The 72089-nt window shown below is 40.6% G+C and overlaps 3 protein-coding genes across 3 annotated transcripts in view; 1 reads left to right on the top strand and 2 right to left on the bottom strand.

The window, feature by feature from the left end:
• Nucleotides 1-9029, bottom strand: part of LOC115806665 (epidermal growth factor receptor) — a 33731-nt gene extending 24702 nt beyond the window's left edge. Inside the window, exon 1 of the mRNA XM_030767522.1 lies at nt 8880-9029. Within this exon, the coding sequence (XP_030623382.1) occupies nt 8880-8952 (73 nt within the window). The 5' untranslated portion in view covers nt 8953-9029. The remainder of the gene's footprint in view (nt 1-8879) is intronic.
• Nucleotides 9030-13297: 4268 nt separating this feature from the next.
• On the top strand, nt 13298-67980 carry dnah5l (dynein, axonemal, heavy chain 5 like). Its single transcript, XM_030767645.1, is given in 78 exon segments — nt 13298-13589; nt 14216-14310; nt 14605-14793; nt 16515-16580; nt 16685-16771; nt 17335-17406; nt 17489-17590; nt 17764-17950; nt 18491-18656; nt 19165-19258; nt 19457-19555; nt 19942-20123; nt 20696-20815; nt 21034-21235; nt 21623-21718; nt 22142-22315; nt 22483-22572; nt 22859-23014; nt 23610-23749; nt 24475-24626; nt 24987-25194; nt 25567-25654; nt 25839-25962; nt 26378-26547; nt 27627-27719; nt 27903-28106; nt 28241-28321; nt 28542-28946; nt 29101-29219; nt 29849-29985; nt 30576-30738; nt 30914-31025; nt 31299-31427; nt 31606-31807; nt 32098-32129; nt 32131-32253; nt 32537-32710; nt 32712-32804; nt 33354-33482; nt 33846-34061; nt 34408-34554; nt 36568-36740; nt 37040-37218; nt 37750-37937; nt 39102-39296; nt 39671-39805; nt 40315-40504; nt 40811-41028; nt 41195-41506; nt 42205-42294; nt 42639-42875; nt 43221-43388; nt 43865-44071; nt 44234-44563; nt 47092-47298; nt 47778-48020; nt 48253-48407; nt 49044-49708; nt 50107-50387; nt 51162-51377; nt 53003-53170; nt 54037-54255; nt 54789-54965; nt 55347-55541; nt 55856-56011; nt 56522-56704; nt 57106-57276; nt 57521-57899; nt 58814-59085; nt 61497-61661; nt 62121-62388; nt 64122-64243; nt 64923-65270; nt 65709-65897; nt 66323-66455; nt 66922-67130; nt 67390-67614; nt 67759-67980. Coding segments are annotated over 78 exon segments (14100 nt in total).
• A 2562-nt stretch (nt 67981-70542) lies between these two features.
• cavin4b (caveolae associated protein 4b) overlaps nt 70543-72089 on the bottom strand; it is a 4770-nt gene continuing 3223 nt past the window's right edge. The window contains exon 2 of the mRNA XM_030770065.1: nt 70543-71139. Coding sequence (XP_030625925.1) covers nt 70543-71139 — 597 coding nt within the window. The remainder of the gene's footprint in view (nt 71140-72089) is intronic.

Here is a 72089-nt window from a genome sequence, read left to right as displayed (position 1 = left end):
TTACTTTTGTTCAAATGCAAAACAGCAGATCCCATGAACAAAGCTTCCATCTGCTACCCTATCCTGCTAACTTGAAAACAGCAATTGCTGGCCTCAGTGATGCGGTGAAACAGTTTTTATCTCATCCATCTCCAGAGAAGGAGCTCAGGCAGCATGTAGTGATTAGGGGCAAGGCCATGCTTCCTCTCCAGACCTTCCCCTTTATGCAAAGTGGATCTCATTTCTGTGTGCAGAGGCTGCTGGATTTGGAGATTGCGCCCCTGGCTTTCTCACAGGGCCTTATGTAGATCCTTCAGTTCTTAGCCCAGGCTGCCAGGATTGATACCTCACACAAATTAAGCACTTTTACAAGGCCATGAACTCCACCTCACCTCCTGCAGCACCACCCCCAGCACATGCTCTCCCTTCTACACATTTTGTTTTGACATGAAGGCACTGCTGAGTGCGGCATTTACAGATGACTGACTCAAACACGTCAAAGAGAATAAACACAATGAGCCCAGATCAATGAAGCCTCAGGCTGCTGCATGTGTGTGTTCTTGTTCAGTGTATCGATCTTTTTGAGAAAGTGAGGTCAATAGCATTTAAGCTCAGCTTCTTACAACATTTATACAACAGGGGGAAAAAACAATGATTAAAATTGGACCGATACAGTTCATGCTACTGTGAGTGGTGGGCACCAAGACAAGAGCTGTTTTAACTGCACAGATCTACTGTGAGGTCTTGCACAGAGGTATAGGAAGCCTGTAAAGGAAAATACCATTTCTAATCACTGCAGCCCATCAAAATCTCTCTCAGATACACAAACATGTCACGACACTCCAGGGAGTGTGGGGGGAAGAAAAATACAGGCAAATACGCAATGTATGAAAGTCCTTTTGAGGACAAACATTACGGTTAGGCCAAGGATTTGGAACAGGTTCAGAACCACTTTAAATTAAAAAAACAAAAAAACAACAAAAAAAACCCCAATGTGTATACTGCTGGAGGTCTACAAAAAACCCCACACACACTCCATACTGACAAACAGATACGTCAAGGACATGTGTGTATTTGCAGAGCCTTAGTGAAATATTTGTACAGATACAGCTAATATTTCATGTGTGTCGTGAATAGTCAATGATGTAATATTGGAACCAAAAACATTATGAATGTGCTTCACATACTTTGTAAATGAACCTGTGTAAAAAATTTGAAGACTGTTGAAAATTATAATGTTGCGGTTATGGCAAAATCTTCCTTCTTCCGCAATCAGGTAAAAGATGTTTCCTGTGCTCTCTCTCTCTCTCTCTCTCTCTTTTGCTCCACAATAGAGGGTCTATAAGACATTCAGTATCATTGCCTACAATGAGAGTCATGAGAATGAACTGCAGACTAATGGAATTGTAGTAAATAAAATTTGTAGCATCTCAAATTAGATAGAGAAATCACACTTCAGGAGGACGTATGGACAACACAGTGAGTCTCTCACAGAAGAATGAGTAAACATGAGGTTCATTTGGGAATTTTCCAACATATGCCAGTTGTACTGATGGACTGAGTTTGTCCCTCTGCTAAACATGCACCACATATTTCACACTGTATATCTCACAAAAACATTTCTGAAAAATATTCCTGTGAACAGTACAGATTAGGTTTCCAAGTAGAAACATATAATCACAGAAGGTACAACATTCCTTTGGACACAAATTCCAAATTCATAATTAGATTTTTCACTCAGGAATTTCCTAACAATCAGTAATTTAAAACCAGTGAACACAACAACCTTCAAACAGGAAGCTTATCTAGCCCTTTCTATTGCATCTCTATCTCTGTGGTGAGCAACCCACAGACAATTTATTTCACTGTGATTAATCTATTTCTGAAGTGGAAGAGAAGTTAAATGAATCGTGTGATCTTAATTAGATTTATCTCATTAGATTCCACAGAGTACACATTTACCAACATAAATAAAGATACGGGAGCCACACGCAGCCCCTTATGATGAATGAGAGCATTCTACCCCATTCTACCCTACACTGTTCATTAGACTGCTTAAGTTCTCAAAATGAAACTAATCCAATTAACTCTTGATACACTGAGTGTCCAAGGATAAAAATGTACACTGTTTTATGACAACTAACACCTTTTTACAAACCAATTTGGTGCACTGAGGAATAAATATTTTAATAGAGATTTGTAACAGAAGACTTTTGATGTTACATTCTGATCATGTGACAGACATTAATTTCACTGAGATTTCTGTATAAGACTACTGTCTACAGAGCTAGGTTTAACCCGCAAAAAAACTGAATCAGCAGGAAATACCATCTGCGTGTATTTCACAATCTCTTACACAGAAAATGGTATTACTCACATTGTAAAGAATTCAGAAACTACTGGGCAGTGTGACTGGTTTGTAAGTATATCTAGTCTGCAAGTGTGACTTGTCTGCAACTGTAAGTGTAACTTGTCTGTAAGTGTAAGTACAACTTGTCTGTAAGCGTGATTTGTCTGTAAGTGTAACTTGTCTGCAAGTGAAAGTGTAACTTGTCTGCAAGTGTAAGTACAACTTGTCTGTAAGCGTGATTTGTCTGTAAGTGTAACTTGTGTGTAAGAGTAACTTGTCTGTAAGTGTGACTTGTCTGTAAGTGTAAGTGTAACTTGTCTGTAAGCATAAGTATGACTTGTCTATAGGTGTAATTTTTACTTGTCTGTAAGTGTCACTTGGCTGTCAGTGTAACTTGTCTGTAAGCGTGACTTGTCTGTAAGTGTAAGTGTAACTTGTCTGTAAGTGTAAGTGTGAGGACAGTTTCAGTAATGAACTCCCGAGGCATTACACCCCACTGAGGGGCTGTGAATAAGGTTGGAAATTGCTTTAGAATAAAGTTATGCGATAATATAGAGAGATTTCCCTGCTGTGGGTGATATAAAAGGTAGAAATACTGTCTACTACAGAATGACAAAATAGCATTAAAGCTGGCATTTATATAATAAGTAAAGCTATAATTATGAGTTGAGTAGGTTGCGGATCACTGATGACCGAGCATAATTATAGCAATTATCTTCCATGTTGACAAACACCTTACAGCGAGGGCTGTGGTGTTTATTGTATATTTCCAGACCAGTGTACTCGCTAGCTGTGTCTTTTTAACAGCCTTTCACACTATTACAAGAAAGCTGCAATTCAGCTACACATTGTACAAACACTGGAGTTTGAAGATAAAGGTTAAAGTATTCTCATTTTTGTAAATTTTGTATGATTTTTTTGTGTACCATTTCAGATTAGAATCCACAGAACAGTATGTCTTAAAGCCTCAGGTGATAAGCCCTTGCTCAACACTATCAGGGTCCAGGTTGCTTAGGTCCTTATTTTCTTTTAACTGTGCAGCTCTGACTGAGTAAAACCAGTGTTACAGTTACTCTGGGCAGGATAGAGCTGTTCTGAATGAGTAACACCAGTGTTACAGTTACTCTCGACAGGACAGAGCTGTTCTGAATGAGTAACACCAGTGTTACAGTTACTCTGGGCAGGACAGAGCTGTTCTGAATGAGTAACACCAGTGTTACAGTTACTCTGGGCAGGATAGGGCTGTTCTGAATGAGTAATACCAGTGTTACAGTTACTCTCGACAGGACAGAGCTATTCTGAATGAGTAACACCAGTGTTACAGTTACTCTCGACAGGACAGAGCTGTTCTGAATGAGTAACACCAGTGTTACAGTTACTCTGGGCAGGACAGAGCTGTTCTGAATGAGTAACACCAGTGTTACAGTTACTCTCGACAGGACAGAGCTGTTCTGAATGAGTAACACCAGTGTTACAGTTACTCTGGGCAGGACAGAGTTGTTCTGAATGAGTAATACCAGTGTTACAGTTACTCTGGGCAGGACAGAGCTGTTCTTAATGAGTAACACCAGTATTACAGTTACTCTGGGCAGGACAGAGCTGTTCTGAATGAGTAACACCAGTGTTACAGTTACTCTGGGCAGGACAGAGCTGTTTAGAAAAAAGAGGCTTTTTCCAAATGGAGAAGAAAATGAGTCTTACCACTCTTTTCTCATAGCAAAATTTTTCATACTTTGCTTGACAGGGAAAACATGCACAGTCTCTGGGCTTGACTGGTGGCTTGTGTGTGTTCAAACCCAGTTTAGTGTCTAACCAGCTCCGACCTGCCTTGAGCTGTCCAAGATGCTCTCAAACTGCTCTGTAGGAGGAGACTGGTGGTAATGGGACTGACTGAACCAAAAGGATAAGCACTAAATCCAATGACTATTGGACTTGACAGAGCATTGGGAGTTACAAGGGATTTAAGAGCCATACATTCTTCTTTCCAATAGATTCTCTGCACTGATAACATTCATGCTGAAGAGTGGAACCAACATTATGGGGTGAGAATCACGTCTTCTCCATAACTGTATGGAGGGAATCTGTTCATTTTGATAAAAAAGCAGTTATTTTCCAGACCAAAAGACACACAGTTTCCATGGTTTCTAAATATGCAGGTTTCTCTTAATGTTAATGTATGATACTCTTCGAAGCAACCCCTCATTTAGTAACACCATCAGAGACACTGTCTCCAGACTGTGACTTTGAATGGAAGGGTTCATACCATCTGCCACAACTTTCCTTATGATTTCATAAAGCACAGATTTGTGAAGCACAGGGCTAATTCACTAATTACACTGGCTGGGGGAATGCGCTGCTGTTAAGGGCAAATCCGACATTGTTTACTAGACTGTTTTTTCACTTTTTCTAAACCTATTTATGTAGAGTGGTGAAGAAGACAGCTTTGTGCACTGTGACCGTGCCCTGAGCAATACAGCAGGCTCTTTAAACTCACAGTCAACGGAGCTTTTCATACCGGCCACAAACCCAATAACAGTTTGGCTTTAAATGGATAACGAGTGTCATATTGACGTTTTCTGTAATAAAGTATGACTGAAAATGATGCTGAGTGCATTTCTGTTTTCACTGCCAATCAATTGCGATGCTTTCCCTCAATTTACCCCTGCCATGGGGAAACAAAGCTGAGCTCGACAGTCGGCTCTGGCATGATAGCAGGTGTACCGGAACAGCCTGGAATGAGTTTTTTAAATAAACAAATGAATCACAGTCAATTAATCAAAAACTCAGTGACATAAAAAAACAACAAGATATAAAACTCGAATCAAAATGACCTTGGTCTTCAATTTTAAAGCCATATTTAGACAGATCAGAGGAAATTAAACTGTTTCACTGTTTTAAACCCTGTTTTCCTCATGTCTTAATGAAGTTTTTGGGTGCTAATGGAGGTGAAGGAGGAGCCACTCTGAGTTTTATGGAGGCTGCTGATTGAAGAAAAAAAGGTTTATGGTAAAAGATTTGAAATAATGCCCTGATATGTTGACAATAAGAGAAGGATGACTAAGAAAAATCCACAAAAGCTCTTAAAAATGTATTGCCTTCTATCCGAAAAAGACATCCTCATGCCATACATACTAAAAGTATTTTTATTCTGCAAAAGCATCTGGGTGTTCATAAGGTTTTATGATTTTTTAGTGAGGACCTTGAAACACTCTTCAGAAACTCTACTGTGGTAAATCATCAAACCCTTGGGTTTAGAAACACACGCCAGCCTCTCTGAAGGGCTCAAAAAGGAAAAACCAGGATCCGATGAAAGTTGAATAAGGTGGATACGCAAATAACAATTACGAAGTTAATGTTAATTCAGAGCTTTGCTGCAGTTTAGGTTCCCATATAATCTCCTACTGAAGGTTGACATATATTTTGAACAAGTATTTCATCATTCTTAGGAGCTTGCTTCCACTTGTCTCTTCACTGACACAGTGCAGGATATCTTTCCGGCCTGGACACCTGTGCTATGTGCTCTTCCTGGAGTTTACTTTAAAACTGAAGCTGCTTTTTAAGCTCATTTGTTTAATTTTCTAAGGGAAGTCTGTCACTTACTGTTGAAGTTATAACCCAGCAGAGTCTGTCTCACAATGCCTAAAACATTTTTATCCATACATTAAGTCAAAACAGCTCAGTTTCCTGGGAGGACCAATCAGGGTGTTGAGCTTTAGCAAATATGTGAAGGTGTAGGGTGACCTTTTTCACAAACACATGCACTTGTGTGGGCTTTGTTTTTCAGCCAAACACACTTTTATCTGGGATTCAGGTGCATCATGGCCTTGACACAGTAAATCAGGTGTGAAATTTCAGTGAGACTTGTGGATCTCTTGTCTCATATGGACCTTATACTAGGCATTATTAACGTCTGCTTTCAATATTTATCATCTATCATATATTCTGATATATGACCACAGGCTGCCAACATGTGATTCCTGGCATATATATTGATGAAAACTCTTGGATGTGTTTGAGTTTGTGTTGGTTTCAAAGTTTGATGCTGGGGTTGTCAGCCTGGAAGTGCAGCTCCCTCACAGCTCTGCTCACACACACACACACACACACACACACACGCACAAAACACACACCTGTCCGTCAGCTGTTTACCCATTCGTCCCACTACAGGGGGTCAATGATTGACACAGACAGCACTTATTCAGCAATCTAAACAAATCTGTCCTTCAAGCATCAGGGAAAGTTTTCCCCTAAATATTGATGTAACTCTTATCCAGTATCTCCTTTTTTTCTCCAGCTCTCCTAACGCATTTTACCAAGGCACATTTCTAAACATGCCAAAAAATCAGTCAAGGTCACTTACATGCAGACTGCACTCATGGCAAACAAACCAATCACAGCCAGATTTGAAAAAAAAAGTCTGAATTAGATTCAGATCAGTTCTAGCAGTATGACAGGTGAAGGCACAGTTCATTGGGTCTTGGCTGACTCCTGAGATAACTGAATAGAGACAGAACAGGCCTGAGCCAATTCAGGCAGTAATCTGTTCATCATTCTTACTGAATGGGAAACAATAAAACCACTACGGTCAGCTGTTTTACAGCAGCACTATAAGAACTATAAGAACCTTATCAACAATAGACTGGTGCAGGTGGCAATGTCTGCACTTTCCTGAGAGAAAGAAACTCCTGCTAAGTGCTTATATTATGCAAATCTTCATCCTCACATAAAATATAGACATCACTTTTCCTTTACTCACAGCTAACAATAACACAAACTGTGACAATTTTTGTAAAGAGATCATTTAAATACAACAAGACAGAACTATGATCAATAGTCTCCAGTCAGTTGAGTCAGAGTGTGAGATTTAACATCATATTCTCATGTGTGACCCTGTGTGATGCAGGGTACACTGACATTACTGCAGTTAATGATTAGAAATTTGTTTGAAGTGGCATTACTTCAGTACTTCAGTACAAATACTAAACAAACATAACCCCCAAAACAGAATGCTCCCATATCACACAACAGCAATATCACAGAAGCAGCACAGTTCAAGTCATTTTTTGGCTGTTTTACAGCTGTCTGAAAACAAAAACACTAAGCATCGTTAAAGATCTGTGTTTGTCTGATTAAAGACTTAATCCCAATGAAACACAGTAGGAGTGCCTGTCAGAGTGGCAATGAAAATGATGTATGAATGTCCTGAGTACATCAAAGGGACTGTATGGATGAATTTCCATGGTTTCTTTTCACTGAGCAGACAATAACTGACAGATGCTGAGTGGATGGAAACAGAGACCACCACCTGCTAAGAATCTGGACCGATGCACAGTGTCTGAAAATACCATGTCCCAGCCCGTCCTGACAGCTGACCCCAAACAGCACTCAGGCCCTGTCTACTCCAGGAATAGAGCCCCCCTTTCCCAAAACCAAGAGCGTGCGCAAATATTTTACATCATGCAAAACAAGCAACAAGGCAAATGATTGGTCCAGCTATGGCATTCGAAAAAAGGTTAGTTCATTTGCAAAGTGATGTGTGGAGACATCAGTATTTCAGAATAAATGGAGACAGGTTATATGATGCTAAATTTTGCTGACAGTAATCACTGTGTCTTGAGTAGAGGGAACAGCGCCTGCGAGGCTTTCGAACATGTTGCATGTGGTGTATGCATTAGAGCCCAGTCTTTGGTGGGACTGGAGGATTTGCATGTGTAAATACAATAAGTAAATCCAAAGCCCAGTCTAAGGGAAGATACCCCAGACACTATCTGTTATGAAAACCTGCTACAGACACAGCCTCTCAGAGAAGATCACTGCCAAGCGCTGGTCCAGACCACTGACAGACTGTGAGAGGTCAGTCTTGACACAGTGGAGTCCTGGCCAGACCTGGTACCATCTGGCTTTACAAAGACATGGCACAATAATCGAGCCTTTTCCAGCAGTCTCTGACATTAAAGCAGCTGATCTATCAGCGTGCTTGATGAATCTGATTCTGATTTGAAATAGTAAGCTATTAGACTGTAATGATGATGATATCACACTGCCCACTGTGTTCTGGACTGCACTAATATCACCAATATCAACGCTAGCAGCATTCAAAATAAGTTTTAAAAAGTTGGCATTATATTATTTTCTGAATCTTCCACAAGACCCGAGTGCAAAGTGTCATGGAGTTTTTGACACTTCATCAGTATAAATACAGGGCAGTAGGCGATACTGACACTCCTAAACTGTCTAAATATGAACTATAGTTATATCTAACGCATTTTCAGAACAGTACAGTATATGTGAGCGCATGAACACGTCAAAGAAGTAATATTTAACCAGACAGAAATTTGTAAAAACACTGACCGCGTCAAACTAATTGGGTTCAATGTGACTGGTGAAACCAGTTTCAAAGGCTCATCTACAGAAAGGGAAATAATTTGCAGTTGAATTATGCCCAGGGACATCACTTTTTTAAAACCCACAGGATTATCACGTTTAAAACATCCTGCGGTTCCCTCAACACTCACATCTGGTCAGTCAATACCAAACGTGTTAAACTTACCAGTCCTCTCCGATGCAGCACTACACGCCAGTGTTATTAACGCGACGTAGACGAGTTCTATTACAGGTCTCATTGCTTCTGTTCAAATGTTTGAGTTCGTTTATTTCTTTAAAATGTCATTTACTCCATGCTTCTTAAGCAGTAAGTGTCTTCGTCGGTTCCCGATGCGTGAGAACGAGCTAGTAAAACCAATCTACAGTTGCCGTTTTAGGAACTCGACGCAGGAACTTTGGTGTTCGCTGTTGAGTCTGAGGCGCTCGAACTTTACAGCCGGTCGGAGGTGTGCGCTACTCCAACTATGACGTACCTCAGAAGGAGGAACGCAGTGGCAGCTAGGAATTAGGCACTTGTCAAGCTTTCCTGCTGTAACTGAACGCACCATCCGTAAGCCTTGATTACTACGTAGTCCTACAAGTACTAGCGCAAACGTCAAATAAACATGAATAAAGGTTTGCGAGTCATTGTGGTGTTAAATGCAGTTGGGTGAAGGAGAAGAGAATAGAAGACACGGACAGTAAAAAGATCACAGTTGCTTTTTTGTACCTTATGCATTTATCACCGTGTTTTATCAAAAGTCTCACAAATACTTTTAATTATGTAACTGGTCAACAATACATAACAAAACAAACAATCCAAATCAAAACAAAACAAAACAAAAGTTTTTATTAGTAATTTACAAAGCAAATTCAAGCACCTGTCCGGACAGTAGGTGCACACCACAGCACACTGTGTAATGTGAAATTCTGGGAGATGAAATATCTTGAGTGACCTGTTTTTTATGCGTTATGTATCTTTAAGAATATAATACAAATTATAACAATTACTTTGCCATGATTTTCTATATTTTTAAGAAGAAAATCTCAGTCAGAAGCCATTATCAACGAATGCTACGTGAGAATGATCGTTACTGACAGATTTCTCAATCATGTCTATGAAACCTTTCTGAAGTAAGCTTGATGTGCGTGTGGAGTATGTATGTATGTTCGAGTGAAGTATGTATGTGCAAGTGGAGTATGTATGTATGTGCAAGTGAAGTATGTATGTATGTGCGAGTGAAGAATATATGTATGTGCGAGTGAAGATTCAATTTTGGAGTTATATATGTATGTGCGAGTGAAGTATGTATGTATGTATGTGCAAGTGAAATATTCAATTTTGGAAGTATATATGTATGTGCGAGTGAAGTATGTATGTATGTGCGAGTGAAATATTCAATTTTGGCCTAAATGGCTTCTCTTAGGTTTGTCTTCATTTCCTCTGACGATGATGATGTACAAGATGTATCATTAAAAGACCGTGGCGCTCCAGTTGTAGACTAGGTCATGGGAGTTTTGGTGTTGGAGAGGAAAAATGAGCTATTCTATATGGTTACTATAACTATACAGTTATAGGAAACTGTAACTAAAGAGGAAACTGTGTGCTGCTCAGTTTCATTTAACAGACCACACTACTTTTCAAACATGCTTCACATTTTGAATTCATTGTCTACGCAGAACATGTTTCCCCGGTGTAAATCCCGGGGGTGGGGGTAATAGAGAAAGTAAAGCCACCTCCTTGTCATCAGCTTTAAGGAGTCCTTGTTGACAGAAAACCTTTAAAGCACTCTGAGGCCTGAAAGTTTAATTTTTAAACACATTTTTGTCTTGTGTAGCAGCGATAGAAATCGCTAAAAATGGGGAATAAGGAATGGGGTCATGGGAATGGCCAAGTAGGCACTCTAAGAACCTCACACACATAATGCACTGTCTTAGACTGCTGGCCCAGAACCTAGAAATATTTGAAATAGCATTTAAACAAAGTAGTCATCTGCACCCCCCCCCCCCCCAACAAAAAACAAGGTCAGCTCTTTATTTTAAATTCCTGCATTATACACAGTAATTCCTCATGACAGTAATTAACTGTCAGTCAGTTGGGGCTCCTCCTTCACAAATCAAAAAAAGTCTATCACGCCACAGTACAAGATTGAAATTACACAAACATCTGTCCAGCCTCCATCAGCTCCTGACCAACAAACACTGGAGTTTGCCTACAGCTACCATAATATGCAAACATGATGTTCATACACAACTGACTGTTTTTGCAGAAACATATCATGTTATCGTATATGCATCTAGACATGACTGGGCTGCTTTGGCCAAGTTTTCATAGCATATAGACAGCTGCTGGCAGCCTATCTTATAATGGCCTATCTGCTCTGTTTCCAGACAGAGCCTACCTTCTTTGGTATTGAATAAATGAAAGCTCCAAGCGCAGGTATATTGTTCACCCAGAAGAGGGCGCTAAACAACTTCTGTACATGGGAACCTGGTTCAGCCCCCAGACGTCCAAGGCACCGAAAAGCTCTCAGTTAGAGACCCCCATCTCAGACATTCAGTGTAGCAAACTACCTGCGAAAATCATCTGGAAACACACACACGAGTCAAAGCTCTGGGAACCAGGAGTCACATGGTCCTGTCCGCTGGACATGCCTTTCATCTTCCATTCAGACAAACGAAGTCATCCTGCTTACAGTACATATGTTAAAAGGCAGTGAATTATCATGTTAACAGATTCAAGTGAGACAAATGTATCACCCCACCCACCCAATTTGAGGACTGTCAGAGACCTGGACAATATAAAGACTGTCAGAGACAATTTGAGGACTGTCAGAGACCTGGACAATATAAAGGTCAGAGACAATTTGAGGACTGTCAGAGACCTGGACAATATAAAGACTGTCACAGACAATATAAAGATGTCAGAGACAATTTGAGGACTGTCAGAGACACAGAGAATATAAAGAGTGAATAAGCAGATTGGGAATGTCTGCTGGGGTAAAGTGTACTGTCATTAGAGATAATGGCGGTTATCTTGTGACAGTGCTGTGTTACTGCACAGGCTACTTCATAAACTTTGACACACTCCAGGGAGGGAGATAACATTGCCTGCAGTCAGTTAATTAGCTAATCAAGCATGATACGCAGTAGACAATCAGAGGGTACACAAGGCACACATTGCCTTTATGAGAACTAACATTCTGTATCATTCTGTGTCATTCTGTAATGGATGTTGTTCAGTGGATTTTGTCATTCTGTAGTTGATGTTGTTCAGCGGATTTTGTCATTCTGTAGTTGATGTTGTTCAGTGAATGGTGTCATTCTGTTGATTAGCGTATAGTCCTATTGCTTTGAGGGTGTTGTTTAGTGATTAGTTATGGTTTAGTTATTAGTTATGATTCCCAGGCCTCTGTGTCACTGCTCTGTGACTCTTAAAGTAGTCCTTATGTTTTCACTATTTGGTCATGTTTTCAGAATAGAGCTTAACTGAAATCACAGCCCTCTGTTCCCAGGCAACCTTATTCTGTTGTCATGGTAATAAATAACTCAGGGGTTTTAAACAACAGAACAGTGACCTGGTCAACCATGTGTTGGCATATTTTTCGGCCTCTCTCACTCTGTTGACTCAATAAGCTATATCAAACATCAATATGATCATCAAACAAATCGCAAAACAAAACAAAGCCAAAAACCCTGGTGATTAATTTAAGTGTGATGTTATCATGTGTGGGCCCTGGATGGAATGCTGCTGCTTATACAAACAGTCAGGATTTCTCTTCTGTTCTGCTGGGAGACTAAAAGCACTACACATACAGCCTGTATGGACAGGTAAACTCAGCAGGACTGTGTGTCTTCATTATGGAGGATATGCATATTATTTCAGCACAGAAACAAACTTTCAGCTCTACAACATGTTTTCAAATGCGAGGAACCTTAAAAATAATGACAGAAGTCCAAAGGGAGGGGCTCCATTTTGACATCTCATTCTTCTATTGTTTTTGCTTGATTTGCTTGACCAGGCAAAGGTTCACAGAGTTAAAAGGTTTCTATGGCAACATTCAAACTTTCCCTTTAGACATCAGTCTGTGAAAAGACTGTTGCTTTTTGCTCTTGAGCAGAGGCTGGAGAACTTGGGAAGCACTGCAGGTATGTTTGTTTCTATTTTAAATGCAATGTCAGAGTTTATATTGGTGTCTGAGGGTGCATAATTTTACTTATTTATGGAAAGCTATGACAACTGTAGGAATTCGGCTATGTAAACAACAATTTTATTCAGGAGGGTTTTGAAACATGTCTTTGTGTCTACTGACAATATATTACTTATCTAGCCATGCTTGTCAATATTTTATAAGCAATTGTGCTTGGGAGTTTGAAATCATCCTAGGATACACGTGCATTATTATAATGTGAGTCTGACAGACCAGCCTTACATGTTTAATCATTTCTGAAGAATATTTTCATTAATTACATTAATTACATGACTACATTACATTAAACATATACGATCACCTTGCAGTTAACCACTAACTTTGTGCTGGTTGGAAGCTCTTTGGGATTTGTCAGAGGTTTCAGTGGAGGCTGTGAGACAGCTACGGAGTAAAGATGTCAGACAGTGAGGGTAAGCACCAAGGGGAAGAACATGTAGGTAAGGTCCCTGTGAAGAGCAGTAATGTGGGGGAAGAGAGATCAGATCTTTCCCCAGAGGCAGACATAGATCGTGGAGGTATGGATTCAGAGTTAACTCACAAGAGGAGTCCCATTTCTCAACCAGAGGAATCAGACCGAAACCCAGCTGCCATGGAGGAAACACTGAGCAACGGCCATGGAAAACCTGATCTGTCCCCAGACCTGGAACTACACGAGACCGAACCTCTTGTTGCCAGCATGCAGAGTGGTATGTGGCATATACTTTGTTTGTTTTTGAACATAAACCATGTTGTACGTTTTTTTTTTTCTATTCGTTGCTGTTTAGATTTGAAGCTGTGTGTTATCAGTGTATGTCATAGCTTTAAAATTTTTGTCAATGTAGATTCATTAACTGCTAATATAAACATCAGTTACATATAATTTGTGAATGTAAATTAGAAGGTAATGTAATTTTACACTGTTACTCTGTGTAGTGCAGAAATGTTTACCTTCATCAGGTCAAAAAGCGCTTACAAAAATTCCCTGTGTGTCTTACGGGCAGCGTTTGTATGTAAACCAAATTAAGCATGAATTAGTCTTCTCTGTGCCACTCATCTTAACGACTGAAAAAGTCTTTAAAACATTCAAGTCATGCCCTTCCTATTTTGCATCAGTGCATCAGTACATTTAGCAGAAAATCACAGGAAAGTAAAGTCATTTTGTAACCGCTTTGGAATAAGTGCACGTTTTCCACACAATGCACAAGTAGAAAGTATCTCTGTAATTGTATAAAAATGTAAGCTGACCTCAAAATACAGGTCTGACTGCAAAGCCATACAGTGTTATCTCAGTCACAGTATATGGACTATCTTATGATGTCTTTTTGACTGACAGATGTGACTGGGCACAGACGAATAGGAGGTCAAAAGGTCAAAGGCACTAATCACACTGTGTCTTCTGCCATACCTTCTCCCACAGTAAACACCTCTGTAAGTTCACACTGCTGACGTACTGACCAAATAAACCATGTCTTTGACAGGTCTGTGTGCTAGGGTGTATTCAGCCTTCTGCAGAAATCTCCCCTTGTATGTCTGATTTTTGGCTCCATGACAACACAGCTGAAGTCATCAGAAACAATGTATCTCACTCTGAAGTCTATGACCAATTTTGTGTTGTTTATTTTGTAGTGTTTACTTTATAATTCTCTGTCCTACCTGTGTTTCTTTTTAAACTTGCTAGAGATGTAATAGTTGTTGTTCATCATTTTCCTCTGTTTGCTGCAGGTTTCTGGTAAACGTTCTGTGGTGCTCTCTAATGAAGCCAGGAAAGAGATGATCAAACACACTAAAGCACTGAAGGATGAACGCCGGGCTTCACTTGACGGCCGGCATAAATACGTGATCAGTAAACTTGTTGATGCTGTTAATCTGGGATCAGCTGAGGTGGAAGAAGCCCTCATCACAGATGATAAAGTGAGCATGAACACATCACAATCACATATTAAAGATTTGTGGGAGATATTGTGAGAATATTGTGAAATTGGTGAAGTGTCAGTGCATGTATCTCAGGAAAAGAATGCTTCCACAGTCACCATAATGACTGTAACACAGTACACAGAAATAGTCATGGGAACAATGACTCCAAACTCAAACCTCTTACTAAGCAGACACACGCAGTCAGAGCGGCCACAACCCTAAACAAATCCACTGCCCAGTTACTGTGGAGCTTTTCGTCAACAGCACAGTCATACACACATCGACACAGTAGTCTCAGATGAAATACTCTAGGGCTGAACGATTTGGGGAAAATATCCAATTTTCTGACATATATTGCGATTTTGATTTGATTTGCGATATAATTTTTTAAAGTCAAGCTCCAGTTCAATATTCACTGTGTAATAGATTTAAAACATGTGATAGAGCATTACCACATTAAATACCATCAAAATATTAACTGCTCTATATTCTAATGCAAAGATGATAAAGATATGGAATTGTTCAAACCTGTATTTATTACATTTTTTACATGTTGCTATGCAACACTTACAACTTACAAGTTCTGTTTGCTAGAGGGACTATTTTCTCAGCGGAAGCCGAAACGGCAATAAAATCATTAGAATTAAACATTGTGTGAAGTTTATTTCATAATTTTTGCAAGTAACCGTATAATAAGCGGGATCTTGTCGGGATCTATTTTTCGATAATGACCGGCGGACTATACATTATCCATTACATGTTCGATTGTTCAATGTTCTATGATAAATGGCTACCTGCAGACTCGTCAACTTGTTGCAGATAGGTTCTTTATTTCCGTTACGATAAGTGAATGGACTACTTGCGGAATGATATAAAGAGGTGAATCAGAGCTACAAAACCCGTTGCCAATGGAAGAGGTCATTCTTTTTTTTCAGATGTCATTATCAAGAAATGTCGGACCTCCGAAGGTTAGGATTGCCCATTGAATTTTATGGAATTTTCTGCAGTATTCTGAGGAACCGTAGGTCAGACGTATATCCTAACGTATACATAACGTATATCCTAAATTGCAGTCTTTGCGATCTACTAATTGCATTGCTTCAAATCGGGATTTCGATTTGAAAGCGATTAATCGTTCAGCCCTAAAATACTCGCTGCTCTTGCAGTATAGAAGCAGGCTGTACTCTCCTATATATACTTAAACATACATATACATATATAGTTTCTCAGCTTAATTGTATGAATGTAAGCAAAGTAAGTAAACAAGGCTAATAACAGTGGGTTAACAGGTTCTTTTGAGCCATTTAAAATGGAAATGTTATTGGGCAATAAACAACACATTAAAGGAACACAACTCATGAACGCACGATTCATGTGAAAGGAATAGACCCTTTGACCCTGACTCTCCTGCTTGATTTAGGATGTGGTGTTTCTAAAGGACCTGTCGTTCTTGCATTGGTATGGGTCGTGTCTTATAGGTTGGGGACGTTTTTCCTGGCCTCTAAAATTGTGTGGCTCACGTCCTTAAATATCTGTTGAAGCTACCATAGTGCCGGGTACATGGAATATGTAGTTAATGAACATTAATAAGCTTTGGTCCCTAGAGTTATTTTCTGAACTGTGAAACTGAATTACTAACTGTCGTTATCCACTGTCATTATAAACTGTCGTTATAAACTGTCATTATCAAGTGTCATTATAAACTGTCATTATCACAGTTCCACATGATCGAGGAATTCTTCTCAGCACATGGGTCCAAGAAACTGCTTTTCTTCTACCAGGCAGTGCAGTCGGTAATGTGCCCTTCCTAAAATCAAGACCTACTTTCATGAAACAGACAGTTTTGTAAAACAGAAATGTTGTCTTTTTTCCTCGTGTTCTCTTTCAGACTCACTGGAGCCCTCATTCCTGGACTGATGTAGTCAATTCAGTCTGTGGGCCAAAAAAGCTTTTCATCACCACGGGTACTGCAGAGGTACCTCTCTATTTTACAGTAACGTAAAACAAAAGAACAGCTCTGAAGATACAGCTCTCAGTTGTGTGTCATGTGCTGGTTTATTTTTGAGTTCCTGAATAGTTCTTGTGACACTGACACGCATTCCGCACCTTACTCTTACTTGAAAGACATTAAAAATAAAAGCTGAGGTTTATCAAACACCTGCAATTCTAAAGTCATACTGGACTCCTATTGAAACTCCTCTGAGAAGGATATAGCTGTATTTGAAATGTTAAGCTTAGCTGTAATTATGCTAGCTTAGCCACAATTACAGTATAATTCAGAGCCAACACCCTTGGTGTGGTTGAGTGACGGTGCTTGAGTACCTAATAATGTGTTCAGATGAGGTAATCTTCCCATTTACTCTGTAACAACAACAGTAAAAAAAGAACAACAAAAAAACATCTTGGCAACTATACAATAGGTGCAATAGTGTTATATTCAGCATTAGTCATGTTTTTTTGTGCTTCATGCAGGAGAATATCATTTCTTTGTTGCTAAGTAACAGTATTGTGTCTTTGTTCTCTGACCTTGTGTCACAGGGACTCCTGGGAAGGTGTTTGTTTTTTCTACGAAGTACAGAGAAGGCCATAACGACAGCAAACATCTCCCAGGTCAGTGGAGCCTCATGGTGCCATGGAGAAGATAACAGACCCAGTCAAACCATTGTTCTGTGGTCTGCTCACTGTGTTGCAGGAGGTGAATTTCGGAATGCTTGACTGCTCCGACGGGAACATCTTGTCCAGTTTGGAGAACCTTTTCTCCAGAGTCATGTTACCAGCTCTCAGGTCACAAGAGGTAGACAGACATTACAGACATTTTATCCCTATCTAACTGTGACAAAAAATTCTGAACCATCCTCATAACTTAATGTGAAGTTATATCAGGCTTATTCAGGGATGTGTGTGTGCATGTGTGCGTGTGCGTGCGTGTGTGTGTGTGCGTGCGCGCGCGCGTGTGTGTGTGTGTAGGACTGGGGAGCGGTGAGAGAGGGCCAGAGGAGTGTCCAGGTCCAGGATTTCCTCAGCTCTGTGGACCATTTCATCAATAGTCTGTCCTCTGCAAGGTTAAACATGGATAATAAGTTTCAGCTACACAGCACTGGTTCTGGTTCCAGCCTGAGTCACCTGCAGGGCCCTGCAGACTACACTGCCGCTGGTACAGCGCCATTAACCCTCCAGTCGCTCATCTGTCTCCCATCTTTCTGTAATACATTCATTCTAAGAGAATCTCTGAGAAAGTGAAATAATTTTGGAGGACGAATCCATGGTCACAAGGGGACATCCACCTCACTAGTATGTTGGAAAATGAGAGCAGTGAGAGAGACACTTTTTAGAGACAGTTTTTTAACTTGGTTGTAAAATTGAGGTCCTGATATTTCTTATGTAGAGTGGAATGTGAATACCTGTGACCAAGCTACAGTCTCAGGCTCTCTACGTCTTTGGCTTCAGAAAGCTCTTTCTGTAGGGTCCCATTCATGTTTCCCTCCTCTGAATCATGGCTGATGTATGCTGAGCATGCATGCACATACTGAGATGTGTAAATGCACTTAGTCATTGATTTCTTTATCAACCCTCTCTCACCAATTTAAATATCACTTTCAGAAAGATTCAGTAAGTCACTCACATGTTTATATTTAGATTACTCAGTCAATGTACCATCTTGATATCCAGCTCTGGCTGTCTCTCTGTAACCCAGCCAGTAACTCAGAGCTGGTGGAGAGCCTGGAGGCTGTCCTCCTGCAATGGGCCAATCAAATCGAGCAGGTTCTGACTGAGAGCGAACAGATGAGGAAGGAGGCAGATGACATTGGCCCATCGGCAGAACTGGAGCACTGGAAGAGACGCATGGCGACTTTCAACAGGTACAACCAAACATCAGCTTTCCACAAACTGTGTGTACTAAACAGAATCTCCTACATGGTTATCCATATCACAGTGTTCTACATCTTCACCCCTCCAAGAGTTCAGGGGGCTATTTCAGAAAGCAGGTTTAGCGAAAACTCAGAGTAAGTTAACTCAGAGAAAGTAGTAAACCTCCTAATAGAAGAGCCCTATGGCTTTGTTTTCCTAGGAGAATGAAGCCACAGGGCTCCTCTATTAGGAGGTTTACTACTTTCTCTGAGTTAACTAACTCTGAGTTTTCACTAAATCTGCTTCCTGAAATACCCCCCTGGTCTCCAATGGCAAACCAAATCCCAAACAGGCGCACTTACACCAACAGTGTTCTGTATGCACTCCCAAACCTTGAACTCTCAAACCTTGAACTCTCAATGGTTCAACCAAAAACAGGTTTCTGCTGGTGCCTCTTGCAGGTCATATCTGTCAACCAGTAAATGCGCCATTGATTTAATTAATTTTTTATGCTTTCAGTCTCCTTGATGAAGTCAAAAAACCTCATGTAAAGAAAATCATAGGAGTGCTGCAAGTGGCCAAGTCCAAAACCCTGAGGAAATGGAAAGAGTTGGTCAGTTTATCTTCTCATTCTTCATGTTTCTTTGGGTCAAGCACTAATGAATTATATATTGCACTGATGTGCATCAGCCTTACTTGATTAAAAACATACTAAATTTAACGTACTGAGTTTCTTTATCCCTCTTATTGTGTTGCTGTTAATGTGAAGTTTGCAAGAATTAATCCACACAAACCTTTTTTCCCACTGAAGGATGGAAACATCACAGTTGTGGCTAATGAAGCGAAAGATAATGTGAAGTATCTGTACACTCTAGAGAGATATTTCAGGCCTCTGGGAAAGTGCACTCCGGTAAGGCTCTGACCAATCAGTGTGCACTGTTCGTCATAGCATATACTATTAACACCATCAGATACGTTGTGTGTTCTGTCTGTGTCAGGACAAATCATTCACCCTGTTTCAGTGTTATGACACATGGATCCTGTAATATATATGAACTGAGCTTTTACTTACCTCGGAAAACTCCTCCACTCTCCCATGAACAGTTACACATCACTGTGGCCACTAGATGATTAGAACACTAACACAGGGATTAAAGAGCTGGAATAAGGTAGAATAAGAGGTTCCTATAGGATGGTCTGTGGTGCTTTCTTGCACTGTGTTGTATTTGATGAACACAGTGTAGTGTGACCTCAGTGACCTTATAACCTGACATCATGTTTGGTGCCTTCTGCCAGACCAGTATGTTGGAGCACATTCCTGGTCTGCTCAACAGCATCCGAATGATCCAGAGCATTTCCCAATACTACAACACCTCGGAGCACATGACGTCGCTCTTCGTGAAGGTCACTAACCAAATGGTCAGCACCTGTAAGACCTACCTCTGTCAGGGTGTGACCAAAGTGTGGGACCTGGAGAGGTAGTTAATCTTTACAGGATATATACACCTAAACCCAGTGATGTTCAGGGCTGATACATATACCTGCCATGAAAAACATTTTGTTTTCACTCTCTTATGTAAAAATATGCACCACTGGCACCTGCAACATCTACCAATCTACATCCATATCTTAAACACCTGAAAGGAATCATGCATGTAGTAGAAAGGGACAGAAGTGGCTTTGAAACTCCTTAATGTTAAATCCAATCTGTTGAAGCAGTGTCTAAAACCTTTGGTACTTTTACACATGAGGTAAGCTGAATTAACCCTTAAAGAACGGCTGAAAAATACATGCTCCAGAAATGGGCTATATGCATACAAAGGGTCTGGTGAAATGTTGAAGTTGTTATCGTTTTTCAGAAGAGTTTTGGTTCACTTTTGAGAAGTGCTGAGAGCTTAGAATCCCCATAATGAGTAAGAGCTCAAAATTGTATTTTACTTACAAGAAGCACCAAGTGCTGTATAGAGAGGCGATGAGTTTACGTACACAACAGTTAAGACTTTATGACGGATGTGAGAGGAGTTGATAGTTAACATATGTGGTCTCTTAGACCAGAGCTGTTGAAGAGGATCAGAGAATGTGCCCAACTGAACCAGGAATACCAGCATTGCTTCCAGAGAGTGCGTGAGAAACTCCAGGAGGATCCTAACAACCGGCAGTTTGAGTTCAGGTAAAAAGAATCAGGGCGGAACAGGGTGTATTATTTGATTAGCTTCCTTCTTCATTCAGATGACAGGTGAGCAGAAGCAGCCAAACACCCATGTAATGAATCACAGAGCTGGGTGTTTATGAATATGTTAGGCCTGGTAATCTTCAGCCAACATATCTGTGAGATCAGGTAAGACCCTGGTCTTCTCGCCATATCTTTTTTTTATTTTGTTGGGACAGTGAGAATTATATCTTTGGGAAGTTTGATACATTCTGCAAACGTTTGGAGAAGATTGCAGACATGGTGTCAACTCTGGACAGTCTCTCAGCTCTTCAGCACATGAAGGTCGAGGGCATAGAGAGGATTTACGCCCGCTACCAGACCATTGTCACTGGCATTAAGTCCAAAACCTACAGTGCACTGGACCATCGAAAAGTAGAGGTACGACAATTTATGGGCCAATTTTAACTGTATCATTAACTTTGCATTAGAAAAAGGTGTTGCATCCACATCCAGGAAAACATGTTTCACAGTTCCAGGATAAAGCTAATAGGAGATCCAAACAAATCTAGAGCCCAGATAGGTTCTGGATGTGTTTTAGTCTATTCCAAGAATTGGTTTACAGCTGACAGTTGTATCTCTGAATAGTTCTCTGTCTACTACGACTTCCATTTTATCTTAATCCCATACATTAAGGTTAATGTCTGCCTAGAGCTCACTTGTTAAGGCATATGTTTGTCATACCAATTGCTTATTCCTCTCCAAAAGTTTAAACAGTTAAAACACTCTAAGAGATTCTAGGATTTTGGTGACTTTTTTTGCTCTCAGTTTGACAATGACTATGCAGAATTCAGAGGCCAAATCCAGGGGCTGTTTCAATCTCTTCAAACACTGCTGGACACCTGGCTCCACCAATCAGCATCTGTGAGTCTGCATGTATTCGAATTATGTGATGTATTTTGTATTTTATTTTTATTTTGATTTATCTTTTTTGGAGCATTTTGACACATTTATCAAAGCAACGATAAAACAAACCTCTTTGAAAACAATTTCATAACCAGACATGAATCTCAGATCTTTTTATATTGTATGTAGTTTGATGGATTCACTGAAACCACTTTAAATGTTAATTTGATTTGCATGAGCCAAACCAGTAGAATGAAGAATGGTTGGTATGTTGGTATGTAACACATCGAACAATTCCTTTCTAGATTACTTAGGTTAGAAAATTAATGCGTTCATGCCAAAGGATTAAGTAAATCAGGCTCTATGTGGGAATGAAAAATAATACAATAACACTGATTAGATTTATTTTTACCTAAGCACTCTGTTTTTGGCTGTTTACAGACAGAGCGAATGCTTGAACTGTTGTCCAAGTTTGAAAACGGTGTGGGTCAGCACCTGGACCTGAGGGACAGGTATGTGGTGGTCCTGCAACGCTATGGCCAAGAGCTGGAGTTTATGAGGAAGCTCTACCAAAAACACAAGGAAAACCCACCAATCCCACGCAACATGCCCTCTGTAAGTCAGCTCTGCAAATCAGACACACACAGCGCACAGGCACAACGGTCTACATATGGACAACTGGAAACTAACACATAATACAGGCTGAAATAAAAAATTCAGCCCAGGATCACTTAGAAAGGACCAGCGCTGTCTACCCTGACACTGGATCAATCTTCCTACAGGTTGCTGGAAAAATTATGTGGTCCCGTCAACTTTTCCGAAAAATAGAACGACCAATGGCAATCCTGAAAGAGAAATTAGGCATCTTACAGGTACTGTATTTCACTATTTCACATTTTTTGAAACATTATTTGAATGATCGATATTTTCATAAATAAAATACCATACACTGTCATTTCAAACAACAAAAACATAGCACTACTGTTTTTCACCACACCCAATAACCCTACCAAGAGAAGTGCCCTCATAAAAGAAAAAGCAATAAAAAACCTGCAAAAAATGACAACAAAAACCCCACTACTGCATTTGCTAACAGCTGTTCATTCTAACTACTGTTTTATTGTAATCTGATTTTTTAAACTGTGGTGTAAGTGTGAGGGTGCAGAGGTGAAGAGAATCATTCGTGCGTACAACAGGATAGCGACTGTTCTGCTGGAGTATGAGCTGTTAAACCACAGAGGCTGGATCAGAGCTGTGGAGCTGGGACTTCATGGCCTCAATGCCTCCTTACTCATCAGACATCCTCAATCCAAGGTTTATCTCCTTACTCAGCCATCTGCCTTTATACAGACGTCTTTCATGTATCCATTAGACCACAACCGACATGTGTGTACACATTAGACACATTTCATGGTGTATCCAGTGGTAATTTCACTATGCCAAAGCGAAATGTCATTATGAATAGTGCTTCCGTCTGCCAATTATTTCTTGGGCCATTGTGTCCCATTTATGAAGGACTTTCATGAAACCTTTTTTTAGTCAGCCAACTACAGGCTCTCCAGGTAAACATCAGCATGTGATTAAAAAGTTAAAACAACAAGCATCAGGACCTTGGTCCCCAGGACTACATTTTGACATATCTGTTCAACACTTTGAAATCCAGTACATATATCAACATGCAGCTTTCATGTACTAATTTAGTACAAAACAAAACAAAACAAAAAAACAACAACTGTACATTAATTCTTAAATATTGGTAGTGACAGATGTACTGTCTTTTCCTTTTTGTGAATTAATTATTTGGAAATTCATTGTTTTATACAGGCACTGAAGAATAAAAGTGAGGGTTAAAGTACTTTAGCTAATTCTATCCATTTAGTTAGGAGTAATTTATTTTTCTCTGTCACAGGAGACATACGTGAATCTTGACCCCACAGTCCTAGAGGTGTTGCATGAGGCCAGGTATATGGACAGGTTAGGAGCCGAGGTGCCAAAGGTCATTCTGAAAATGTGTGCTAATGAGGCCCAGCTGAAGAGACATCAAAATAAGTGAGTGCTTCTCAGCATTTTGAACAGTTAATGGACATGTCAGATACTGTTACACCCTGGTTCTCTCTCTCGCCCTCTGCTGGTCATTTTTATGTTTAGTTTGTGTATTCTCTTCCTGGCTTCCATTGTTTCACCTTGTTAGTCAATCATTAGTTGCACCTGGTTCAGTTAACATAGTCTTGTTCTCCATTGATATGAATACTCCCAGTTTTGTTCAGAATTCAGTTGTTGTGTGGAATTGTCTTTACTTGTAGTCTGTTTGTAATCTCCAAGTCTGTAGGTCTGAGAAACCTCTGTTAAGCCTGCTTTGCATGCATCCAGCATCTCCTTTCCAGACAGATACACTGAAATACAAAAGATTGTCTATCATGCTTACCAATTACCTTGTAATAACCTGAATTATTTATATGTACAAACAACATATCTTGTCCCTTACTCAGAAATCACATATGGTGTAGCATTTCACTTTTCCCACCAAGTTTCCGCCAAGAATGTTATGTTTTCATTGTTTATTCTCTGTGATGTTGCTATAAAAACCATCAGCTAACACAATACACATTACACTAGTTTTGTTTGATGGACTTATGTTTCTATAGAACTTCATGGACTGTAGAATTTTAACCACAACATCATATCTTATATTTGATCAAAATGTTTCTGGTATTGACAAATCCGTCCAGGGAAACTGGACGAAACACAGTGTTGACGGTGGTGTCTTTGGTCAGACTGCAGGAGTTGCTGCAGGATTTCCAGACATGCCAAGACCGTATTCCCGTGGCCCTCCGGCCTCTGATGGTGCCTTTCATCCATCATGTGGAGATGGCTCTGTCCCCTGGAATCACGTCTCTCTCCTGGACCTCACTCAACATAGACACTTGTGAGAATAGACTTGTATGAGAATGAATTTGATATTTCCTTGTTATAATTGTCACAGGGACCAAATGAACTCAGTGTGTGAAAAATAATCAAAGCAAGCATAATTGCAGAATTAGTCACAAAACTTTAGTGCTGTGTCTTGGGTCAAAGTGACATGAATCATTAAAGTAGTCATTTAGTGGCACTGTTCTCAAGACTTTGAAATTGGTGTATATTTCTGTGATATTGCTGCTGTTCTGTTTGGAAGGAAGTTTTGTTTCTTTTAAAGGATGCAAACCATTCAAAGAGCAACTGAACTGTTCCCAGCTGACAATCATTTCCATGGTTCAAAGTTGCAGTGACGTTTTTCCTGTTTCCTCAGTCATAGATGACGTGTACGTGGTCCTGCGAGAACTGGAGCAGGTGGCGAAGGTTGCCATGGATATTTTAGAGTGTCGTGTGGAGAGGCTGCTTCAGGTCATGTCCAGCACTACTTTGTTAGAGCTGCCAGAGGAAGAGCCTGTTTTACCCCACACATTTCTGACTCAGACAGAGGCCACGGTCAGATCGGCCAGCCACACACTGACCTTGTGAGTCAGTGGAAAAGTATTATAATATCACAGGAAAGACTTTTTTTTGTACTATTTGTACTGTACTCTTAAAAGAAGCAAAACAATAACAACATACTCACTACAATATACTGCCAACACACTAACTAACTAATGTTTCTTTTCATGTGTCAATGCAATAAAGTCTTTTGGGTTTCCATTTCTGTAATGACTGATGCTACTTTGTATGAAACGTCAACTGTGCTGCATACAGTCAATGGTACAGTCATGCTGCGGTCTATTTGGACTGGGCTTTGGTCACTGGTGACTGTTAGTGTTTTGCTCTTCCGATGATGCTTTTAGAGAGGTCTTTTCACATTTACATCGTTAATGATTTTTTTTGTCTTCCCAAAGCCAAAGTCAGCAGGTGGAAATTTCCATGTTCGAGCTGATCAATGAACTCAAGAGAAGGATGAAACCTGCAGAAAGGGTGAATCTGGAGGTTAGATGACTTCCAGGTTATGAGTATTGAAGTCCATAGTTTAAATACACAGGCCACAGTCATTGCTCCAGTGTTTGTGTCAGAGCCAATGACATGTTATTTTCCAAGTTAATTTTCAATCACAGTTAATCAAAGCAACTTTAGTGTGAAATCGTCTTGTTAAAGCCAACTTTCTTACACTCAGGGCTCGCTCCAGTGTCTGCATCCTGATGCCAAGCAGAAGACGCGATGCCAGACATGCCTGCCATGTGGCCTCTACACCCTGATGGGCCAGCTGTGTCAGAGGAACACAGAGGCTCTGGTCAAAGGTCAGGGTTCAAACACAGATCTACATCAATCCATGTTAACCCCAAGAGTGACACAAAAATGAAAACCGGGTCTATGCACAATAATAGGAATGTAGCTGTTTAATTGTAAGGTCCTTGAGTTTCAGGGGGGAATCTGTTTTATTCTTTTGCCCTTTCCGAGCCATTCTTAGCTACAAGCCTAATTATTAAGAATATGCTATTCACATTAGTGAAAACCTGATGTTATGTCATGAATAGAGTTTAAGCTGGGTGTTTTGAGTTTGAGTTTTTTAGCCATATCTGTCCCTAAATTTACACCGCTATATTTTTTCAGTCCATCTTACATATAACTTTGGCCGTCTGAGCTATATTATAACTGTTGTTAAAGAAATTTTGCCTGCCTTGGTGCTGATGAAGATTTGTTGTATTTTTGAAGCCACTAAACTGTCTTTGGACACTCTGAGGCGGCGACTACATGTCTCCAGCCCGATGTATCACTCCACATCCCAGCCAAATCGCTCCTCAGCACAGACCCCCATCTTCAAAGCCTCAGTCCAGCTGGCCATCCCAAACATTACTCTCAGACCCAGCCTGGAGGAAATTCAGGTACTGCAAAGCAAAATAAACTCTAATTCAAAGTATAAAATTAGCTTGCAGTAAGAGATTTGACAGAACTAGAAACATCAAATGTATTTCTCACACATGGAGATCTGTGTTGAGCAGTCATTTAGGAAGGGCTGAAGAGAGGAAATTAGTTCTATTAGCTTACAGAATATTTCTTTTGTCAGCTATGTTAGCAAAAAATAAATTCAAAAGATCATCGCAAAGACTCGCTTAAGACTAATATTTTAAGTTTAGGAGTAAATAAGTGAGATTAGTTTATCAATTAGTCAGCTGGCTTCCATCCCAATACAGCAAATTTTTTTAGTTTATTGCAAACATAGAAATAAAGGCAGTGTTTGGTAATATCGACAGCTGAAACTTTATTAATTGTCTTGCTGCCTAACAGTGTCTTTGAATGTTATGTAGTGAACCATAATGTTAGATAAATATTGAATAATTAGCATTACTCATCAGAAGCATCAACAACTGGGTGATGCATCTTACAGGAGAACCACACAGACCATACCCTCTAAAGAAAAGATTGATTAGCCCACTTCTGTCACTCCGTTCTCACTCTCAGATACTTTTCGTCACACATTTTGTTTTGTCACCAGTAGATGTCGCTGTTACTCAAGGCCTTTTACAGAGCACACAGCCCCCTAATATATAAATAGAGAGATAGAAAGAGATAGGAGCAAAAAAACAAAAAACGAAGGGGTAAATTAACGCTCAGTCTTATTGTGATCTCTGCTTATGAGGTAGTAGGAATCTGACTGATGCACTTATTGTAAGTCGCTTTGGCTAAAAGCATCTGCGAAATACCAAATTGTAAATTGTAAATTGTAGATAGATAAATATATTAAATTACCTATGAGAAACAAACAAACTTTTAAACAAAAGTGATTCTACACGCTCACAGTCAGTAGCCAGGCTGCAAGTTGTTCATCCCTCTTCAGTTTTTGAATGTGCACTGGTTCTCAGTCAAAGGTGTGTCACCTTCAGGTTTTTGATGCAGGTTCACAGTGGATGGAAGAATCTCAGATGACATGCTGTTTTTCCCTCTGTTTGTTTGTGTCTTCCAGAGTATTCTTAACAAAGTTGTGAACACGATACTCTCAATGGCTAAGGATATTCCACTGTGGGAATTTGCCCATCTCCATCACAAACAGTTGTTGGTAATTTGTTCATTTGTTCTTTCTTAGTTCTGCTATGCACTCTCCTGTCAGCTATGTGCTCCAAACGTCATCAAAACCTGTGCAGAATGAATCAAACTGAAATATCCTAGTGATGCCATACTCTGCCCTGAGGAGAGTTTTGGATCACTGGAATATTTTAATCTGATCTCTTTCTCTGAGTAGCTGGAGCAGCAGGCAGCACGAGACCTAGGGGACGACGGCCCAGTGACAAAGCAGATCACACTGAGACCACTGGACCGACAGCTGGCTGAGCACAAAGACGTGACCAAGGCGGTGGTCCAGCTCAGCTCCATTGTGTCCTCTCTGAGGGCTGATGCCGGGGATATCCTGGGAGGACTTAGCCACTTCTCCACGCTTTGGAACCAAGTAATTAAAGCAGCACAAGGAAATGGGTTGGATTTTCAGTCTGACTAACTTAAGCTTCTGTTCCACATTGGAGGATAGATGTGTGTTAAGAGATTTTCACTGATTGCTGTAAGTGCCTCTGTTGTTTTGAACAGGATCCCGAAGAGCAGGTGAAAGCCTTTTTAGCGACCAGCCCATCCCTCCCAGAGTTCAGCGCTCAGCTTGCATCTTACTCTGTGAGTTGTCTCTCTGGATCATGTGGTGGCCAACTGACTTCATGTCATCACCAGAAATACGTCATTCTTCTGTTATGAAATAAGCATAGAACACATTGTCTGACCAATGTTAAACTCTTCCACACAAGTCAAAGCCACTACTGTGGAGTCTCAATTTTTTGTTCTATCTAGCGTATTTTTATATGTGCTCCACTCTGATAATCACCTGTTTCCCGAGAAGACTCTGGAGGCTCAGATTGAGGATCTCCCGGCCACGTGCACAGTGGGCTCCATCCTGTATGACACCCAGCCCCTCAGGCTCTCCCTCAAACAGGAGTGTCGGGCGTGGAAGTGGGCGTTTGGGGTGGCTCTGAACCGCCGAGCATCCACTGACATGGCTGAGATCAGCTCGTTTGTGGACAGTGTCAGTAAACAGCTCCAGAGACCCATCGAGGACCTGGATGACGTGCGAGCAGCGATGGCCACGCTGAAGGACGTGCGTGAGGCTGAGATCCGTATTGACACCATAATCGGACCCGTGGAGGAGTCGTTCGTCCTGCTGAATAGGCATGAACTTCACTTTAGTGATGGCAATGCTGAGAGAATAGACAGTCTAATGTACGCGTGGAAAAACCTCAACCAACTGGTGAGTGGGAAATTTGGGACGAGTGTTTGTGATTTACTGGAATCTGTCTGTAGCTGTCATTTGACTGCTGACAGCAGGTTTGTCTTTGACTGGCTCTGCTTACTTGTTGTGGCATTATCTTTAATATAATCCCATTTCTCTCTTCAATTCCAAGGTTATGCAAACACAAAACACACTAGTAGAGCTCCAGCCACGTATGAAGGCTGAACTGCTGGCTGGAGTGGAGGCGTTTCAGAGCACAGTTCAAAACTTCTATGTGGATTATGACAGCAGGTATAGAGAGTTCCACTCAGATTCATCTAAGAGTATGATAGACTTCACTCTTTCCTGAGAGCTGTGCTAAGAGTTTTTCAACAGAAAAATGGAAAGTAGATGTGAAGAATTCTGGTAAATCAGAAACCAATAGTTGAGGGAGGGAGTGATACTTTAGATACTAGAAGTTTTTTTTCTCTCCTTACCAATCCTTATAGAGTCAAGTCTACCTGTCACAATCTATTTTTGATGACTTAGGAAGTATGTTTACCTGTGTTAACACTCCCAAATAGCACTTTGGTATTTTTTTCCAACTTCAGCACTTTAGAAAACAAGGTCTTTGACATTTGTATGATATGTGTGTTTATGGTTATGCCATTTGACACAGACATATGTCTTCTAACTAACTCCAAACCACAGGTAGATTAGCCTTGAGCTGTATCCAAACAAAAGTGAAGTAGAATCTTTTTGACACAACACCTCTCTATTAATGAGATTCTCATTTTGAGTTGTAACCAATACATAAATTATCACAATTACATAGTAACATTAGAGTCTGTTTGGAGGGCTGTTATTTCAGGTTGGCTTGGCTGTGATGTCAGACTTGGAGAAGAGATTAACTGCTGTTTGTCCTGCGTTTGCTATGTTAGTGGTCCTGGGGTGGAGGGGTTGGCTCCCAGTGAGGCCAGTGACAGACTCCAGGCCTTCCAGGCCCAGTTTGATGAGCTGTGGAGAAAATACATCACCTTCTCCAGCGGCGAGGAGCTCTTTGGACTAACAGTGAAAGGTGATGACACTTTCTCACTAAGTTAAAAGAAACAAAAAACAAAAAGAATATAAAGGAATATAAAGTATAACATTTTAAAACATAAGGCCACTTTTTTATCCTCTAGATTCTTTATTTAAAGATGTATTCTGGTGAGAAATATGCAGTGTACATATGAGGAATCAACATAAAAGAATATTCAGACAGTCACTTTCAAAACATCCATACATTATTACGCAGCTGAAACGACACTCTCTTTTAATGGTTAGATAAATAATGCAGATATGAGGTAAGTTAAATAATATGAATGACTCTTTTATGTTATTGTAACTAATTCTATTTTATAAACTCATCAACGCCAATTAAATTAAAACATCTTCACATTTGTGTTCACATCATGTATCTAAACTAATTTGATACAGCATAGGAAGCTAAATAAAATAAACATAAAAAAAGAAAACCTCTGCTTGTTTCATGGCACAGTGAAAATAGCATCACTTTGTTGGTTTGTTTTAGCAAATCAGAGAGAGATGCCTGTCAGTGGCCAGCAGACTGTTTGGAGATGTTAAGAAATCCATGAAGAATGTTTGAAAGGTATTTCTTTTTTTCAGAGTATCCTGACCTTCATCGAATAAAAAGGGAGCTGACACTCCTGTCAAAGTTATACAGCCTGTACAACTCTGTCATTGACAGCGTGAACGGGTATTACGACATTCTCTGGGCCGACCTCAATATAGAGAAAATTAATAGTGAACTCCAAGATTTTCAGAACAGGTGTGTTTACACTGTATGTGTTACATGCATTTTGAAGTTCATAGTAATGAACTTGTGTTTTGTAGTAATGTAGTTTACAAGTATCAGAAATCTGTTCTCAGTATGTCCAAAATCAGATGGTGTTTAAAACACTGTTTTTTCTTTGGCTTTCCATGAATCCAATTTTAATTTAAAGGATCCGGAAACTTCCTAAAGCACTGAAGGAATGGCAAGCTTTTAATGATCTGAAGAAGAAGATTGATGATTTCAATGAGACCTGTCCCTTACTCTACATGATGGCAAACAAGGTCAGGCACTCAAGCGCCATCTAATGGCCATTTGTAGAATTGCACAAAACAAATTAAGTGTAAGAATCAAATGACTGTTGAATTTAGTCAGTGCAACTATCAGCCTCATCACACCCTTATTTCAGTGTGACATTCCTGCTTAAATTTGGCTCTTAACAAGAATGACAAGACTCTTAAGTTCTTAGTCTAGATTGACGTTGTTGCTTTTATTTCTTCCTTCACACACAAACACACACACACACACAAACACACACACACACACACTCCTTTCAGGCGATGGTGTCCAGACACTGGCAGCGTTTGAGCAACCTTACTGGGCACAAGTTTGAGGTGGAATCTGGAACCTTCAGTCTCAGAGACATCATGGAGGCCCCTCTGCTGAAATACAAGGAAGACATTGAAGTACTATTGCACACACACACACACACACACATACTCCCTATCTCTCTCTCAGGCACACACACACAGAAATACATATCTTACCAACAAGATATTCACAGAATCTAATATTGTAGTGAGATAAACAAGACCAGACATTGTGTTGTTTTGATTGAGCATGTGAAAACCCCCTCACACATAGGACGTGTGCATCAGTGCTGTGAAGGAGAGAGATATTGAGGCGAAGCTGAAAGACGTGGTGGCAGAGTGGAGTGGACACCAGTTCACGTTTGCCCCATTCAGAAACCGTGGCGAGCTGCTTCTCAAGGGTTCAGACACGGTGGAGAAGGTGGCTCTGATGGAAGACAGCCTAATGGTGCTCGCCTCACTCATGAGCAACAGGTGCCTTTCTATCCACAGCGCCCCCTCATGGACACATTCAACACTCCAGTCCTCTCAGCTATGAGCAGTCAGACAATACTGATATCTTACAAGTACATCTTTGTAATAACATGCTTGTACTGATTATCGTCCATGTTTCATTTATGTTTGTGTGCTGCATGCAAATTTATCTATTTTGTTGAGAAATTTAAGGTAAGGTATTGCTTTGTCCTTACATGTTACAGGAGGTTTAGCTATAACTCTGAGAGTCTGAGTAGCTGTGGCTGATGTTGTATTGAATCACATATCTCAGGTACAAATGCACCTTTCAAACCAACCATTCAGCATGTGGGTGCAGAAACTTTCCAACACCTCAGAGGTGATTGAGAAGTGGCTGATGGTGCAGAACCTGTGGTTGTACCTGGAAGCCGTCTTTGTAGGGGGAGACATCGCTAAGCAGCTTCCCCAGGTCAGATATGTTTTAGTCTGTATCCATGCGTTCCTTGGAAAAGCACTTGTCTCGCACATGCATCCTAGCAGCGAAAGTGATTCATGAGTACTATGAATGACTCCTTTATTAACTCTACTTATCTGATGGATGGGCCTCAAATTCAGCTGTTATGTTTATAAATGATAGCATCATGTACCAAAACCTTGGTATTCTCTAATGTATCTGAGGATTCCTGTTAGTCAAACACTAACGGTGATGAAAAGAAGGCTTTTTACATGAGTGTCTCTCCATTGACTAACAGGAGGCCAAGCGTTTCCAGAACATTGACAAATCTTGGCAGAAGATCATGCAGCGAGCTCACGAGATCCCGGGTGTGGTACAGTGCTGTGTGGGGGATGAGACCCTGAGCCAGCTCCTGCCTCACCTGCTGGAGCAGCTGGAGGTGTGTCAGAAGTCTCTGAGTGGGTATCTGGAGAAAAAAACGACTGGTCTTCCCTCGCTTCTTCTTTGTCTCTGATCCTGTCCTTCTGGAGATCCTGGGTCAAGCGTCTGACTCTCACACCATTCAGGTACAGTGATCCAGCACATCCTCTGAAAACACCTCTCTAAAATGCACATCCCCTGGAAACACCTCTCCAAAATGCACATCCTCCAAAAACACCTCTCCAAAATGCACATCCTCCAAAACACTTGTTCAAAATGGACAAGTAACAGACAAACCAGATACTCGGGACTATCCATTCTCATCCAACACACCATTTCAGGTGCTCTCACCTGATACATCAAAGAGCTATATTCACCCAGCACACTGTATTGTCAAACATCAGGAACATGTCAGAGGCTAAGGCTGTAAACAGGGCCTTTTTGACCAGGTTGTTGAATATTGGTGCTTACTTGTTAAGCCTTTGCCATACAAATCTACTTTACTGAGGAACAACAATACATGAGTTTGAAATCACATTGTAATTCATGAAACAGCAAAAAAATGCTTTCTGTACAGATGCTGAATGTGTGAGAAAATTACCATAATGACATGAATATAAAACAGCTTAATTCTGGGTGAAAATTAAATTCACAGTTTGGTTCCTAATTACAGTTTATGTCTTCCTCAATTCCAGGTTCATTTGTTGAATCTCTTTGACAATGTAAACAGGGTAGTGTTTCATGATAAGAACTATGACCAGATCCTGAGTTTTCAGTCTCAAGAAGGAGAGACTGTAGACCTGCTTCAGCATGTCACTGCTCAGGTAACCCAAACAATGAGAAATATAGGATTATGTCACATTATGCGTATATAATGTATAATCACTAGAAATCCCAAATGCATTATGGAGAGAACAACAGAAAGATAAACAATTATGAAACAGATAAAGTGATGATAGGAATCCATTGTGATATTGAAAAATAAATGTGTAGACATGGAAAGAGTAAAAGCATTTTATTTCCACTTAAATGAGAAAATGCATCACATCAAGGTTAACATGTTTTGGCCATTATATCAATGTGCAGTGCACTTGAATGGTAAATGAGAATGTTTTTTAGTGGATTGGCTTTTATAAACATTTGGCAGACAGTTGTGATGGTGCAATCCTGATGGTGTTTTTGCTCAGGGAAACGTGGAGGCATGGCTGGGGTTGTTACTGGACGGGGTGAGGAGCACCATCCACGGGATCATCAGACAAGCACACATGGCCATCAGTGACCCAGGGCTCAAACTGGTGGAGTTCCAGTCCGTGTTCCCGGCTCAGGTGGGACTGCTGGGAATCCAGCTCATCTGGACCAGGGATGCTGAGGAAGCCATTGGACTCAGCAAGACAGACAAGAAGGTTCTGTCAGATTATCTTTCTGTCACTGTCTTTCTGAAAACCAGGCAGTGATTTGGTCTGTGGTCTGTCCTATTGTCTATTCTATGTGCTGGCCAGAGATGGATGGGCTCCCTCTGTTGAGTGTTGGTTCCTCCCAAGGTTTCTTCCTTCTATTCACTTCATTAGGGAGTTTTTCCTTGCCACTGTTGCCTTGGTCTTGCTCACTGGGGGCTTAGGCACTGATTGCTGTAAAGCTGCTTTGAGACAATTTTTATAAAAAGCACTCTACAGATAACTTGAACTTAAACTACTGCAGTTGTAGAGGCAGGTGTTTGGTGGTTCTGAACGTCTCCTGTGTTTTTGGCAGGTCATGCAGACGACAAATCAGAAGTTTCTGGATCTGTTAAACGAGCTGATTGATATGACGACTCATGACTTAACCAAAAAGGAGAGGACGAAGTATGAGACACTGATCACCATTCACGTCCACCAGAAAGACATATTTGATGATTTGGTAAGAAACCTTCCTGATGGTTTGTCAAGACGCAGCAGAAACCTGTGGTGTGATGTTTATATGACATTTTCCAGACAGTACTTCAGACAGTATTCTTGAAGATTAGATGATCTCAGAGCTAACTTAAAACAATTTTATACAGCATGAAAATAGTTTTAGTGACTCTGAAATGGTAGTTTTGGAGATATTTTAATGCCCTTTGTGTTGATTCATCGTGATTCACTTATTCCTGCGATTCTTTGTTCTGTTGACTGATTACTATGGGTAATGGCCTCCATATTGTAACATCAGTCTGTGGAAGCAATGCATGGCTTATGAGTTGCCTGGGCAGGAATAGTAAACATTGTCTCAGTCGTCATGATTGTCTAACAGAGGGAAAAATTTGACACAATAGCAACACTAACAGCAATAACAATACAGGGTTTGTATGGTCATGAAAAACCTGGAAAAGTCATGGAATTTAAAAATAGCAATTTCCAGGCCTGGAGAAGTTTTGAGAAATAAATAAACTCAGAAAGTTTTGGAAAAGTCATGGAAATTTGCTTCGCAGATACCTGTTTAATAGAGTATATGTGGTTTAGTAGGGCTGTATCGAATGGCACTTTTTGCCTTTCGAATTTTAGCCAAGCTTGTTGAAACGAAGCCTCAAATGATTCTGATGTGACGTCATCGTTTTGGCCTGTTGTTTCGGAATACTCCACTCTCTACTCAGTAATATGAAAAAAAGAGATGATGAATATGAGGAACTACAAGTCACACTTTTTTTAAAAAGTTTAACACACTTTAATAGACATTATTTACATTATCTGATCCAGAGTTTGCTGTCTTTGCAGTGTCGACGCTTGGCATTCTTTCCATTACTGAGGATGCCTAAACATTCAGAAATAATGCAGTGATTATCTGCACAGTAGGCTAAAATAAACTTAAGCGATATTATGTGTGTATAATAACTAACGATATTGTAGTCCTTAATATACTAAGATAGACATTTTATGAATTCAGAAATAAACTGACATTTTTCAGATGTTTTCCCAGATTTCTTGTTGAGTGATGGTACTCGGGTTTTATCTTGCATATCTGGCACTCCACTTTTTTTTTTATCATCATCATTAAGCTTAAAATGCTTCCAAACCAGGGAATTTTTTGACTTTGTTTTGTCCAGGACTGAGATTCACGAACAAACGTTATTCCTTGTTTATGCGCGAATTTATGACGCCTTGATAGAGAGCAACACAAGGCTTTCGTTACTGAAAATTCAAAAAGTGCAAATATGTTTACTGGCAAAATTGTTTAAATGATAATAAAAGTAGGCCACTTTGACATCTAAATTTATTGAATTACAGCAGCAATAACCTTAAAACTGCAACCGAGCACCCATCCTAATCATAGAAGGCTTAATTTCACACTCAAATGCCAGTTCAGTGAACGAAGCTTCAAATTTTTCAGTCCAACCCTATGGTACAGTTGAGATGGACTGAGAAAAATCTATATTGGTGAAACAATACTTTAATATTTGGGCAGATCAGTCACGTCACTTTACTTTATGTTGTTCTCTGCGTGGGGTAACGTCAGACTTAAACGTGAGTTTCAGCTGTGCTTTAACGAAATGTAAATTCGTGCAATGCCAGGAAAAAGGCGATTTAATCATGTCTGGCTTCAAACCGCACAGCTTCTCATCAGTCTTATATAAATTATACTGTGGATTTTTATTCTTATTTTTCATGTATACACAGACTTTTCAGAGAATGTATGGTCATGAAATTTTGCCTCAAAGTCATGGAAAAGTCATGGAAATTTATTGGTAAAAATGTGTATGAACCCTGATAATAACAACAATAACAATAATAATAATAATGATAATCATCATCATCATAATAATCATAATAATATTGTTATTATCATTATAATTATTGTTGTTGTTGTTATTATTATCAGAAAATTCTAACTGAAATCCACTTAAATATATGAGTAATCTCAGTATGTGATTTGCTTCTCTTGAACCACTTTTTCCAGGTGCGAATGAACATCAGGTCCACCACAGATTTTGAATGGCAGAAGCAGTCCCGCTTCTACTTCATTGAGGATACAGACAGATGCATCATCCAAATCACGGACGTGGAATTCGACTACTGTAATGAGTATCTAGGCTGCACAGACAGGCTGGTTATCACACCTCTCACTGACAGGTGAACTTTCAAAGTGAACTTTCAAATCAATATCTGTCATAAGTAAAAGAGAATACGCAAGCATCTTAAGTGTCAATTATTTGTCATTGTTTCTAATTTAATCATCTTTTTGGAGTTGTATATGATTTGTTAATTTGTGTAATCATTATCACATAGTAATTCAGAAGTTTTCAGTTTGTTTCATGTCATATCAAGATGACATTTGCTGCACAACTGTTGTATTATTATATTGTGTGTAAATGGGTGAATGTTCATGCCGTGAATGGTGCTTAAGAAGCCCACTGGTTGGTCGGTTGCAGGTGTTACATCACCCTGGCCCAGGCACTGGGCATGAGCATGGGCGGGGCTCCGGCTGGCCCAGCAGGCACAGGGAAGACTGAGACCACCAAGGACATGGGCCGCTGCCTGGGCAAGTACGTAGTCGTGTTCAACTGCTCAGATCAAATGGACTACCGGGGACTGGGACGCATTTACAAAGGTGAAATACACAAATCAGTGGGAGAGTTTCATTGGGACTAATAGACTTAAAACACTGTTAAACCGTAATGTTAAACCGTAATGTCAGTTTGTGTTTAGGTAAATGCTCAGGGGGAGAATTTAAATGGACAATTTTAATGAGAGGCTTTTATGTGAAAGTATCAATCCATGTCAGTCAGCGAAAATATTCAGCCACGTTTTGTGAGGGTTTTGTGCTTTTCTAAAGTCACTGATGTTCTGTGATGAGTCGAGGTCGTATTCAACTGGTTGCCTCTCACTTGAATCAAGTGAAAAACCAATTCAGAAAATCCAACAAATGTGCAAAACAAACAAAAGGTTTAACATATGAGTTCATTGCAAAACCTAGAATACATGTTCGCAGTATGTGGTGTTGATCAGTCATGTTATACACATAGTCATTGCAGTAGAGTGTGAGCTCTAACCTTCATGTTTAGTTGAAAATGAAGACAGTGTACAGTACAGGCATGATATTAAACGTAATGAAATGAAAATGGAATATTTTTTTTATCAGGGCTGGCTCAGTCTGGTGCATGGGGCTGCTTTGATGAATTCAACCGTATTGAGCTTCCTGTGCTCTCTGTGGCTGCCCAACAAATCTACATCGTCCTACAGTGTAAGAAAAACAAGAAGCCTCAGTTTGTTTTCACGGACGGAGACGTCGTGGACATGGACAGGGAGTTTGGCATCTTCCTAACCATGGTGAGCACAACACGCATTATTCTATTTATAAATCACTTGTTCAGTTTGTCCCTAAATCCTTTTATAGAACATCAAAATGACAGTATATCTGTGTTAAACCAAACTGTTTGGAGGACTGCTTTCTGCTTATCAGTTCTGAGAAAACATGGGGCAAGCGAAAGATAATTAGGATACCGCAAAACTTCCCATCACTGATTCATTTCAGACGTAGGAATATGTGACTCCAAGGCCCTGTTTACAACTTGCATTAAGATTCGATTTTGGTGATCCGATCACAAGTGGACAGCTCAAAAATACAGGTGTAAAAGCATCCAATGCGCACTGAGGTCGCATCAAGATCCGATCACTCAGACCACATTCGGAGGTGGTCTGGACCGCATATGACCACATTCTTATAGCAGTGTAAACGCGAATGCGAACTTGACCACATTGAACGACCACCTACTCAACGGACGTCCTCTGCTTACGCAGAAGTGCGAACTCATTTGCGTATGTACACATTCGCTCTCTGGCGTCATATTATTAAAGTGCGACAACAGGCAACAACAACAGCAACAGGCAAAATGGATATTGTTTTGATTTCTTCTTCTTCTTTTTCTTCTTTTAATTAGGCACGGGAAGTGCATTGATGCCTCCCGCCGATTAAAAACAACAACGTTTAACATGAAAAAGCTTAACGTGACTTAATGTTCCAAAACTGCGATCAGTGATCACCAAATTTCTCTCGGACATCTCTTGTCAGAAAGGACTCCTCCTGTCAAAAAAATCAAAATCGAAATCCTTGGAGTATGGTCTTCATCTGACGTTAAGCCTTTTCCTCTCCGTTGACGCCATTACAAGGAAACAGCTTAGCGTGCCTTGATGTTCCCGAACAGTGATCACCAAATTTGTCTGACATCTCACGTTATAAGCACTAACTCCAATCAAAAAAGCAAAACTGAAATTCAATGAAAGTGGTAACGTGTTGGAAATGATTTACGTGCTTATTTGCAAATAGAGCGGGGAACTGAGATCTGATCTCAAAGTGGTCACTCGAGACACGCATTCTAAAGCCAGGTGTAAAAGGCCATACTTAGAGCTGTCCACTTGTGATCGGCTCACCAAAATCTGATCTTAATGCAAGGTGTAAACAGGGCCTAATTGGTGCCTGGTGCCCATTTGCAGAACCCAGGATACGCTGGCCGTCAGGAGCTTCCAGAGAACCTGAAGATCCAGTTCCGCACTGTGGCCATGATGGTGCCTGACCGAGCCATTATCATGAGGGTCAAGCTTGCTAGCGCTGGTTTCCGTGATAACCAAGTCCTCAGCCGCAAGTTCTACACTCTCTATAAGCTTTGTGAGGAACAGCTCTCCAAACAGGTAGTCCAAGTTTAAAAGAGGTTAGAGGTCAATGGGCAGTTGATTGGTGATGGATATGCTAATGTAACTTTTCATTCATCATTTATGAATCGCTCATCATTCATCCATTGTTTATGAGGATCAATGAAAAGAATAGAAAAGAATACTTGTTTTCTTCAGTATTAGTTCAATACTTTAGGAGACCATGCAGTTAACAGTTAATGTGAAGTTAAGTGATGTTGTATTTTTTTGTAAGGTTAGCTTTTTTGTTATATTTATCATTGTGCTTTAAACTATGACTCTGATACTAATATAACTAATTCTGATGGCACGCAGTCCCTCTGAAGGTTCACAATGACTTTGTTCTGAGAAACACGCTGTCTGTCCCTCTGAAGGTTCACTACGACTTTGGTCTGAGAAACATCCTGTCTGTCCTGCGGACTCTGGGAGCAGTGAAGAGGGCTAACCCCGATGAAGCAGAAAAGACGGTGGTGATGAGGGTTCTGCGAGACATGAACCTCTCCAAACTGGTATTCTCCCCTGTTTTCAAACCTCATGAATCTTAATCGATTGCTCTACCCAAGGCTGTGCTGTCACATCACCCTCTAGCCCTGCTCAGTTATATCTCTGGACTTTCAGCCAAAATCTCTCACCTGTCAAATAACTCAACTTTAACATCTTAGTTACAGACTTGATTTTTAAATGTGATCTTCAAACATGGAACACAGTTCACAGAACAGCCTTTTGCTCACTTTAAATAATAAATAGCATAAATGTATAGGTAAGTCGTTCTGAAGTACACCTGGCGGGCAGTGTCCTGTGCAACAGCTGGTCACTGTGGTTTGCAATTGCAATTTACAATTTAGCATTTGGCAGACGCTTTTAGCCAAAGCGACTTACAATCAGTGCATCGGTCGGATTCCTAATGCCTCATAAGCAGACATCGCAATAAGACTGAGCGTCAATTTACTCCTTCGTATTGCGCCCCTGGAATTCTTTGACAAACATAGAAAACGGTTTATGTTGTTTTACTGTGCAGGTGGATGAGGATGAGCCTTTGTTTATGAGTCTGATTAATGACCTGTTCCCTGGGATCACTCTGGATAAGGCTGGATACCCTGAGCTGGAGGTTGCTATCTGCACACAGGCCCAGGAGGCTGGTCTCATTTTCCACCAGCCCTGGGTGCTGAAGCTGGTCCAACTCTATGAGACCCAACGTGTTAGACATGGTCCGTCCACAACTACTCTCCACACTCACACTGTTTTAACACTGTTAGATTTAAATAGTTAATCATTTTACTTGACAATGATATTACACAATTATTTTTCAGTCCGGAATTTTTTAAAGCCCTTGTTGACACAAGAGGACCCAAATATCATACACTAAATTTGTTGCAGTTGGCATAGCTTTGTGGAGTACTTCATTAAGATCTCTTATACATTGTAATTGAAGTCACAGACCTCACTCTAAACTCATCAGGGATTTTCCTATGGAGGATTAATGTTTACAGTGGAGAAATGTGCTCTGTCTGTAGGTATGATGACCCTTGGTCCCAGCGGGACAGGGAAGACCACCTGCATTCACACTCTGATGAAAGCCATGACTGACTGTGGTACTCCACATAAAGAAATGAGGATGAACCCCAAAGCCATCACAGCCTCGCAGATGTTTGGCACGTTGGATGTCGCCACCAATGACTGGACTGATGGAGTTTTCTCTACCCTATGGAGAAAAACTCTCAAAGCCAAAAAGGTGAGAGAGCTGAGGTATTGAATGATTTACTGCCATAGAAATAAAATAATAGGTATGAAATTGACCTGGTTCTTCTGTTTATAGACATTCATTTTAAATACCATGAATACTGTTTAAGTAAAGGTCAAACATTACTTTGCCATGGTAACAGGGGCTTTTCTGTTAGGGGGAACACATCTGGATTGTTCTAGATGGTCCAGTGGATGCTATCTGGATTGAGAACCTGAACTCTGTACTAGATGACAATAAAACCCTCACCCTGGCCAATGGAGACCGTATCCCCATGGCTCCAAACTGTAAGGTGGTGTTTGAACCTCATAATATTGACAATGCGTCTCCAGCCACTGTGTCCCGAAACGGTATGGTCTTCATGAGCTCCTCTGTGCTGGACTGGCAGCCCATACTCCAGGCCTGGCTGCAGAAGATACCAAACACACAGGCTGAGGAGCTCCTCAACAGCTTCAATTCCATCTACCAGGTCAGAACCAGCCAGAAAACAGCACCGTTTAAGCTTGCTTAAAATCTCTGTTTCATTTTCCCTTATGCTATCAAACAGTGTAGATTCATATGGATTTACTCCTTGATATTCAGATAGTTAAATTTTTAGCTGGTTAAAACTGTAAGCATAGTAACTCCTGTCCAAACATGGTTCAGACGACTTAAAACTGCTCATAGAACCTGCCCTTTCAATATGTAAGGCACAAACTGAGTTGAAAGTAATTTCAGTGATCCACAGTGAAAAGAAATTTCACTCAGTGATGTTTTTCTGTCATCATTCTGAGAAAAAAAACAGCACCATCAGTATTACTCTTACCAGCTGTCATTGATTTTTTAGAGAAAATGAAAAGCTGTATTGACTCATGTGAATGTTGCATGGAATGGCTCAGGGGAAGGTCACAGAGGTCTTTGTCTCTGTACCTATTACTCCACAATCATTGGCTGATGATTCAACTCTTTAAAAAAAAAAAAGATATTTAGCAGCAGTTACACCCCCCCCCCCACCGTTCTGAGAGCATTTTACAGTGGAGGGAGAATGGAGGAAGACCACAGTGTCAATATATAACTTGGGTCATCCACTTTTAAACAGTGCATTATAATTTAATAACATCCCAGGAGTAAATGCAAATGCTCCACAAAGGTTAATAACCAGAAAGAGTGTCTTTGTGTACTTCTCAGGACCTGATGAATTTCATCTCCACTGCTGTCAGCCCTAAAATGCACATACTGGAATGCATGTACATCAAACAGACCATTGACCTTCTTCAGGTAAACTGTCACACACTGTCATGTCATATTATACTTTATACTGTAGCACAAGCCTGAACTTACTCTGGCCTGAGATTTTTCAAATTCACTTTGTCAGTTTCACATCTGTGTTTCCACTGGTCAGAGATTTTCCAGTATACACTAGGGTTTCAAGATTAGGATCAAGCCTATGCAGTATGAATGGAGAAGTTTTCTTTGGAATGCAGCTCAGAGCAGGACTAATCCTAATTCTTTTCCATTAAAACCAGTGTAATTGTGTCTCATTAGATGTGATGCTATCAGAATGTAATTGACTGGGAATAAATGCACACATGCATTCTGACTGACTCTTTTGGGGCTGATAGGGGCTGTTACCTACAGCTGAAGAGAAGTGCATGAGGCAGGGACATGTGCGTCGACTCTTTTTGTTTGCTCTGATGTGGTCAGTGGGGGCCCTGCTGGAGCTGGAGGATCGGGCTAAGATGGAGGCTTTCCTCAAAAGCCACAGCGCCCCACTAGACCTGCCCAGCACACAGGGTGACCAAACCATCTTTGAGTTCATGGTCAATGAGAACGGGGAATGGGATCTCTGGTCCGAGAGGGTAAGTTACTGTTACTGAATTGACTACAAAACATGGTCAAATGTATAATGACCTTGCCCCTAACTTTACTGTAAATTAGATGTCATCTTAATGCTCTCTATTAATGATGTCGTCTTAATGCCATCTCTGTTTGTGTGATCTTTATGTGATCTTCACTGTCACTGTTAATTATGCGATCTTCACTGTCAATGTTAATGATATCATCTTAATGCTCTCTATTTATCATGTCATCTTCACTGTCTCTATTAATGATGTCATCTTAATGCTCTCTATTAATGATGTGATCTTCATTGTCTTTGTTAATGATGTCATCTTTATTGTTTTTGTTAATGGCTTGTTCCTCAGGTGCCAGAGTATGTGTATCCTAAAGATTCTGTTCCTGACTATGCCTCCATTCTCGTGCCTAACGTGGACAACATAAGGACTGACTTCTTGATGCATACCATAATGAAACAGGGCAAAGCTGTGCTGCTCATTGGAGAACAGGGCACAGCCAAGACTGTCATGATCAAGGTCAGCACCTCATGCATTTTCATGTTTTCCTCTTCAAAATCCTTTGAGTTAATAGTCCTCAGTGTTCCATTCTTTCACTATGAGCAGCCAATAAGGACTCTTACCAGTATGCCTAAACTGGACCTTGTGACTTGATCCAGAAATGAGCTTCCAAAGATTAGTATTTGCCTTTTCTTTTGATGCTCATTCCTGTTGTTCTAATTGTGGTAGACAGTTTACTGCAAATTATCGGAAGTAATAGTAGTGTTTTAATATACTAAATGTTTGATTTACTAAAAACTTGCTCGCATATTCCTTACTGACAAAAATGGACTTAGTTTTCAAAGAATTTGATTTATTATTATTATTTTTTAATTTGATTATTATTCAAATACCACATTATATAATCCCTTGTCTGACAAAAGTGTGTAAATAAATGTTAGCGTAAGAATAGTACTAATACAGTAATAAATGATTGTATCTGAACCACTCTTCAGGGCTACACCAGTAAGTACGATCCCGAGAGTCACCTCAGTAAGAGTTTGAACTTCTCCTCGGCCACCCTACCTGGCATGTTCCAGCAGACCATTGAGAGTTACATCGACAAACGCATGGGTACTACCTACGGACCACCAGCAGGGAAAAAAATGACTGTCTTCATTGATGACATCAACATGCCTGTCATCAATGAGTGGGGAGACCAGGTCTGCTTTGGACAAACATGATAGACCTTAAGTCTTAGTGCATAGCTGTAAACTTAAATGAAGAATCTCTATTCAGTATGGTCCTGGCTTAAATTCCATTTTGAATGGAGAATCCCCTCTCAGATCAGGGTATGGCTGATGTCTTTGCATTGTCAATCACAGATTACAAACGAGATTGTGCGTCAGCTAATGGAGCAAGGTGGGTTTTACAGTCTGGAGAGGCCTGGGGAGTTCACCAGTGTGGTGGATGTCCAGCTGGTGGCGGCTATGATCCATCCTGGGGGTGGCCGTAACGATATCCCCCAGCGGTTGAAGAGGCAGTTCAGCGTTTTTAACTGCACTCTCCCTTCCAACTCCTCCATCGATAAGATCTTCCACACACTGGCCCATGGTTACTTCTGCCCAGAGCGGGGATTTCCAGATGAGGTGTGTTCCCTGGCTGCTGCCCTGGTTCCCACCACTAGGAGAGTTTGGCAGGCAGTCAAAGCCAAGGTAAACACATTCACTGCTGCAAAGGTCTAAGGAATTGTTTCCATGATGATCAGTGTGGGGGGTACTATGTAGGAGAAAAGGTTATAGCATTTTTTAAATCAATGTATATGTGAAAAGACTGTTTAAGGACAAAACTGTGCAAAACTGTTTGACATAGCTTATGAGGAACTCTAGATTGTCTGTTCATCTGTGGCAGGTACTCTGTTGATTTAAGCACAATCTGATCTCAAGAAACAACCTCAAACATTGGTGTTTGGAAAAACGAGTCATGTCGTAATTGAACGGAATGTCTCTAAAATGTAGCATATGGTATTGCTGCTATCAAATATCAATGCTTTCTCTCAAAAAGTAAGCCAAATATTGACATTTGTCTACATGTTAGTATTTAACAAGTTTTTTTGTGAGACTAGATAGTTAAGTCAAGTGAGTGAATGCGCAGTAGTGATGCAACAGCACATGGTATGTTATCAAACCGTTTGGTATGCCCCCTACTGTTCAATATGCACACGTGACCCGCGGTATTGCGATATGCCTGTCATTTTCCTGTAATTTTCAAAGCTTGCTTATTGCGCTGCAGACTACACACACGTTGTACATTCAGATCCACAGAACATCTCTGGAGGCTTTCAGCGCTCTGTATGCAAATAGGAGTTGGAGAAGAGAGGGGAAACTAAAAACAAATGTTCTCTGAGCTCCAACGTGACAATGGCGAGCGCTAGCGAAACAGGGAGAAACAAATTTGAAGAGGCACCGCCGTCTTTCAAATCCGCTGTGTGGGAACATCTTGGATTCAGTGTTCAAAATGATGATGAGGATAAGACCCTAAACAAACAAAGTACAGTCTGCAAGCATTGCTTTGCCACTGTCGACTACTCAAGTGGAAACACTTCTAATATAATGTATCATTTACATCGCCATGCAGGTGGAGCTGGAGCAAGTAGAGTCCATTCGTTAGCGAAAACAGAACAGTCTCTCGCTGCTGCCTTCCAAAAGCAATTTGCATCAAATTCAGAAAAAAGTCAAGTTTAAGGGCACTCAGAGAGTGGAGACCTCTGCCAAGGCCCATAGTGCACTCTTCCATGATATGCAAATCTGCAACCGCAACCACTACATATGTCTGGATATATTTGCCAAACTATTAGAACAAAAAAGTCAGAATGTATGATTGTGAAAGCTAATTTATTGTAAGAAACGATTAGTGATTATGCACGTGTTATGCAAGCCCACAATAACCTAGGCTTATAGGCTTATTTTGGTCATATCGACTTGGAAAAAACAGTAAGGATAATTTAGACATTGCTTATATCTTACATACCTGCTGCATTTGTTTCTACAGTGATGTTTGAGGTGGCTGTTCTGTTTTGTTGTATGTTTAGTCGCTGAACACCATTCACTGTTATTACGACGAGTTCATGCGTGCGTGACAAATTCAGTTCATTTTTGCCCTCGCAATATAAATGGAAGTCGAAAATAATACATGGATCCACCCCATGACTTGGATCCGTTCCAGAATTTAGTGGGTTTTTCATTGGCCCACTCTACACCCTTCCACCAAGTTTCATGAAAATCGAAATTTTCCGTAATCTGGCTGACAAACAGACAGACAAACCAACCAACCAACAAACCGAACCGAAAACATAACCTTCTCAGTGGAGGTAATAACGAAAGCAGTTGGAGTCTACATAGCCAAAGATTTGAGAAGGGTCTGACTGCAGAGCCACAGAGCCGCAGTTTCAGGCCAGTGGCTGATCGTCTAACCCTAACCACAACCCTTACCCTAACCATAAAAGATTCAAGTGTCAGTGCATGCACTGAATGCCACTGGCCTGAAACTACTGGCATGAAACTGCTGTTAGGCGTAAACCTGCGGCTCTGCAGACAGATACTACTGAAAGATTTGCAGTCCTGTTCGGTGGTTACTGACTCGGGATTTCATCACTTGATGAAAAAAATTGAACCGCCTTACAGTGTCCCCTCCTGCACACATTTCATTCATTCATTTTCAGCAGCACAGTAATTCCCAAACTCCATGAAACATCACAAAGAGAAATTGAAAACGAATTGACACAGACACCCTATCTTTTAATTTTAATGTTTTCTCCCTTTGATTTCACACAGCAGAGACAGAAACCAGGCCTAGTCAGTCATGCTGCGATTTTTCTCAATGGAAAGTGTTATTTGTCTATTGGCAAAATAAAGAGTTCATTGTTTAAAGGGTGATGTGTTTTTATTTTTTTCTTAAATATAAAGATACTGAAAGCATACTGTTACCATGGCCCAAAAACCGTGATACATACCGAACCGTGGTCCCACTGTACCGTTTCATCCCTAATGTGTAGGGTATAATTTTCTGTTTACATTGTGTATTGTATGCCTCATTTGATTATAGTGTTCTCTGCTATTGTTTTTATTTTAACTTTGTATCATTTTAAGTATATTAAATATTCATCAAATCGAAACATTCATCAAATATTTGAGTAATAATTATCCCCTCTTCTCTGATACGGTGATATTGCTCTTTTCTGCAGATGTTGCCTTCCCCTGCCAAGTTTCATTATGTATTTAACCTGCGTGACCTGAGTCGGACGTGGCAGGGTATTCTCACTGTGGGGGCTGAGGTGTGTCAAAAGCCAGAGATGCTGGCCTCGCTCTTCCGCCATGAGTGCTCCCGAGTCATTGGTGACCGCTTCATCGATCACAAGGACTGGGAGATATTTGAGGACATACTGGAGAGGGTTGGTGTTGGATAGTAAACTGGGTTAAACTGGTAAACAGATGGTAAACTGGTTATCAGTGCACTAAATCATGGCAGACACACTGATTTATCTCAATCTCTCACTTTGTTGGTCCTGATTTGTTTTCGCATTTTCACTCTTGACAAAATGAAACATTTAGTTTGCCACGAATACCATTTACTTTTGCAGAAAGCATATGGATTGTTCGGTGCACCTCGCATGTATTTACTAAAAGAGCTGCTGTATACTTTGATCAGCTATTTAAAATTGACATAAAGAATGGAAGCATTTAGATTTAAATTACTATAAATTATTTTTAGGAATTAACTTCACATGGCAAAAGGACATTAAAATATCTCATACTGTCCACACTGACTCCGATTGGCTGCTGGTAACACAGATGTACTTCAGAGGCACAGTAGAGATGTTAATGATATATCAGGCTGTGTCACAGATAGTGGTGTGTCACACTGTGTTAGATCACTGTAGAGGACCATGGGAAGTCTCTAGTGGAGTGTCCTCCGTGGGAAGAGTACTTCGTGGACTTTCTGAGAGATGCTCCAGAGATGACAGGAGATGAACCTGATGATGCCGAGGCGGAGATGCCGAAGATCTACGAACCGGTTCCCTCTTTTCCTGCACTGACTGAGCGCTTGGCTCTGTTCCTTCAGCAGTACAATGAATCTGTGAGAGGCAGTGCCATGGACCTGGTCTTTTTCAAGGTCAGCTAATGTTGCACACACTGTTCAATGGACTGGCCAGAGAGAGTGTTACCTTCAGTGGCATTACACAATATTTAGTTTTTACAAGTGTAAAGTCACAGTGTTCAGTGTATATTGTTGAATTGCTGGCTAGGTGAGATCGTGAATATCCCACTGATTGTTCTGTGTCGGTGCACTTTTTATATTTGCACTTTAAGGCTCCTTTCACAGCCTTCTGTGTGTCCCATGACAGGATGCCATGATCCACCTAGTGAAGATCTCTCGGATCATCCGAACAGCCAGGGGTAATGCGCTGCTCGTTGGAGTGGGAGGCTCTGGAAAACAAAGTCTCACCCGCCTGGCCTCCTTCATTGCTGGTTACCAGAGCTTCCAGATTACCCTGACACGGTTAGAGGACTATAACCACACTGCCTCGATGGGCGACCTCATCTTAACTTCACAGGCATTTTTGTCAGCCTTCTACCACTGAAACAATCTGTTGTGTAAAGGTTTATCATGCAAGTGTAGGGCAAACTAATCATCACATCGCATCCCAGAGGACCATTTCTTAGCTTCTGAAATTTCTTTCTCTCAAGCCTTGATTCATCTGTGATTAAACGTGCCTGATTTAATAACAGCACCCAAAACAGCCACTCATTTGCTTCAGCAGAACAATTAAATGCTGGTTCCCCTAAAATTCATTTGATTTAGTGCAGATGAGGAGATATGTAACCCACAAGGACACTCACAAATAATCTATTTCTATTACTGCTAAAACTCCTATTACTAAAACTACTACTTTTGCCTCAGATGTTTAAAATAGATAAATGTGGTGGAGATTTTCCTAGAGAATTCTGATGTGTCATGACAGCAATTCAGCAGATAAAAAGCTACTCCAAGCAGCTGCTGTTGTTTCATTGTATCACTGGGCAGCACTGAGGACTTTTCAATAAAGGTTAAGCATAACGGAAAACAATATGAACCATTACAGGTAACACTGAGCCCTAAAGGCAATTAAAGACTCTGTCACTTCACTTCATACAGGACCTATAATGTCAGCAATCTCATGGAGGACCTGAAGACCTTGTACCGAATCGCTGGCCTGGAGGGTAAAGGCGTCACCTTCATCTTCACTGACAATGACATTAAAGATGAGGCTTTCCTGGAGTACATGAACAATGTCCTGGCCTCCGGCGAAGTGTCCAATTTGTTTGCCAGAGATGAGGTGGATGAAATTACCCAGGATCTCATACCCGCCATGAAACGGGAGCAACCACGATGTCTGCCCACTGTTGACAACCTCTTCAACTACTTCTTGTCACGGGTGCGCAGAAACCTGCACGTGGCTCTGTGCTTCTCACCAGTTGGCGAGAAACTTCGGTCCCGGGCCCTGAAGTTCCCTGGCTTGATCTCAGGGTGCACTGTTGACTGGTTCCAGCGCTGGCCGAAAGACGCCCTGGTCGCAGTGGCCCAGCACTTCCTGGCCAGTTTTCCTTTCCGCTGTTCGGAGGAGGTGAAGCAGAGTGTCGTGGACACCATGGGCATCTTTCAGGACCTCGTGGCAGAGATCTGTTCAGAGTACTTCCAGCGCTTTCGCCGCCAGACCTACGTAACACCCAAATCATACTTGGCCTTCATCAAAAGCTACCAGGCAGTTTACTCTGAGAAGATTGAGAATGTGGGCATGCTAGCAGAGCGCATGAACACAGGTATGTACTGTGACTTCATTTCATTCAGGCTGGCATGTCCTTTTTAACCACAGAAAGGAACTTTGGAGCATTTCTCTCAACCAGTGATAGGAACCGAGGTTCAAGGTTTCACCCCAGAATCCATCACCACAGTGTACAAATTGAGAGATTTTGGCTGATGCTGAATTATTTTTCATAAATGTTTGTTTAGTTTTAGTTTTAGTGAGATCTTAAAATGTCATTATTTTAAAGTGATAAAGTTGTGTGTGTTATGATAATGATAGTGACTCAAGTGTTTGTGTACGCAGAGGTACAGTTGCATGGCTGAAGAATATACAAGAGAATGTTCCTTTAAAACTGCTTTTAGAGTGCCCATATATGCTTGGGGTTAGCAACCAAATATCTCTGTGTGCCTCCAGGTCTGGACAGACTTATGGAAGCTGAACAATCTGTCAATCAGCTGTCCAAGGAGCTGGCAGTTAAAGAGCAGGAGCTGGAGGTGGCCTCTCTCAAGGCGGATGGTGTCCTTCAGGAGGTCACAGTGAAAGCCCAAGCAGCAGAGAAGGTCAAGGCTCAGGTGCAGAAGGTCAAAGACAAGGCGCAGGCCATTGTGGATGAGATTGAGGGTGACAAGAAAGTAGCAGAGACCAAGCTAGAAGCAGCTAAACCTGCGCTAGCTGCTGCTGAGGCAGCGTTACAGGTAAGGCTGTTTGGAGCATGTTTTGAGGATGGGAGTTAAAAGACATGGACTCACTCATGCAACAACATACAATTAAACTTTAGAGACACAAACACAGAAAATGTCATTACAAACCATATCAGGTAGCTGAACAGTAGAAATGAGGGAGAAGGGTAGTTTCACCACAAAACAGATTAATTTCAACGGGTTAATTAACAGTCTTCACTTTTTTATTCATTTTGTTTAAATGCAAGTTGTTGTTCAAGGGTAAGGGAAATAGAGAACATAGATAGAATGGAAATTCTCAGTTCTCAAATTTTCAACTCTCAGAAGAAGGCTCATGGACATTGTTCATCAGTCTGAAGGAGTCTGGAGGTGGCATTGACTCTAACCATTAAAGATGAATGGGCAACCCATGAGCAGCCCGTGGCCTAGTGGTTAGAGGAAGCGGGCTTCTGACGCTGGTTTGACTCCCTGGACTGGCAGGAAAATATCCACAGCTGAAGTGCCCTTGGGCAAGGCACTTAATCCCCAAGTGCCCCTTAGGCATGCTGCCCACTGCTCCTGTGCCTAGTGGTTGTGTGTGCTCACTACTGGTGTCTAAGGATGGGTTAAATGCAGAGGTCAAATTCACTGCTCACAGTGTGTGTGTGCAATCACGGAGGTTTAATCTTAATCTTTTCAGTGAATGTTTGAATGTGTCTAAACCCTGAACACAGAACACTCAGCAAAATATTTCTCATTGTGAGGAGTCATTTCTAAATCTATGGAGGACATTTTCTCTGTGGTTTCCAGACCATAAAACCAGCAGACATTGCCACGGTGAGGAAACTGGGGAAGCCTCCTCATCTGATCATGAGGATTATGGACTGTGTGCTGCTGCTGTTCCAGCGGCGGGTGGACACGGTTACCATGGATGCAGAGAGACCCTGTTTACGGCCCTCATGGAACGAGGCTCTTAAACTCATGAACAACTCAGCCTTCCTGAGCATGCTGCTAAACTTTAACAAGGTAAAGCCCACACTGATGTGCACCACCTCACTAAAGAATCAGTGGTTCAGATGAGACTGCTGCACCCATTAACAGAGCATTATCAACACAGGATCTGAGGAGCAGTGACATTTTTGGCCTTTATTTTGTGCCAAGGTTGCTCAATCAATTTTTAGCAACTACTTGGAGAGCAAATATGAGTAATGGACTACATAACTCACAACATGGAGACTTCAGAATGGAGTGGTGAAAGGTGATAACAGTGAAAAAAGACAACCCTACTTATTTGTAATGTTGTTTGGTTAGAGAATAACCTAATATAAGAGATATTTTAAAGAGTGCTGTCACTCTGTTTTCTGTTGTGGGACCAGACTTCCCATGCTAACAGTTGACCACTAAACGTAATGCCTCAACAGGTGAAAATATCTTAATCTTCAACTCTGACTTCTTTGACCTGTTACATCTTTCACAATTGCTGTCTACAACAAGCGCTTAAAACCTCTTTATAGCCAAACCACAGATTTTAAGCCATCCCTGACTGAAAACCAGCACCCTCAGGAATTATTCGGCTAAATGAGAGGTTGACACTGGATAACACTGCAGCTAAATGAGAGGGTGACACTGGATAACACTGCAGCTAAATGAGAGGGTGACAGGGACTTTATGCTAGTGTTGCTGAGATCACCTCTTTGGAATGCTCTCTGGAACCACAATGGACAGCTGTCAGATATAAGCAGGTTATTGAAGGCTGAGTGAGGGAATTTGTGATCTCTGATGGCACTGGTCCAGTGGAAAGCCCCTCCATACACATAGTCCTGCTAATGACTCCTTCTCTTATGTGTACAGTTTTAGACTGGTGGAGTATCTGTGTGGGGAGGGGATTTTAGTTGTTGAAACACACATTCCTTCTCTGACACACACTCTAACTGCGCATGTAGGATTAGAATGGTTGTTATTTATGAGTAGTGAGAGACCTGTGTACTTGCAGGGCTGTCTGCATATAGAGTAAGACAACAACGGTGACAAACACTGATACACCACGCAACCACAGCCAAATACGTCTCACAAAGCCATGGTCTTATCAACACTCAACACCAATACATCTGACGGGAAAAGCGTCTGGACTCCTTCCAGACTGTGCCACACACCCTTTATACCATGTTGGAATTCTTGTAATCAAACTCATAAATGGTGCATGGATTGCAATGTAAGATTAATATTAATATTAATATTTTGATACTGATGAAACAAATAATGAATATGTGAAAAAATACACTTTGATCTTCTCTAAAAGAGCAACATAGTTTTATAGCCAGTGTTATAAACGTCAGTTCCATAAATCAGGATTCAAAAAAATTATGATCATTTGAACTTTGGTCATGTTATGTATGTATACTAAACTCTAGACTTTATATTTACCTGTTGCTTTTGTGTTAGGGTTTTTAAAGACCACATAAACCTGTGTTTTTTTTTTGTTTTTGGGGGGTTTTTTTACATTTATTTTTTGCTGAAAGTCTCAATCTCATTAACCATTTATATTTATGATACTGTGTGATAGAATATATTCAATGTTTTGTTATCCTGAAATCTCTCCTTTGTCTTTTTCTTGTTTTCTCTTTTCTTTTTCTGTCTGCTGCTGTTGACAGGACAGCATCACAGAGGAGTCGGTGGAGCTCCTTGCTCCATACCTCAGTATGGAAGATTACAACCTGGAGGCAGCTAAGAGAATCTGTGGCAATGTTGCAGGTCTGTGCTCCTGGACTGAGGCCATGGTGGACTTCTTTGGCATTAATAAGGAGGTCCTGCCTCTGAAGGTGAGGTGAATGAAGATGTCCTCTGTTGCTCTTCATGTCCTCCCTCTGAAGCACCATTATAATAGTATTATTGTAATAATAAAAACTCAATCAGTTGTTTATATGCCAAAGCTCTGCCTGCCCTTAATCGCTGCAATTTTATGGTGTCAGATCTTCCACTTTCCAAAATGAGCACACCTTGCAGTTTTCTAATAGCTATAAATGTGTGGTTGTTTCCATCCTTTGGTAGTGTCAGGCTTGGTGGAAGAGGCTGGATGCATGTGCAGGTCACTTTATTCAAGTCAAATAAGATTACAAAAACTTACAAACTGAAGAACCGGCGAACATAATAGACACCGTCCACAGAACAGCAAACAACACAAGACAAAGAAACAGGAAAACCAAGGAGTATTAAGGAGGATGAGGATTAAGTCAGGGGGGGCCGTCCTGTTTTGATTTTGACTGTTGTGGTCTGTAAAGTCCTTTGAGACTGTAAACAGTGATATTGGGCTCTAAATAAACTTGAAACTTGAACTTGAAACTTATTTATACAAACCTAAACAAGGCTTAATGAACTAAAGACAGGTGAAAACTGAACCGAACTTAACGGGGCTAAACCAAAAGGAGACTAAACTAAGGGACCAACCAGACTGAACTAAAACCCAAGTGCACAACAGAACCAAAACTGACCACAAGAGGGGGAAGAAACAACAAAACACAAGAATAAAAGAGACAGGACGTGACAGGTAGTACTAATGTTAATTGGGTAAAGAGAGTTCATATAGGTTGGTAATAATGTTTATGAAAACCTTCACTGGGAAAATCATCATACTTTGTCCCAATGATAGTATTAACTGAAAATGTCTTTATTTTTGTTTTTTTCGTAGGCAAACTTGAAATTACAGGAGGCTCGTTTGGAAGTGGCTCAAGGAGAGTTGGCACGGGCACAGGAGCAGTTGGACGCCAAGCAGAAGGAGCTGGACGAGGCCCAAGCCCTGTACGATGCTGCCGTCAGAGAGAAAAAGGCCCTGCTTGACGATGCTGAGGGCTGTCGCCGCAAAATGTCTAACGCCATGGCTCTCATTGATGGACTAGGTGGGGAGAAGGTGAGTCCTCCAACTTCATCAACAACTCGGGGGCTGGGATGTCTGAAGACAGTATTTGACAAAGAAGGTGCAACTCTAAGGATCCAGCACGAAAAGGTGCTGATGCAGTGACACAAAAGAGCAAGAAATAGGGAGAGTGATTGATTATGTCAATGCCATTGGAAAATTTGTGTGTTCATTGTGACTTCAGACTGGCAGAATTGAGCCCAAAGACTAAGTGCTCATTTTCCTATGAGTTTATCAATGTCCAGGTGAAAAGCACAGAATATATGGTGAGATTAATTTAATAACAACTGTATCACCAAAGTTAATGAATTCATTGTTGGTACAGCTAAATTCAAGTTTCACTTAAACTGGTCTTCTCATAGTTATGCTCTTTCTTTGTTGACTTGCATTCCTAATTTTGCAGTCACCCTAAATTAGCTAAATTTAGGCCATAGGGTGTTACAAATCATTTTTACTGAGGATTCAGGTAGCTAGCAGTAAATGGCATGTAACTGGTATATGAGACTGTATGTTTGTGTTTGGGTTAGGTTCGCTGGACAGAGAGCAGTGCCAGATTCCAGAGTCAGATTAAACACCTGGTGGGTGATGTCTTATTGGCCACTGGGTTTCTCTCCTATGCTGGGCCTTTTAACCAGGAGTATCGCAACCTACTCCTACAGCAGTGGAAGAGAGAGATGAGCACCCACCACATCCCCTTCAGTGATGTAGGTGTCCCCTGAGTTTATCATAAAGTTCACTCCCATCGCAGAGTTGCCTCTGAATAGAGGTCAGTGCGTGTTAATGTCAGTGTAAAAAAATGCAGGTCTTACAAACTGGAAAGTTAAAAGAATTGCAAGCGGAAAGTATCATCAATTTTGACAACATACACAACCAATAAATAAATGTCACACAGACTGCTAAAATGCGTGTTCACTTCACACTCAACTTTAGGTATATGATAAATGTATGTTCATACAGTTTGGTAAGTATGAACATGTGAAAATGTGAGTTATAATCTGTTCTAGTTCAGTTATCTGAGTAATCTGAGCTGTAACAGGAATGAGTGTTAGTTTGGTAACAGTGCTCATATTCCCCTGTCCTGTCAGACTCTGAATATTACTGGCATGCTGGTAGACAATGCCACTATCGGGGAATGGAACCTCCAGGGTCTTCCCAATGACGACCTGTCCATTCAGAATGGCATCATCGTCACCAAAGCCTCACGCTACCCCCTCCTCATTGACCCCCAGGGACAGGGCAAAAGCTGGATCAAGAACCGTGAGAGTGCCAACGAACTCCAGGTACTGGCTCAGACTGGCCAATGAGTTCAGTGTTTTTTCTGAGACTGGCCAGTGAGCAAAGGATTTGGACTAGTCAGTGAACATGAAATTTTCATGAAAATTTTGTGAAATGTCTGTAAATTAACCCTAAGCTTGAGTAAACAGTGCTAAACCACATTGCTTTCAGGTTTGTTTTCAGTGGGATTTACTTTTATTGTATTAATATTGTAGAAATATGGTAATAATCCGGTACAGGTATTTTAGAAGTGCTGCTTTTATGCTTTCAGTTCTTATCCATTGTGATGTTGCACATACCTTGACCTTTCTGCTTACAGGTCACATCCTTGAACCACAAGTACTTCCGAACACATCTAGAAGACTGTATGTCTCTGGGAAGGCCTCTTCTCATTGAGGATGTAGGGGAAGAGCTGGACCCTGTCCTGGACAACATCTTAGAAAAGAACTTCATCAAGTCTGGTTCCACATATAAAGTAATCTCAGTTTCTCTCATGGCTTATGTACAAAGAGCATTTGTATAGTAACCAGCATACACTATGGTTGACTGTCCCTACACCTCTACAGTAGGGAGTTTAACATAGAGCTTATTTAATGCATCAGTAATGTGTTGAGCATGTTGTACTCTGCTCATTATCACATAAGTAATCAGTTGTTCACTGAGCAGACCATGTTGTACTGAAGCACCATCGGGACCAGAATGACGTGGTGGAATGTTTCTCTTATTTTATGCAAACCCTGTTATTTTTCATCTAATAACCTTCTACTTCGTATTTGTTATCCTCTGGTCTTCCTTGGCAGCACGTTTGCAGTTTAGCCTCAGAACCAGCACATCTGATTAAACCCGTCTGCTCGTCTTTAAGCTATTGATTGGCCCACTCAGGCATGCTGGTGCCGGGCTGGAGGGAAAATGAAACCCAGTAATAATGCAGTAACGCTCGATATGGTCTGTGATGTACTGGTATTGTGTGTGTCCATTCCTGCAGGTGAAGGTGGGAGACAAAGAAGTGGATGTGATGAAGGACTTCACACTCTACATCACCACAAAACTGGCCAACCCTGCTTACACCCCTGAGGTCAGCGCAAAAACCGCTGTAGTAGATTTTACCGTCACCATGAGGGGTCTGGAGGACCAGCTGCTAGGCCGAGTCATCCTAATCGAGAAACAGGCAAGTTTAACGTAGGATTTGTCTAATATACTCAAAACTATCTTAACCTTTTCTAACCTGGGAGTGCATATGCATTCATAAACACATGGAAGTAATGCAGATACATTTGTAAGTTTATGCCTTCACAGAAGAATTATTATAAATTCACCATTAATCGAATATCTTCTTCTTTATTGTCATTGCACAAGTACAACTGTCACTGTGCGAGTACAACGAGATTAATATCTTCAACACTGGGGTTGTTTCCTAATTCAGTCTTAGATTGTGTTGATGTGCTTCACTTATATTAAAGTCCATTTATACATCTGCTATTTGAAATCACAAAAAAGGGTAATCTGTTTTATTGTTGGTGCAGGACTAGAAACAACTGAATGCTCTATTGCTTGTACTCCCTTGTTCAGGAGATGGAGTCAGAGCGAGTGAAGCTCCTGGAGGAGGTGACATCTAACAAGAGGAAGATGCAGGAGCTGGAGGACAGTCTCCTGTACCGTCTGACTAGCACCCAGGGCTCCCTAGTAGACGATGAATCTCTGATTGAAGTGCTCAGGGTAACCAAGAGCACAGCTCAGGAGGTGAGTGTGTGTGTGTGTGTGTGTGTACGAGAGAGAGAGAATCCTTCAGACTGACTCAACACAGTCACAGGTATTACATTATTATTACCCTTTTATTGCATTTGCTTAGTGTAGTCCATTATTATATACACATGCATGCTGATATGGCCATTATTCTCACAGTTCTTCATACACAATCATATAGTTATAATCTTAATAACCACCCAGTCATTTATTTTGATTACGATGTTTTTCCTTCCAATAGGTGAGTGAGAAGTTGGCAGTGGCAGCAGATACAGAGGTGAGGATTAATCTGGCGAGGGAGGAGTACCGTCCTGTTGCCACCAGAGGGAGCATTCTCTACTTTCTCATTGTGGAGATGAGCCTGGTGAACGTCATGTACCAGACGTCTCTCAGGCAGTTCCTTGGCCTTTTTGACACCTCCTTGAACAAATCAGAAAAATCTCAGATTACCTCCAAGAGGCTAAACAACATAATGGAGTACCTGACCTACGAGGTGTTCTGCTACACCGCCCGCGGCCTCTACGAAGAGCACAAGCTCCTCTTCACTCTGCTCCTGGCTCTGAAGATAGACCTACAGGCCAACAACATCTCCCACAATGAGTTTCAAACCTTCATCAAAGGTCGTGTCTCGCGTTTGTGTTTAAGCCATCTTCTGTTTTATGACACTTTACACCACATCTATAGTACAAATATAATACATGCCTTTTGTCCATCACACTTTTTGTACAGAAAAACAAAAATGATGCTCTAGAACAGTCATCTTTATGTAATTAATTGAGATAAACACTTGACTTGAGCCCACAATAACATATATCAGATAATAGGACCATATATGTTTTATAACTCATGTCCCTACTGTAGTCCCTGGATTATTTATTGAGTACAGTAAAGTGAATGGAGAGCAGGATCAATTTCCACCCCTCTGTAACCGCAGGAGGCCGAGAGCCCAGTGTGGTTTCTTAACCACTGCAGTAACCGGACCTGGCCGCTGCAGTCTGCTGACTGAGCCCAAGTCTGTTTTAGCCCCACCTCACTACGCACAGACTCAAACAGGATAGTTTTCCAGCACTCACACTCTCAATGTCAGAGGTGACAAAGACCTCACTGTCCCAACCCGTATCGTGTTACTGCGGGTCAAATAGAAGTCCCAGTTTCTTTTTTCAAAAGTCTTGTATTTCATAAGATGCAAAGTCATGTCTTATATTCTGAGGGACAATGCATAAGCATTTGAGTTGTTAACATTTGTTCACACCTTGCTAAAATGTTAAAAATGAGTCAGTGCTTTTTACTAAATGAATAAATGAAAATTGCTACAAATTCAGCTTGAATTGTTAAATATTTTGCCATGTTAGCTGTGTCACAGCTGTTTTGTCTTTGTTGCAAACAAATTAATTATGGCAGGAAAAATGCTAAATATTAAGCAAAAGATTTGATAAGGGAGTGTTGATTAAACTGGATGTTACTGTACCTGGTTAGAAGAAGTACTCTACGTAATTGTTAGACCACGTTAAGATTTGCTCTTTCCAAACTTTAGGTGGAGCATCGCTAGACCTGAACTCAGTGGAGCCAAAACCTCGGCGCTGGATTCTGGACATGACCTGGCTGAACTTGGTGCAGCTGTCTAGTCTCCATCCCTTCACTGCCCTCCTGAGGCAGGTGGCCCACAATGACCGGCCGTGGAAGGCCTGGTTTGATGAGGCCGCGCCAGAGGAAGCCCAGTTGCCTGATGGGTATGACGGCCTGCTGGACGCTTTCCGCAAGCTTCTGCTAATCCGCTGCTGGTGCCCCGATCGAACCATTGCTCAGGTGGGCTGACCTCTGACACCACTGACCTCTGATATGCATTTTTTTTTTAATCAGGATAAAGACCAATGCTACCAGATTTTTCAGTCTTGATCAGTCAACACATAAACATACAGCTAATCATTGCTATTGTTGTCTTTAAACATGAGCTGAATTAAATGCTGTAGATGTTGCTTTTTAAATATCAATTCCTGGTGGACTTTCTGGATTGTAACCAGCTTTGGCAGCTTTAGCTCCTAGATACTTACTTTAATATTTCATGATATAATATAATATAATATAATATAATATAATATAATATAATTATCATATATTCATATTTGTGTTGTAGTTGTACATGAAATGTGCAATTAAATAGCAGTGAGTAATTGAATTGGTTTCGCAGGAATGCATCTGTTTTTTTGGATATGACCATAATATCACAGATGCCTTCACTCTCCACTCAGAACTGAGAGCTGCGTACTCCTGAGTTTGAGTAACGTCTGAAAATGGACCTGAGGGAAGACAGTTCATTGCTATTAAGCTAATCAGTGGTTAATTAGCACTACCTCAGAAATTAGTCAAAGCCCTTACTGGTGAAATCTGACAATCTTAATTTAGTTACCGTGACAACTGAGAACAGGACTGCACAGATGGACAGTGGCCCTAATAGTCTGTGAACCTGCAGAGGCACAGGCGGGTGTATCCCCTTTTGGGATTTTGCAGGAGCTATAAAAAGCCCCTCCAAAACGATCAGGAACAGCTGATAGCTCAGAGCAAGAGATTACAAGACTGAATTCCAGCGTTTAACCATCCGTCTTGATCTGTAAGAGTTCCTCTTCTGCGTCAGAGTGACTCATGTTGACAATACAGAATGAAAGATATAATTACGATTCATAATAGTTGTTAAAACAGCTTTTTACTTGTTCATCTGATCATTTATTCAGTTTCTTGGAACAAAATGCCGTCAGAATCCCCTGTCAAGCTCTTAGTTTGCCTCTAAAAGTGCAGCATGCACATCACTGTGCACGTAAGTCATTATGTTCTGACAGTTAACTGAATGAATGACTTTGTGGAAAAATAACTGACTCAGGTGAATTTGACGTAAGCATTGTTTTCTGTTTTAATCATATTCTTCTTACATCTTGATCTGTTACAGAGATATCAGAGAAATAATAAAATATTTCCAAAACCTTATCTTCATATTTGATAATGATCATTATATCAGTATTAATTTTTGACAGCTTTACTTTTACAGGCATTAATTTGTCTGTTATATGTTAGTACATGCTTAATTATGCATGCATATTTCCATTCTAGGCTTCTGTTGGAAATGACTTTTCACTCTAACAGTGAAGAGTTGATTTAGCTCCTATTCCAACTTTCCAATGTTATCCAAGTTGTAAAACTCATCTTGTGCTCGAAGCCCAAATGCGATTGTCCCTGATGCGAACTGTTCCTACTGTTTCATAATTAACCTCAGCACTTAAAGCAAGTCCTGCTGATGGAGTCTGCACATTTAAATGTTCTGACATTAATGTTCATTTCATTCGCCTGAGAAATAACTTCCTGCTGATGTTGTTAAATACTCAGCTGGGGTGAAATTAGACAGTGTAAGGGGTTTTTCTCTCTGTGGTTTGGAGCACAGGTTCATGTGTGTCTATCTGAAGTGCTTTTTTTTGCTACCCTGTGTTCATACTTTCCTTCAGTTCATTCTGTTAGTCACTGTTCTCCGTTCTGTTTTCAGATTGCACAGTCGCATTCAAACTCTTTGTAGATCAGTATAGTGTTTTACACACTGACATGAAGAGTGTGAATACACTGTTCAAGCCAAATTTAAGCAGTACGCAATTCTTGGCATCCAGGTGTCACAGCAGTAAATTACACTGAGGTCCAATGCTGATTTACAGGTTTGAGTCTCACTAACTGTATCAAGCATCACAGAAAACATTTCGTGTTCTGGAGGACCAACTGGTCAGGGTAACAGTTCGGTGACATGTGGTATGAGTGGAGTGCCTGCACAGCTGCAGGTGAATCCAAGGGATTAGCCTGGGCCTTCACATGCACAGTGTTACTATGGAGATGTGTGTAAACTGGCAGAAAGAAGCAGTAGATGGCCTTGCATGGAACATAGGGTACATGTGTTTGCCCTTGCTTTACTGGGTTGGCGCAAGAGTTGTGCAATGTCTGGTGCTTGAGATACAGAGAATTGGACACTCCAAAATTGAGATGAAAAGGACTGAAAAACAAAAACAATAGCAGGTATTGTATTTTCTACACACTGTATTTTTGGAGGGCTGATCACACAGATTTGTCTAATGATTAGTCATGTTCGTATTACCAGTATTAACACGATGAATTTTTACCTCATTTTGTCATTATTGTAGGATAACTGAGCTAATAAATTTAATGTAGCATCCTTTGTTTCATTGCAGGCTCGTAAATACATCACAGAGTCGATGGGAAACAGATATGCAGAGGGTGTGATTTTGGACATGGAAGCGATGTGCACAGAGAGTGACAAGAGAACCCCAATGGTCTGTCTCCTGTCCATGGGTTCAGACCCTACGGAGAACATAGAGAGACTCGCTAAGTCAAAGGTACAGTCTGGTCAACCATCAAGACAGTACCTGACAACATCTCAGCTAATACCCAATACCTCTGATATCGCATTTCCTTTGATATAATTTTGTCTTTCAGGAATACTCACATAATAATTCCATATCATTTATTTTTTGCTCGCAAACGTACTCCCACTTGTCAAGTCATAATAATGGGGTGTTGAACATTACAAACACATCTGTCGGAAGAAAGTTGTCAGAGAAACATGCATGATAAAAGCTATGATATTACATAGTTTTAAATTGCACAGTAGCATACTAAAATACGTTTGAATATTTGATTTCTCCTACACACTCTCACTTGCAAAAGGTGTATCTTATGGCTTAATCACCAGAAACACTGTTGTGATGTCATGTGTGTTCAGTCTTATATATGCCACATCACCCTGAGCATTTAGACCATGTGACATGGACATGTGAAGTTGTGCTGGTCTGTAGAATGTTCCCTGCAGGCCAATCTCCATGGGTCAGGGTCAGGAGATCCACGCACGACGGTTACTCGCCCAGAGCATGGCCGACGGTGGGTGGCTACTGCTGCAGAATTGTCACCTGGGTCTTGATTTCTTGGACGAGTTACTGGACACTGTCACGGCTGCTGAGAGCGTTCATGACAGCTTCAGAGTCTGGGTCACCACAGAGGTCCATCCAAAGGTCCCCATTAACTTCCTACAGTCTTCCATTAAGTTCACCAACGAGCCTCCACAAGGTGCCTGACTAGACTCAAACGTCGCACGTTACCTACTTCATATACTAAGCTAAACTCACTGATATCCATGAATGGTAAGACCAGTTGTAAATATCTTAATGATTATTAAGGTGTTGTGCATACAAAAAAAGCTATTTCTATTTTCAAATTCTCAGCTGGTCTAATGAAACAGCTGTCAGGGGTTAATATGTGGCTAAAAGTCAATACTTGATACATTTGACCATGGTATTTGACATTTTTATCATTTTTTACTCTGTCCACCAGAAGCCACTGTTTTCCCTCAGAGTTATATGAAAATAGTAACCATGCCAGTAACTGGTTAAGATTTGGTTTAAAAAGGTCAAAACATTGATTTTGTAACTGTTCAAACATTTCAGTGATGTGGTGAACCACTTTGGAACAAACGTTATTATACATGCATTTTTTTAGATGCTATATTATATACATATATATGTGTATGTGTATATATATATGTGTGTGTGTGTGTGTGTGTGTATGTGTGTGTGTGTATGTATGTATATATATATATGTGTGTGTGTGTGTGTGTGTGTATATAGGAAATCCGGTTTACTCCTCACTACAATGTGCCGGTAAACAAGGACATAAGGTCCTTGAAAACTTATGTCGTCATATGTTTGCACCATATTCAGATCCCAGTTCTTAGAGAGAAGAGAACAAACCAACTATGAGAGAGTGAAACGAGAGACTCATGCTTGTGAAATTTGGTTCCGCATTACGTTCATCAGTCTTCACACATACTGTGTATTCTCCATACGACTGCATATACCAAACCATGACATCCATACCATTACGGCTCGGAACGAATACACGTACCATTACACCCCTAATATATATATATACACACACACGCGCGCGCGCACACACACACAAATATATATATATATATATATATATATATATATATATATATATATATATATATATATATACACATACATACATACATAGATAGATTCATATACACACACTGTATTTTTTCATGTGCAAATGTTTATTTGGCATGTATAGTTTTACAGTTAAATCTGACTATTGGACAGTGTAAGTGAAAACGTTTACCAGTATTTAAAGTGGAAATTTTTTCCACTTGTTTTTCCACTCATTTTCTTATTTGGTTTGGAAACTTGGTCATCTACCCGATGCCCATAAAATAGTTAAACTTGCCATTTGTGGAAAGCAGTTAGCTAAGCTATGCTATGTTACTTTACAACTTAAAACCACACTTTTGATGGTATTGGAACTCCTGTCAGCATAAAAATATTGTATGGGAGGAGACACTTCATACAGGTATTATGTAATGTATAGACTCAAACTATTTAATGTATATGACTCGGTTGGACACATTCTAATCAGAGAATATCTTATTATTATTGTGTAATGATGTTTTCGTGCCTGAAATGCCAGCTTGCTTGGATAGCTAGCACAGTTTGAAGCTGCTTACAAACATAGCCTTTTCTAGGGTAAGGCTATAGACCTTGTAACTTGTTGATTTTGATTGATTAAGTGACCTTTTCACTGGTTCATTGCCCAAACTAAATACTTACATATGCCTAGTCAACCAGTTTCAGTAGTGTGAAGTGACATTTGACATCTGATTTTCAGTCAGACATGCAGTGCTCTTTGTATGTACTTTACACACTCTGGCCACAAATTACATTTCTTCTGTTTGAAACTGCGTTCTTTTCCCTGGAGTTAAACTGTTGTGCTGTGTATAGGAGTGAAAGCTGGATTAAAAAGGACTTATAGCAGTGTGACCCAGGAACAGTTGGAGATCACCAACATGCCTCAGTGGAGACCTCTCTTATATGCTGTAGCGTTCCTCCACACCACTGTCCAGGTCAGCACACACAGGACAGCTGTTCTCTCCCATCACAGCCAAGAGCCACCTCTGATTCTCTGAATTCTCTTTATGTCAGCTGGAAGAATTCACTGCATGAACCACACTACACGTAGCCTGTCAGAGAAGTAAGGTCACTGAGAAAAGGCAAGAGTGGAGATCTGGATATGCTTTTACACGAGTAAAATCTGAGACTGCAGTGAGGCCAGGCACAGGGAATTTCAGAGAAGCTGACAAATCAAATGACAACTATGAGAAACCTAATATGGTTGTTTACTGACCAATAGCAAATGGTGATAACATTCTTATTTGTTTGGCCAGTGGTTGACACCACAGAGTTGACCTCACTGAATTATTAAGCAATTCAGAAATTCTTTCTCTCTTTATTCTGTTGCAACAAAACTATGATACCAGCAAGCATCATTTAGTACAGAATTGTGAATCCATCAACATGTCTCTGTATTAATGATGCACACATGGCATACCATAATGTAGCTAACACACACGGCATACCATAATGTAGCTAACACACTTGGCCTATAATAATGTAGGTAACATACATGTCTCATTAGATCACAAAACACTTTTTGAAATTGCTCTCTCTCTCTCTCTCTCTCTCTCTCTCTCTCTCTCTCTCTCTCTCTCTCTCTCTCTCTCTCTCTCTGTGTGTAAAAACCAGGAGAGGCGTAAGTTTGGGCCCCTGGGCTGGAACATCCCCTATGAGTTTAACCAGGCCGATTTCACCTCCAGTGTGCAGTTTGTGCAGAACCACCTGGACGAGGTGAATGTGCAGCGTGGAGTGAACTGGAGCTGCCTGCGATACATGCTGGGAGAGGTCCAGTACGGCGGCCGTGTTACTGACGACATGGACAAAAGACTGCTCAACACGTTTGCACGTATTTGGTTCAGTGAAAACATGTTTGGAGACACATTCTGTTTTTATAAGGGTTACACCATCCCGAAGGCCAAATCTGTGCAGGACTATCTCACACACATCGACGCTCTGCCCTTGGTCGAGTCCCCAGAGGTGATGAGGCATTTGGACATTCTCTTGTTCGTCATTCCAATATGTGTGCAGTGTTTGAACACTGAACAGGGTTATGGTTAGAGATGACAGTGCTGTTTTAACAATGGATATTCCAGAGAAGTCTGATTGCAAACTGAGTCTCATGGATGATATTTGATCAGACAAATCATACTAGGCTGTCAAACTTCAGCTAGACACTATAACCAACAATCTCTAAAGAATATCGTAGACTGGCCATTTAAACATTTCCTTTGATAATTTGTTGTTGAACGTCTCTTTTGCATCATCATCAAGACAATTAACAGTTTCAAAAATGTGTAGGACTTCAAGATGAATGCAAAAAAATCCCATTTAAAATAAAAATGCCACTTAAAAGCCACTTTATTGTAATGTTGTCCTAAGCTTACTTACTAAAGCATGTATATGTGTTTCCAATAGGTGTTTGGCCTGCACCCCAACGCTGACATCACCTACCAGACGAACCTGGCCAATGAAACGCTAAACACAATCATTAGCATTCAGCCCAAGGACAGCAGCAGTGGGGGAGGGGAGACCAGGGAGGCTGTGGTTCAGAGACTGGCCAATGAGATGCTGGAGAAGCTTCCTGCTGATTATGTTCCACACGAGGTTAAGAGCCTAAAGGGTGCCAAAACACCTCGACTGTTTACTGAACACTTCATCAGGGTCCAGAACTGAAATGATCTGTTCATTGATTAAATTCTGTCACTCACTTTCATGTAATGTCTGTCTATTTCAGAGACTGCTTAATGGTATTCTGATAAAGTTGCTGTCTTATTACAAATTATTATTCAACCCCTTTTCCGTACCAGACTCCATACCAAATTGTTTGCCCTTTTTTAGACCTGTTTGAATTAGAGTTCCTGTGAAATTAAGTATTCCCCTGATGGTGTGTGAGTCAAATTTTTTTGTGGTAATGTGTGTGAATCTGGGGGTTTTGTGGTATGGTATGTGAGGTGTGTGAGGTATGGGTGTTGTCTCTATATGCCGTATCAGTACTTTAATGTTATCCTCTGTGATGTGTCTGTTTGCAGGTGAAGGCTCATTTACAGAAAATGGGGCCCTTTCAGCCAATGACCATATTCCTGCGGCAGGAACTTGACCGTATGCAACGAATCATTGCCTGTGTGCGCAACACACTCACTGACCTCAAACTTGCCATCGACGGTGAGTAAAGTCTTATTTACCAGTATTTTTTGAATGGGTATTTTCCTTCATCGCAGATGATTATATAGCCATGCATCTTTCTGCATGAGACCAAACCTGTTTGGGTGTGATTTATTTGCTTTAGTCTGGAATTAAACAACATACTCAAAATATCTTATTTTTGCAATTGGTTTGTAGTTAATGAGCTTGAAAGCTGTTGTGTCATGTACATCATTGGCTACATGACACACATGTACATTCATGACTGCTATCCAGCCACTACCAACACACAGAGTCAAAGACATGGAGTCAAAGACAGAGAGTCAGAGACACAGAGTCAGAGATACTGACACTTGTTCAAAGAATAAAAAGAGTTCTTGCCAAAAAAAATATGAGAGTTGACATTTACATTATAAATACCAAAACAAAACAAGTGGCCTGTCCTGTGGTCCACTTCTTTTCACACGCGCATTTATGTGATCCAAAGGGACAATAATCATGTCAGAGGATCTGCGTGATGCACTGGACAGCATGTATGACGCCCGTGTTCCAAAACTGTGGCGAAAAATCTCCTGGGAATCAGCCACACTGGGCTTCTGGTTCACAGAGCTGCTGGAGAGAAACCAGCAGTTCCACACCTGGACCTTCACTGGGCGTCCTCACCAGTTCTGGCTAACAGGGTTCTTTAATCCACAGGTAGGTTCCGTTTAAATAAAAAATCTGTGATAAATCTTATTCACTGTTCTTCCTATGCACAGGTACAAAGTTGAAAGCATTATATTTTAATTACTAGGTGTCTTAAACAATATATAATGGCTTTAACAAAAAGTTTAACACAGTTTTGTTTCATTTCCTTTAAAACACTATAAATTCAGTCTCAACCACAATTTCTGAAAAATGATTAAACTTCTGTTGTAACTGTGAGGACATTCTAAACTGCCCGAGATGTGTTCAGGGGTTTTTGACTGCAATGGCAGTCAGGTAGACGACGCGGATGAACTTATCCAAGGGCTGGGGCCTTGGACACAGTCATTCTGTTAATGACGTAACGCGCCTGATGAAGGAGGACGTTACAGGACCGCCCCCGGGAGATGTGGGAGGAGTCTACATCTACGGCCTCTTTCTGGATGGAGCAGGGTGGGACCGGCGAAATGCCAAACTGACAGAATCTCCTCCCAAGGTAGAGAAACAGGATTAAACTGTGTTTAGGCACTGCACTCAAAGTTATACAGTATACATATTCTAACACCAAAGCAGTGTTACACTGATGTTGATTGGAAAGATGCCAGTTTGTATCTCTCTTTAACCAGTCCTGGGCTTACAGGTGCTCTTCACCCCCCTGCCTGTGGTGCATGTGTATGCAGTAAGCAGTATGGCACCAGCTGATGCCAAACGACCGCAGCCACTCAGCCTGTACCCCTGTCCTGTGTATAAGAAACCCAGACGCACAGACCTCACCTTCATCTTCTCACTGTCACTGCGAACGAGCCAGCCGCCCGACCACTGGACACTGCGTGGAGTCGCACTGCTCTGTGACTGCAAATGAGTCCCAGACACAGGCTGTGGATATATTAGGACTTATAATGTGATAGATAGAATAAGATATATCAGAATATGCAACCTAATAAATCCAGTAGAATATGTTAGGATATATTATACTGAGGATGTGGTATTACAAGCCAGCTGGACCAAAACTGATCAAATATCTGTGCCATTTCAGACCGAGTATAATTTTAGAATGCTTTAAATGAGACATTTTAGAATGCTTTAAATTAGAAAGAAGAATTGCCTAAAAAAAAAAAAATCTCAAAACAAAATTTATTTTCTCATGAATTTGTTGTATAAATATTTGAGAATCATTAGTTCTCAAACATGATCAAAGTATGGATAAATTATTGAATAACACGTTATTTCACACACATATATTTTTTGTTTTATATTATATGCAGCCTAAAAGAGGAGAAATACCTCTTTCTGTTAACATGTTTTAGTAAAACTGAGTCATGTCCTCTTACATTCCACACAGATTTTCAGATGCAACTGATGTCTTTCAATACTTGCACAGACTTGAGGTTTAAATGAGTCATGTAAGTTGAAAACATATTTTTGATGGCTACGTTCAAGGTGCTAAGAGCTTCTAGGTGTGAGAAGATTATGGTTTATTGATAAACTGCTGGTATTTTCTTCACAATCAGAGAATTCAGTATATTTTCTAAACAGTAAAACATATGTTGCTTGCATATTTTGAAGCTCAATATGCAACTGGCGCAGACTGGAGTTGGGTTTGTTCTGATTGTTATAGCATTTACACAGTCAGCTACACTATTGCTGTTTCTGTAGCACTGACAAACATGGTTACACAACATCACCAGTGACAGAAAAATGATTTGCTTTCTGGAGCTTGTTACTGCTGAATTTAACCACTCACAATCAAGTAAGCCGAAGATGTCTTTTTATAGCTTGATTCAAAATAAAGATCATGGTCCCACTGTACATGCTCACTCACATATGCCCTCATCAACATGTGAGTGACAGTTTAACCTCATAGCTGGTATTTACTCATACCCTGTTTGTACCGAGTTGTTGCTTTCACCTCATAACGACACAGTTTATATAAATATAAATATATATGTATCAAATCTTATAATCAATTGTATAAATATAGATAAATATTCGAAATCAGCGATAAGATGCTAAAAGAATACTGAAAGCAGATTTAGAATATCTCTAGTTTTTGGTTCATTATGACATCATTTTGGTGCCAGTAACTTTTATATGTTTGTATTTTTATTGTTTCCAAATGATAAAATAAGAAAAGAAAATGCAATGGATACATATGCTGAGTTGAAATCACTCCATCACTGTATAAAAGGTAAAGCTGTGATAAGGACACTGGTGATGCAGAAGCAATCAACGTATGAACGATTTTAACCAGAGACTACTGCCTCACTCCGTGTTCTCAGCAGAACTTTTAACTGGCATATTTACTAATACACTACATAAAAGATAAAATTAGGATTCAGTCAAGATAATTAATACACAAACATGCAGTACAGTCTAAGATTTCATTTAAGATGGCTCATAGTTAACTTATTCAATTGTTTGTAGTGATAAACATTTGAAAATATATTCCTTTCAATCATGCAAGGTCACTCTTGCAGTGTAGTGTTGTTACTGAATATATTAAAGGAGATAAAGTGAATTCTATTGACAAAACTACTGGCTGCAAACAGTGAAGCTTAACTAGAGGGGCTCAGTAGCCTCAAAATTGTGAAACATATTTGTGACAACACAGAAAACATACACTAACCTTTCAGTAAATTCTCTATCACAGTTGTACTCACACTGGATAATCTCTCAATCGTAATTAAATGTCCTGTTTCATAATTAAATGTCCTAATTTATTTCTGTCTCAGCTGCAGATTTTGCTTCATTTTTCTCAATTTAAAGAGACTCTTCAGAGACCAGCTGTTGAGTTTCTTCTCTCTTTTTTTCTTCTCAGTTTTTATTCAAAAATCCTACAACTAAAGCTGATTTGATGATTCCAGAAACAGACTAGGAAAGCATGACTTAGCATCCCTCATGTTATTCCATTAGCATGTTATAAAAGGTAGAATGAGTGTTTTACATATACAAACCCTTTTCTATTGTAACACTGCCAAACACAAACCTTCATTTCTAAATCCAATTATTCATCCAAACATCCACTTATCAGGGACTCCACATGCAAAATATAGACAACTGAGTGTCAAACAACACCAATCCACATTGGAAATATCCCGTAAAAGTCCAGAAAAATGTCCAAACCATGTCCATTCCATCATCCAGTGTATTTGTTAAACATTCCTTACTCTTCTGTACTCTCAGTTCATGTTAAGTGTAAACAGGAAAATAAAACTCTACCTATATTTACTCTAGTGCTTCCCCTCTCTGGTAGCCTAAAGGCATTCTGGTTGGATGCTATAACTTTCTCTGACTGGCCCATTTCTTTACCCTCCTGTCTCCCAAATCCATGTCTGTTCCTCTGATGAGTTCCTTCTGAATGGTCAAGCTTTGTGAGCAATGACCAAAACTGACAGCCGTTCCCTTTGTTTGAGTGATGTTCTTTTTAGGAAAGCTGTTTCATGTCATACACTGGCACCTCGGCCTCCTCTCCTTTGCCACCCTCTGCAGCCTCCTGATTGGGCTCTGTGGGTTCAGTGTAGGCCACGTCGGGGCTAGATTTGCGTCCCTTCGGTGGAGGGACAGGTGCCGCGCCCTCTGTGGCCCCCTCTGCACCCTCTTGGCCTTCAGCCACAGTCCTCTCCTTCTTTAGGTTGAGTTTGGCGGGCACGCTCTTGGTGATCGTTTCCTTGAGACGCTCACCCGACTGCTTTAAACGTTCTCCTGACTGACGGATCTTCTCGCGGCGCTCAGCGGTCACAATACGCTCCCCTAGCCGGTTCACCTTGCTGCCCAGGTTCTCCTTGGTCTTTGACATGTTCTCACGCGAGAATGTGGCCTTCAGACTCTCGATGCGTTTGAGGCCGGTCTTCTTAAGTCGAGCAGCTGTGGAGGAGTCAGCCTCCTCCACCACCATGTACTCCTCATCGGAAGAGGGCTCCACAGGGGGGTCCACCATGTCAGGATCCACACCAGCGTCACTGGCTGTAGCTCCTTTTGCTGAAGCCTTTGGTGCTGCCACAGATGGAACTTCATTGTCACCCTATGAGAAGAGAATATATTTACTATGAAGTACTGAATACAGAAGAGATTGCCACCAAAATTAATATGATTGTTAAAAATATATATTTTTGGACAGTTTTATTTTGATTTAAATGCAAGAAGTAAAATTATCTAGCTACATTTATTTTAATGGATTATATCTCTTCATCCAGAAGAATTATACTCTTTTTATGCTCTTAGGTTTAATGCATTGCTGCACCAAATGCTTGTTTGGGTTATTCACAAAAACTTCAGAGCAATTCAGATTATACATGCACACACACATACACACACACACACAGATTTTCTCAGGCAGATTCAAACATCTGTTACATAAAGCAAGAGCCGTGACTGATTAAACCTGATAACCCAATAAACAAACTGTCCAACCACTTCTTCCTGATAAGGCAAGTAATCTTAAATATGTTCATCGCTTACCGTTTCCCAAATCAATCCAAAAGTCATTTTAGACTACAGCTTTTTGTGCTAAAAGCATAATCAACTCTTGCAGTTTTTGTGGAGCATTAGGGAGTTTGTAGTGAAATATCCCATAGATGAAGATGTGGTCACTGTCAGAGTCTGAGTTCTTGGCATGGCAGTATCACATGACATTTGGCCTAACTGTGATTAGTGCCACTCAGTTTACAGCACACAGTGCACTGTGGGCAAGTGTGGACATGAGGCACCAGAATTTAATATAGGAGTATCAGAATATATCAGAATGAGATATCAGAATATTTTCAGTTATTCAAAATGAATTGTTTATTTCTGACTCTCTCAAGCTTTAAATTAAGCACTGTAGACTGTGCATACACATGCAGGAATAAAATAACAATATCTTTATTTTTTACAAAAAGCAAAGTGGGAGTGTATCATTTCATCAGTATAAAAATGGTACTGGCCCTAAAAAGAAATCTAACTTCAAAATTTATCAGCAGTGCAACAACTGCT

The sequence above is a fragment of the Chanos chanos genome, chromosome 3 (genome assembly GCF_902362185.1).
Source record: "Chanos chanos chromosome 3, fChaCha1.1, whole genome shotgun sequence".
Classification (NCBI taxonomy): domain Eukaryota; kingdom Metazoa; phylum Chordata; class Actinopteri; order Gonorynchiformes; family Chanidae; genus Chanos; species Chanos chanos.
This window is presented reverse-complemented; position numbering and strand designations above follow the sequence as displayed.